The sequence below is a fragment of the Papaver somniferum genome, chromosome 1, assembly GCF_003573695.1.
Source record: "Papaver somniferum cultivar HN1 chromosome 1, ASM357369v1, whole genome shotgun sequence".
Taxonomy (NCBI): Eukaryota; Viridiplantae; Streptophyta; class Magnoliopsida; order Ranunculales; family Papaveraceae; genus Papaver; species Papaver somniferum.
The window spans coordinates 24552346-24624434 of NC_039358.1; the positions used below are offsets into that span (position 1 = coordinate 24552346).

Genomic DNA, 72089 nt, shown 5'->3' on the forward strand with positions numbered 1-72089 from the left:
ATGCAGTATACAAACCGTGGCTATAAAGTTCATGATCCGATTCAATCGAATTGAATCATCTTTGTTTGAATTGTGTCTTGTGTAGTTACATAAGATCTCATAGCAATTGAACAACTCTCTAACTAGTTCATTTGAGTCAATTGAACTAGTTATGGTGAAGAATAACAAGGTTAATATGAAATGCTCATATGTTTGACCTTTTGGGTTACTATGTTGAACCAACATACACGTACACGTTTGGGCACGGTTTTCACAAACCCAGTAAACGTATATCTCAAGTATGTGTGACAAGCTAAGTTTTCGATCTAACGGTTGAAAAATATTATCTTGAATCTAAATCAGGTTTTCATCTAACGGTGAATATTGATTGCTTTGTAACTAAGGAAAAACCCTGATTTGAAGACTATATATAGGAGACATCTAGCATTGGGAAAAACTAATCCCCACACCTATGTGTGATACTAGTGCGCTCGCTAGAGTCGATTCTCCTCTAACCTTTGGTTTTCTTCTCTAAAACCAGGTTAACGACTTAAAGACTTCATTGGGATTGTGAAGCCAGACAGATACTACTTTTATCGTAGTTGTGTGATCTGATCCTGCATCTTCTATCGTACGAGTAAAATCTTTGATTGGCTTGAGATCGTGAGAGTTCTCCGATAGGCAAGATAAAGAAGTCACAAACATCTTTGTCTCACTGTTTGTGATTCCTCGACGTCCTCTTGTGTATTCAAGTAATCTAGGTGATTGATTAATCTAGGTTGTTCTTCGGGAATATAAGACCGGATTATCAATTGGTTCCTATTCACCTTGATTTCATATCTTAAGACGGAACAAAAACCTAAGATTTTTCTTTGGGAGACAGATTTATCCTTTGATAGAATTTTTTGTGTGAGACAGATTTGTTTATTATCAAGTCTGCGATTTTGGGTTGCAACAACTCTTGGTTGTGGGTGAGATCATCTAAGGGAATCAAGTGCATAATATCCTGTTGGGATCAGAGGCGTATGAGTACAACTGTACCTTTAATTAGTGGGAGACTGATTGGGGTTCAACTATCGTCCAGTCTGAAGTTAGCTTGGAGTAGGCTAGTGTCTGCAGCGACTTAATACAGTGTGTATTCAATCTGGACTAGTTCCCGGGGTTTTTATGCATTTGCGGTTTCCTCGTTAACAAATTTTCTGGTGTTTGTGTTATTTCATTTTCCGCATTATATTGTTTATCTTTATAATTGAAATAATACAGGTTGTGCGTTAAAGGTTAATCGATTGGAGATCCGACCTTGTGGTTGTCGATTTCATTGATTAACACTTGGACATTGGTCTTTGGTACCGTCCAAGTTATTCCTTGTATTTGATAAAGACTCGCTATTTTTTTTAGCTTGAGTAAAAATCAAATCAAGATAGAGATATTAACTCCTTGAGATACTTTTATCTAGATTGAGTCTGACTGTCTAGTTGATTCTCTAGCAAAGTATTTCGGAGTTAGTCCATACAGATTGCTAAGCGAAATATTGGGTGGTGTTGTTAGACCCCCGCTTTTTCATGAACTACACATTAATTCCCCCCCTTTTTGTCAATACAAATTGGCAAAGGTACGAAAAATAGTGGAATCCTCATGAAATTTTCATAGAGATACTTCATGAACAAAAGAGAATAACATATCAACTTGTTTAGATGCCATCATATAGCCTAAGTTAAATGCATTCATCAAGGAGTTTATAAAGATACAAGATAACCCCTACAATATTCCACATCCGCACTCCGCACAAAGATTTGGCAATTAAGCACAAGTTCAATTAAGAACTCTCCCCCATAAAATGTCATTCCCGAAAGAACAACAAGAGCGACCTTACTTTTACAAAAAAAAAAAAAGAAGGATTTCTTTGGATATTAACAAATCACATGAAACATGAATTTGTATCCAAAAATCACAATTAGATTAACCACAAGGAAAATGATCAATTCAATTGGTCATGCTCAACATAAGAAAACTTACTGAGCAACACAGTATATGCACAAAGATGTGAATCAGGGAAAGACCAATACTGTGGAATAAACAAAGATTTATTCTATTTTTATCACTATTTGCACAATGACATAAAATAGACTTAATCTTTGTAAACAAAAGTTCATCCTTTCTTCCATCAATATTTGCATAATGACATAAAAGGCTTAACTTTTGTAGTCAAAAGTTCATTCTATCTTTTATCAATACTTTCATATGACATATATAGAGATAACTTTTGAACAAGTATGGGACAATCAAATTTCACGGACGTAAACAACATATACCATAACAATTTGCAATATATAAAACCATAAAGATTAATACTGTAAAAGTCATCTTCCAAATCAACTTTAAAATTTAAATAAATCTAAAACATTGCAAGATGAAAAATGTTGGTGTTGTTGAGTAGAATGTGGGAAGGAGGAATTAGCCCTAATCACAGAAAGTACTCCCAAATAGTGGATAGGTTTAGGGAAGTAGTACGGAATTAATGATACCTTAAGAGATGTACCTTCTTTTCCTTTTATAATATCTCTCTTATGGATAAGTGCCCATAAGATTACCATATTACTAAACTTGCCATTTCCCTTTACTTAAGTTAATACCAAATCCTAAAGGGCATGTCCCTCTAGGCCAAGGCCTAACTATCCATGTGTACTCTTGGGTAAACTATGGCTTCCCTATCTTAATGGGTTTGGACTAGTCCCCAAGTCTCTTTATCATAAAAGGGAACCATTAATGGATTAAGGGGTTTCCCATTCTAGGATTGGTTATTTTCATGTATCAACATTAGTCCCTTGAATGTTTGACCGGTCAAAGACCGCGTCAACAGTCACTTGTTGATGCTTCAGTTGAGATAGGCGGTTATGGGCAGTTTTGATTCACGACTCTTGGAATGTTGCGGTTATCATTGGGGGTTATGAGCGGTTAATGCTCACGACCTTTAGGATACGATGGTTACTGGTCTGCTCAGTAACTGCTCCTTCTTTTACCCTCCTATAAATAGAAGAGACCTCACCCCAAAATCCCATCTTTTCACTGTCCTCTTTCCTCTCTCTTTGTCTCCCTGCTTCTTACCATGTCTAACGAATCTCTTATCCGCGACTGGCCTTCCCGACTTGAATCTTATACACTTGACGAGTTCAGGAGCAATCCCCGTCTCAAGGATGACATCCGACCGCCTGCTGCGGATGATGGTACTACTCTTTTCCCAACCGATGATATTTGTGTTGCTCGCATGCTTAATCCCCATCCATTTCCTCCGTCCGGGTTGGAAAAATGGTTTATCCGCCCTCAGGAAGAATCTCCCCCTGCGCTTCCTTTGAGGACTCGCCCCGCTTGGCGGTACATAGAGGGGATTATGTCTTTCCTACGATCCATTTACATTCGTCCGCTGAATCTCATGCCGCTTGGGATCCATGGATTGACTACATTCGCTCCAATCCGGAGAATGCAAGGGTCATTCGCTCTCTAGGTATAGGAGCGGCTCTAGAGGCCTCCAGGTTTAGATACGTTCGGCGGGACCATGATAACATAAATCGCTTATGTGCACGTTGGGGTATCGACCCTCGCACATTCATATTTTCCTAGGGAGAAGTGACCTCTATCCTTGAGGACGTGGTTGCGCTCACGGGTCTACCCATCCACGGTGACGTAGTTTACAACAGTTGTCGTCTCCACAAATCTTTAAACAAGGATAACAGAGACCTTCGTGACTGTTTGCTTAAAGCCAAGGATAATTCTATAACTTATCATCTCCCCGAAGAGCTTAAGGCTGAAGTTCCGGACGAGGATGGAGTCCCAATGGATAAAGGGAAGGGTAAAGCCGCTGCATCAGCTTCTCAAGGTTCTCTCGCAAATGTCTCATCTTCTTCGAAATTCATGGCGTCCGCTATAAAAGCTGCTCTACCGGAACCTTCTGCTGCGGAAGAAGCTGATGATGTGAAAGAAGTAAAGAGTGATCAGATGCCCCAAAATCCGGGCAACGTCGAGCTTCCTTCTCGTGCTGGATCAAATACTGGGATCCTCTGCAGTCCGGTCCTGACAAAGGTGTTCCTCCTCGAGAGGGGGAGACAGATAGAGCGGAGCTAGCTTCCTTCCTCATCTTCTGGCTGTATCATGATGTTTTCGAATACAGTCCCCGGGACACCATCAAGAATGAACTGATCCCTATGGTCGTGCTGATGTCCCGCGGCGTGTCGTTCCCGCTTGCTCCCATGTTCCTGGGCGGTTTGTACCACCATTTGGATTTGCTGGTAGGTGAGATCCGTCGCGTGGATGGATCCCATGAGGTTGAAACTTTTCTTCCTGCTAACTTCATCCAAGCGTGGGCTTGAGAACGTTTCCCCAAGTATAGCCCCCCTTAGCTGAATCCCCTTGCACTTTCTCGGCAAGAAGAAGTTGTAGGATCAAAATCTCGCAACAATTATGTCTCAGCGAAATTATCAATGGTACAACACAATAGCGTCGCAGAACAGCTTCAGAAATGATAGAATAAATGACGTCATCTAAGGTCTTGCGAAGATTATGGAGTTTGCGAGATTAACATCTGTGAAGTTGCGAGGATGTCGCAAACCATATCCGAAAATAATGGATATATTAGTTGTCATCCACTATATATTTCCTTATAAATAGTCATTTGAGTTGTAAAGAGAGAGATATCTTTTTGAGTAAGAAACAAATAAATAGGAGAGAGAAAGTTCAGAGCAGAGATCATTCTTGACTTCTTTATCTTTCTTGTAAGAACATTCAGAAATAAATCAATAAAATTGAGAGTGTAAACCTAAAAATGAGCTGATCAATAATGAAATCATATGATGGGTATAGTGTAGGTTTTACTGCAACTACATAATGGCGCTAGAAACAGGGACGATTTGAAGATTATTTTAGAAAAAGCTAAAGATTGATATTGAGATTTGTGAAAATTTAAAGTGATTGATTAAGAATTTTTCATAATTTCTTGCAATACTGTTAGCATTGAAGAAATGGCTAGAAGAAGAAATACATCCGAACAACCGACTACTACTAGAAGAAGCAAAAGAATTGCTGGAAGAGAAAGAAGTGAAATGGGAGAATCTACTAGAATGAGAAATAATAGAGAAAATATAATTCAATCGCCAATTCAACAAACACTAGTTAAGAGAGGAATACAGATTATGACAGAGTGAGCATACACACTTGGCGATCAAATTCATCAGAAGAAATAGAAGAAGAGCAACAAAATAGAAATTATAGACAGGAAGAGAGAAATCAAGAAGCAGATAAAGGAATAATTCATGGAAATGAGGAAATTGGAGCGTTAGAAACATTGAGACGAAGAATACATGAAGAAAGAAGAGCTGAGGCAGAAGAACGTGCGAATTTAACAAGGCAAAATCACGAATTAAGGATGGAGAATATCAGATTGCAGAATAAAAGATCGAGAAGTATTACAAAGTCATATTCCATATCGACTAGAAGAGAAATGAGGAAAAATTCACCCACGATCAATGTTGGAAACAATATTCAAGAAGAAATATCAAATCCTAATGAAGAATATCGCGAAAATAGAGAAAGAACTGATGATCGTTACATTCCACAAAATGAAACTTTTGATGATGGGAAAATTGGAGGAAATCAAGAGAACGGGCAAAATCATAGACAAAATAACCAAGAGGGCGAAGGAAATCAAGAGGAAGGAAGAATAATTTTACATGTTAGAGAAACTCAAAGAAATCAACAGACAATTGAAGAAGAAATTGAAAGACATAATGCTGAACAAGCACGTTTAATATGCGAACGTGAAAGATTGAGAGCGGAAATGGAAGAACAAGAGCTTCAGAAGACAATTCGCCAGAACAATCATGACAATCGAGAAACAAGGCGTATACAAAACCGGAATAAGGATAATCTCAATGAAGAGTATGATAGAGTAAAGAGAATAGCTGAAAGACAGCAAATTGAATTGATAAGAAATGAACAAAATTATGGAGGGGAAAATGAACGACATCATCATTTGAGAATTCAAGATAGGGATGAGGAAGAGAATCGCAAAAGAAGACGAGATGAGGATAATGAAAAAGAGATACAAAATTTCTCAAGAGAAGATAGACGTGAACGCAGAAGAAGAGAAGCAAAATTAAAAAGACCAATGGGTCAAGATTCAGGTGTAAATAAACAAATCTTGAAAGAATTAGAAGAAATGAGAGGAATGCTAAATAACAGAGGAGAATTAGGTAGAAGACAATTGGATGAAGCAATAGAAGAAGCTGCGAAAACTCCATTTACAAGGGAAGTACAATTAGGAGGAATACCACCGAAATGTAATTTTCCTGCATTAACCAGCATTTTCAATGGAACAACTTGTGCAATTCAACACATTAAAGCTTATGTGAGGTGCATGTTACAATGGGAAAATCATGATGCGGTATTGTGCAAATATTTCGCATCCATATTAACGGGAGAAGCGTCAAAATGGTTTGAAGGTTTACCAAAGAATACAATAACCTCCTTCAATCATTTGCAGACCACATTCTTGGGATCATATATAAGTAATAATTCCTCACGACCTGGTATAGAAGATGTGTTTGGATTAAAACAAAGGATTGGCGAAAGTTTGAAACACTTGACTAAAAGATGGAGAACTATGTGTAGCGAAATGGCTGGCCATGTAGATGAGAGATATCTCATATTATCATTTATCAATGCTATGTTTGCAACAAACCTGTTGTATGTCCAAATTTTTAGAGTCAAGAATACGATTACAATGACTAAATTGCGAGAACTTAAAGAAGAATACATTGCTTTAGAGGAAAAACAAAATGAAATGGAATCATATCCAGTTACGAATACCAGCTCACAAACAATGAATGCAAGCTTATTACCGAAGCTAATAAACACAGTGGCGAATACTTCGCAAGTACAAAAAGAAAAGGAGACAAGTAACAATCAACAGAAATTGGTAGCTATGGAGAGCCGAGATCAAGAAGAGTATGAAAGAGAAAGAAATTTCTACAATCGTGGAGGAAATAACAAGATTCAAAGACTCGATCAACCGCAAGAAACTTATGGAGGTCAAAGACCAAAGTTTAATAGAGGGAAAGGAGGTCATAAAGTAATATGGGAAGAAATCAAGATGCCACCTCTAAAGGCAAGTGTGGAGAAGATATGGGAAGCTATAATTTTGATGGAGAATACACCAACACCGTGGAACATGGGAAGGGAACCACCACCAAATCATAAAAGTCATGAATTTTGTTCTTATCATCATTTTCATGGACATACCACAAATGATTGCAGAAATGTAAAGAGAATTATTTTGAGAATGATAGATCAAGGAAAACTAAAGGACTTTTTGGTAGGTCATCCGCAATCTCAACCATTACCACCACCACCAGAACATCACAAAGTGAATACTATGAATAAGAAAGAAACATTCTTCATAGAAGTTGGTGCAAAAGCAAAAAATCTATTTTGTCACTCTATCGTACATTCATATAAGACAATTGAAGATTTTCATGATAATGTTTTAAGTAGAGTGTTATGAATATTGCGAAAATCTCGCGACTAAAGGAATGGCAGAAACAGATCATTTCTTTCGCCACAGAAGAAATTCCCGAAGGAGAAGATATGCATGACAATCCATTGGTAATAAAATTAGAAATTAATCCAAAACCGAAAGAAGATGAGGATGATGAAGCTGAAGATTCATGGGAAATCAATAGAATTCTAGTCGATATTGGAAGCTCTGTGAACATCTTATTTTATCATACTTATAAAACCATGGGTGGAAGAGATGATGATCTTATACCATCAACATATAAGATATATGGTTTTAATGGTACTGCTAACAAGCCTAAAGGGGAGGTTACTATGCAAATTCCATTGAAGGGAATATCTTCTGAAATCTCATTCTGTGTCGTTGATGTAGAATCACCCTACAATGCATTAATTGGTCGACCTTGGCTACATGGGATTCTAGGGGTAGCTTCAACTTTCCACCAATACATCAAATTCCCTCACCCCAATAGTGTAGGAATCATAAAGGGATATTGGGTTGAAGGAAAGAGATGTTACGAAACTGAGATAAAATCTTGCGAAGGAAGAGAAAACAAGAAAGAAAACTTGCGACACAAAATCAAAGACGTACAAAGAAGTGAGAAGTTGATGGTGGATACAATTGAAAAGAAAGGAGAAGAGATGTTGCAAAATTAATGCTAGCTCAGAATAAAAAGGATGAACATAACACTACCAAGGAAGCAGTAGCAGAAAATAATAAAGAAGCAGAGGATGGCAAAGGTAATAAAAACAAGAAATGTATGAATGATTAAGTTGTTGCGATAATCTCGCAATAAGTAAAATTCTCAAAAATGCATTTGATTGAACAACAAAATTGAGATTGCGAAATTCAGATACAATATAATGATTTGCGAGATTCTCGCAGAGATGATGAATTTTACAGAAATAATCAGAGAAGAATGACAAAAGAGAAAGAGGCGAACCTTTATGGCATACACCCTAGTTCGCGAATACAATTTCGCAAGAGGCAAATGTAAGACCTAAAGTACGTCATATAAGGGGGTACCTATTGCATGATTCAGGGAAAGGCTACACCGCCACCGGAACCTGAGTCATGGAGATTTGGGGTCAATAAAGCCCATCCGGGAGAGGCACCTTGGATTCTCAACTTAAGCATATGACTTAGGTTGGGCGACTAAGGTAATAAGGACTCTCCCAAGGAGTGCAAATCTGATCAAGGCGCCGAGGTACACGGTTGAGTCAAGAGTGTCGGGGGCGTTTGAAGCGTCCTTGCCATTCTTGACAAGTCTTGGCTCATACTGCACTCGGCCTGAAGAAAACCCCACTTAGGGTGCAGTCTCGTAACCATAACCCTATAGGTAAAAGGGATAAGAGGCTGCGAAAACAACTGGTTGTTGTTAAGACTGGATGGGAGGCTAACCTTGTATGGTAGAAGTACGCCTCCTTGAAGGGGCAACCAGGGGGAGATAAGGGGGCACCCTCCATTAGGGAGCTGATAAGTGTCTTAAGACGCAAATGTCATAAGGCTTTTTATTCGCGGATATTAAGGCTTGTCATATTTGTGCAACAATCCTGAAGAGGCAATAATACAAAAGAAAAAGATAAGACGAGATCAATGGGTTTTCGCATGAAAGTGCGAAGACGTCCTGCGATTTCGTCGCAAGACGGCAATGTCATGGGGATTATTTTCGCAAGAATATTTAGGCCTGTCATATTGTCGCAACATTCCTGAAGAGGCCATAATACAAAAGAAAAAGTTAAGGCAAGATCAATGGGTTTTTGCATGAAAATGCAAGGACGTCCTGCGATTTTGTCGCAATGAAGAGGTGGCATAATAAGACCTTTAATTAGGAAGGCAAAATAAGACCACACAGGAATGAGATTTTGAAAAGAAACAAAATTCACTTCGCAAAAGGTTGCGAAATTATACAATAAGAATTTTTTATGAAATCTCTCATTTGGATTCAAATAACAGAGGCAAGTATGGGAATGTATGAAATTAGAAAATGTTATTTATCTCCATATGAGAGATTTACTCAAAAATTCAAGAATTAATGATTATATTGATTAACTGTATTGCAAAGAAGAATTTTTTCATTTACGCAGGTAAAATGAAAGAAACACAAATATACAGAAAGAAGAAATGTACAAGTATTACAAGAATCAAAAAGAAGTAAAGACTATTTCTTGGTTAATCCTTCATTATCTTCATCAGACTTGTTTCCTTCTTCATCTGCGTCAGAATCTTCATCACCATCAGAACTTCCATCACTATCAGATTCTTCATCGTCAGCTTCGCTATCAGAGATAATCAAACTGGGAGTATTCTGTGGATTTCTTCTAAAAGACAAGGATAATCAGAATGTGGGATATTATGATCATCACAAACCATTGGATGGTTTGTTGCGAAAATGCATAGCGTCATTCTTAAAATTCTCAACGGTGATTTGATTTGATTCTTCAATCTAGAATACTTGTCGTTGCGAGAAGAAAGATTCTTTGCGAGTTCCTCCTTTTCAGCTTCAAGTTCTTCAATCTTTTCACGATATTTATTTTCAGAATCTGCGAACAAAAGACAACCAATTATTAACTTGATGAAAATTCATAAGAAGCAAAAGATTAGTAAAGAAGAGCAATTAGCAACCTTCTCTGTCAGAAATCATGTCTCTAATCAAGGCTGTATGTTCAACTTGGAGACTAACATTTACGCCTAAATCTTTTCTAGCATCATCTAAAATTTTCGCAGCCCAGACAAATTCATCCTCACTACTTATGAGAAGACGAGAACGAATTTGATTTTCCCTTTCGCAGAGTTCAATATTCTTGCGGTTAGCTTCATCTCGCTCAAGTTGAACTTCAAGGAGAGCCTCTTGGAATTTCGCCAAAGCCTTGGCACCTTGATCAGAGATACGATCCTTATCATCTATGAGACCGCTAATTTTGGTTCTTAACTCATTGGTTTTCTCTTTGGAATCAATAAGGAGACGCTTAAATCTGTTGGCTAAGCCTAAACTGGATCTATGATCAATTTCTAAGAGGCGAAATTTCGATCTAAGTTCATTTAGAGAAAGAGATGAAATGCTATCATTTGAGAATCTATTTAAAAAATTGTTAAGACTTTCAAGAAGGGTATCATTATCCAAGGCATTAGGAAATGAGCGAAGAAGGGTAGCTTCATCAGAAAGACCATAAATGTCTGCAAAAAGGATCATTTAAATAAGATAAAACAACAGGATGAATGAATAAAGAGAAAAGAGAAAAGTAACATACCGTAAAGCTGATTATTAGCTTGTTGAAGACTAGAAATTTTGTTCTTATACGAGGAAAAATCAATTTCTAATTGTCTATTTTTCTCGCGAAGACCTTTAACTTCAACTTCCAATTCTTCATTCTTTTTGCGAAATTGAAGATTCTTCTTTTCAAGATTTTCGCGTCTTCTCTCTAGATCTGAGGCAACAACAAAAGAAGCTTTTCCAGCCTGCGAAAAGAAATAAAAAATATCAATATAGAAAGAGATTTTGAGTTATAACAATAAAAAAGTAAATAGATAAAAGTATACCAGACTATTGAGAGAATGCAAGAAGTCGGGAGTCACTGATCTAGAAACTCCACGAAGAGAGCTATCACCATCCAGTAAAGGGAAATCACAAAGGGTAGCGAGAGATTTGCAGGTATTTGCGAATTGGCTATCTCCCATTCCTTGTAGAGAATCAGAAAAGAGGCCAGAAAGCTTAGCCATAGAAGATTCAGGTGGAGAATCTTCAGTTGCCGCAAGATCATCGTTATCTTCATCACCCTTGTCACTTTCGGAATTTCATTAGGAAGAACATTTGAAGGAGAAGAAGAACGAACTTTTCTTTTCTTTGGAGGAGGACCAGTTGATTTTTCCCTGCGAAGAGTACCTTTACCTTTATCACCAATCTTCGCAGCATCAGCAGATTCTTCTACTTCAGCAATAATCTTCACACACAGATAGAAATAAGAAATGGAAGCATGGAAGTAACAATACTATTTAAAGTCATAAGATAAAATTTCTTACCTCATCTGTGTATGAGCGAAGAGCTAATAGAGTACTAGACTTCCCAGTCCTGTTATAACTATCCTTTAGTTTTTGGATCTTTGGAATATCGCAAGAGTTAGCGAACAGAATAGTAAAAATCAATAAAGAAATATAAAATGAGTTAAAGGGGAGAAGCATACCTCTTTCTCCTTCTCGGGCCAAGAGAAAACCCAAGGTTGATATGCAGCGAGATTCGCAGGAAGAACGTTTTATACAGCAATGTAGGGTCCCTTTAGCATTAAAGGAAAAACACACCATTTATCGTCTTTGGATTGGAGAGGAGTTGTGTTTTTACCAGAATGCCAGTCAATATCTTGCATAAGAATTTTGGCTTCATCAATGTTATCTTTTCTTCTTAATCGAATACCCGAGCGAGTATTCTCTTTCTTCATGGACATAAGTTCGTAGTTTTCAAAGAAATTCGCCGCTGTATACTTCTCAGCAACTATCTCTAGGTTTGCGAATTTTGGATCCCTAAGTTCTTTGGAGTAAAGAGATCCTCTACCAGCACAACGATTAGCGAACTCTAGCATCAGACGGATGCAGTCCCCACTTAGTTGGAAGATGGCTCGCGAAAATCCCGAATGAGCGAGAATTTCATAAAACAAAGGAAGATATGGGTTATAAAGAGGAATAGGGAGACCTGCGAGAATCTGACCTAGCGAAATTATGATTGATTGATCATCACAATTTTGATTAGAGAAAAGCTTGATAAAAAGAATTGATTTGGCATTCTCACCAGGAATGGTGGAGAGTGTAAAACCTTTATCAGCAAGATCTTTTTGGACATCTTGTAAATTCTTCTCATATCTATGACCACTTGGAGCCATGTTTGAATATAGAGTATGGGAATGCATGGAAAGTAAAAGGATTGAAGGAAGAAAAAATTACAGCAGCAGAATTTGCAGAAGAATAATAGAGTTGCAGAGATGAGAGAATAAAAATAGAAGAGAAAGTAAAAGGAAAAGTGGAAAAAGGGGGGGAGAAAAGTATATAAAGAAAATTTTTTACTCGAAGAAATAAACACCATTAAGGCGAAGAGACGTGAGCGGTTGAAAAGTAGCGGTTACAGAAGACGTGTCAAGAAATAAATGGAAGAGAGAGTACGTGTGATAAATGTGGAATATGAAAAGATAAGCAGCTGCTGCATTTCTCACATCGTTCTCTACTTTGCAGAGAAGATATGAGAAGAGGCAAGATGTAGGATCAGAATCTCGCAACAATTATGTCTCAGCGAAATTATCAATGGTACAGCACAATAGCGTCGCAGAACAGCTTCAAAAATGATAGAATAAATGACGTCATCTAAGGTCACGAGAAAGGTGTGATAGTCTTGCGAAGATTAGAGAGTCTGCGAGATTAACATCTGTAAAGTTGCGAGGATGTCGCAAACCATATCCGAAAATAAAGGACATATTAGCTGTCATCCACTATGTATTTCCTTATAAATAGTCATTTGAGTTGTAAAGAGATAGAGAGATCTTTTTGAGTAAGAAACAAGTAAATAGCAGAGAGAAAGTTCAGAGCAGAAATCATTCTTGACTTCTTTATCTTTCTTGTAAGAACATTCAGAAATAAATCAATAAAATTGAGAGTGCAAACCTAAAAATGAGCTGATCAATAATGAAATCATATGAGGGGTGTAGTGTAGGATTTCCTGCAACTACAGAAGTTGTTCAAGAGGATGGTTCCAAGTGCCTAGTGACAAAAGCCGAGTCTCATCCTCGGATGGATCTTTACTACAAGAAGGGTTATCTTCCAAAGGAAAAGCTCAAGGATTACATGGACAAAGGTGCGGATTTCAACCCTATCACTTACCAGGACGGTCGCACTGGCTCTCTTCACTATTATTTTGCTAGCCAATCCGGAGGAGGATATCTTCAGCGGAGATACCTTCGACTGAGGAGTTTGACATGATTTTTTCTATTTTACCTGGGCGTCTTCCCGACTTTCATGGTGGGAAGTTCTCTTCTGAGGCTTACAATACCGTCTGTGTGGCGCGGCAGCTGGGGTTTGACCAAGGAGTTCCTTATGACCCTCCTCCTTCTTCAATAGAGGAGTATAAGGAGGTCCGGAAAAGCTTTGATCGTTCTGTCTTTAAAAGCGGTCTCCGGATGAGCGACCACGCATGCATCTTTGATTTCTTCCAACCTCAATTACGCCGACCTGTGAGTGTTACCAACGAGTGGCTCGGCTATCGTAATAATGTTAATCGGAGCGTGTTGAACATACTCATCAAAGAGCCATTTTCCCCTCTAGATTTAACCGAGGAAGACCTCAAAGAGATGCATGCATCAGGTCGCGTAAAGATAAATTCTGAGGTTGCTAAGAAGTATAGGCTATCTTCCAGCAACAAGGGTCGTCCTCTTCGTCCGATAGTTACCAGATGGGACCCTCTTTCGGGCGCCCCGTCCTCTCAAGAAGATGGCAAGGGTAGCCCTCTACCTCCGTCCAGTTCCAAGAAAAGAAGGCACGTTCCATTATTGACGCCTTTGCATGTCCCATCGGTTGCACCTCCTCTTGCTAAGGTATCTTCTTTCTCATTTGGTTATCATTTTAATCTAGTTCCACGCTTAGTCTCTTTATGCTAGTTTTCCATACTCTTTTAGAATTCTCCTCCTATTGGATGCAAACCCAGAGGTCTCTTTTTTGAAGATTACATCAACTTGCCTCTTAATGAATGGAGGGACGATCGGTTGGATAAGAAGATGAAGCGGGACGCCGGCGTGCTGCCTATTCTGCGACTGCCTGTCATCCGCACTGCTAATATCTCTCCTCCGTTTTCTGAGCAGGCTCCCAAAGTGGGGTCGTCATCCGCGAGTACCTTCATCGAGCGTGTGGAACAACAACTTGGTCGGTCAGTCAGCCAGAATGGTCCTGAGATACTCTCTCCTCGTATGATTCTTCACTCTACTCGTACCCTAATCGTACAAACAATTAAAGATCCCAATCATCCTATTCACACTCCTTCCGATATGTTAGATGCAGGGGATGAGTCTGAATCGGATCATTTTGTGCGCGACTATTCCCCGGAAGGTAGTGGTCTTCAAGGTGGCGCCCAGAATCAGGGCACTTCCCCTTCCAAATCTCGTGAGTATACTATATTCATAATTGTTAAGTTTTATATACCAGCACGTGCCAGTAGCAATATTCTTGTTATGATTATTAAATGCATTTGATGATCTATATAAACATCTTCACTTCCTATACTTGTTGTCAAGATTATTTTATTCTCTTCCTTTATCTTGCTTTCATCAGGTCACTCAGAGCCGACCGCGTCGAGTTCTTCTTCTTCTTCTCGCCAATCTGTTCATTCTCCAGCTAATCCTCCTCTTTCTCCCGTTCTGGTATATATATATATATATTTTTTTTATTCGAATTTTGTTTCCTTATCATATCAGATGTTTTGCTTATGATTTCCCTCTCTGTCTCTCCTTCTTTCCCCCTCTTTTAGAACATGGGAAAACGAGACGGCGCTCATGGTAAAGGAAGTGGCTCGAACCAGCAGGTCAAAGGCAGCGAGTCCGGCAGTGCCAATGACAAGCGGCAGAAATCTTCCAAGCCGACCCCTAAGGTTTGTCAAAGTGTGTATGCGGATGCTGAGTTTATGGTTGTTCCTGAGGATTCTCGGTTCAAATATCCCAGTACCATTTCCGCGGCGGAGGCTGGTGTGGACAACCGCTATGCGCTGGTACACGGATTTTGGGTCCCTTCGTCCAAAGCAGCCACCTATCGGCGCATAGTGTAGAAGTTTGGCCACATGTGTGTTCATGAGGAAATGCCCATCAATTACTTGATCGTAGCTAATGATGATCTGCTCATCATATCAGAGGGTCTTTCCCTGGCGGATGAAACTCCAATGGTCCAGATATCTTGAGGAAGTGGGACGCTACCATTCATACTTATCTAGTTCTTCGATTCCCCATTCAGTGGCTCAAGAATCTGTTAGACCAGGTGTAAATGGGGAAAAACGGTTCGCTGGTTTTCTAGGGAAATGAAGAGACGAGCAAACTTCTTAACCTCACACAGATGCACTGCAAAGGGAGTGCTTAGATTTGAGAGATCAATCTGTAGGACTCCGGCCTAAACCAAGTCAATGGTCGTTCCAGAGTCAATTCAGTCGCAAAGAGGGAGATGGTTTGATCTGTAGGAGGGAAGCTGAGAATTGTGTGGGATCAGTGATGATCAAGGATTGTGGATGTGTTGAAGGTTTCTGCAATTTTTGGTGAACTGATGAGTTCGAATAAGTACTGATAAATTGATGAATTCTTGAGAGTAGTTACTCGAGAAATTCGACAATTGCTGATAGCTAGTGATCATTCGTTGTCTTCAATCATGGATTCAGAGACTTATTTATATTGTCAGAGTCGTGAACACCTTGATCCCTGTAAGTGTGACGGTTTATTGAGTGAAAGAGTGGGAAAGTGGGAGATCGTGGTGAAACCAGTTCCATATTGTGTAGAGACTTGGTTGATTATTTACCCACTACTTTGCTAACTCCTTCAACCGTTGACACGACTTATTCACATTTCTCGTTGTGGATGAATCCACGTGATGTAGGCCGCCAGACCAAAACCTTAATTGATATCCCCCAATTTGACGTGATTGATGTCTCACGAATCGTGGAGTCTGCATGACAGACGTGTATTAATTAGTCAGTTGTTGACTGATTAGACAGTGACTCTAGGTTTTGTTGAATCGAGTATGAATGATGAATGCTCAGCAATTCATGGATCGAACATGTAGTTCTCTGAAATGATGTCAATATTGTAGATTCAGTAATGAATTATTGACCAGTATTTGAGAGACTGAGCAAATATTGCTCAATTCGACAAATTAATGATTATTGATAATTTGATATGCAATTGAGCAAGTATTGCTCAATTCGACAAATTACTGATAAATTACTAAATATTGGTAGCTGGATCAATATTCGAGCAACTGAGCAAGTATTGCTCAATTCGACGAATTACTAATTTTGATGTGCAACTGAGCAAGTATTGCTCAATTCGACAAAATACTGAACGTTGATAATTTGACGTGCAACTGAGCAAGTATTTCTCAATTCGACAAATTACTAATATTACTAAATATTGATAGCTGGATCAATACTTGAGCAACTGAGCAAGTATTGCTCAATTCGACGAAATATTTATTGGTGAGATGACCCAATAAAATATTAAAATATTGGTAGATTACCAAATATTATATGATTAATTCAGATGTTAGTTGCTGAATCCATCATAAATTCATTAGTGTTTGAATCTTGCTCCGAATGATGATTCGTAGAACATTTATTCGAAACCCTAATTTTAGATCAATTATTTGTTAACTGATGAATCGCTGAAAATAGGTCATGAGTGATAGGTGGACCGACCACATGGGATATGGCGTCCATGTGGTTCCCAGTGCTCGAGTGAGCATGCACCAGGGTTCTCAGTTGGAGAGTTGGTGAAAGAACGATGATTAAATGCCGGATTCATCATTTATTGAAAAAATTGTCGGGTTCAACATTAGGTGATAAAACCTAAGTATGAAAGATGGGAGACCGACCAATAGGGCATGGGGCCGGCTCTTGGTGATCAAGGGACCAGTTGTTGGTCGTTTGAGCAATCCCCAGGTTGGTTGGAGAAAGTTTGGGCCCAATATGAGCAATTGAGCAAATTAGGTCAGAATTATGAAAACGTGTAGGACCGGCTTTGTGCAAGCCCTAGGGATGACTCTAGTTGGTCAATAAGGCATGCACGTGTTTCCGTGGTGTCCGTGTCTCCATACTGAGAGTTTCCGTATTTTCTGATGTGCGTTCGGGCAACATTGTGAATTTTCAGAAGAGTTTCATCTTGACTGAAATTCTTGATTTTTTTTGGAATGAGCATGTACGCTCAATTGATCAACATTTTGTAAATATTAAAATGAGGGAATTTTAACATTTAAAATTTCCGTGAGAGGCTAGCCGGTCATGTGACCATGTTGGCTTTTAGTTTTTCATAATTCGAGCAAAATTTGAGAAAATATGAAAGAATCATGAATTTTGCTCAAACCAAGGAGTTTCATGAATTGAGGAAAATAATAATTATTAAAGACTAGGGATTGCAAGGTGTGGGGCTGGCCGGCTATGTTGCCCCGTCTCGCACGCCTTATCCTAATTTTATATTATTATTTTTCATGAAACCATGATATTATGGAGAATCCATGAGTTTTCGTTGAAACAGAGAAGTTTCATGAGTTTAGGAATAATAATTATAAAAAGCTAGGGATTGTGAGGTGTGGGACCGTCCACGGCTTGGGCACGGTCGGCCGGCTATGTTGCCCGGTCCCGCACACCTTTTCCAATTTTATAATATTATTTTTCATGAATTCATGAAGTTATGGAGAATTCATGAGTTTTGCAAAAACAAGGAAAGTTGCTAAAACCAAGGAGTTTTCATGAGTTCATGAAATAACAAAAATAAGGAAAATAATGGAGAGGCATGGGCCGGACACGGCTAGGGCGTGGCCGGCCAGCCGGTGGGCCCGGCCCCATGAGCGCCTCTTCATTATTTTAATATATATTATTTTTCTCTCGCTATGTGTAGTATTCCTCATCTGTCCATGTTTTTTGAATGCTCGTTTATGCATCCGGGTGCTCAGTCATGCATCATTATCGAGTACACTTGCACCATTTTTGTGGGGCCTACTCAGTGGTAGTCCAGATGCCCGGTTGTTGAGTATTATTATTCGTTTATGAAATTCAGTGGAGAATAATTCATGAAACTGAGCAATAAAATTGAGTAGTTCTATTATCAATTCATAGGATCAGTCGTGGATTCGACCATGAATTCGGAATAATAAAGTTAAGTATTACCATTCCATGGGATTGTGGATTCGAACATAGAATCAGAGTAATTAAATATTACTATTTCATGAGATTAACCGTGGATTCAATCATGAAATTAGAGTAATAAAATTATATATTATCATTCCATGAGATTAGCGGTGAATTCGATCATGAAATCGAAATAATGAGATGATACAATTGTTTATTGCCATTCCATGGGATCATGCTGTGGATTCGACCGTGGAATAGGAGCAATTGTTATTGCCATTCCATGGGACCAGGCCGTGGATTCGACCATGGAATATGAGCAATTGTTATTTCCATTCCATGGGATCATGTCGTGGATTCGACCATGGAATAGGAGCAATTGTTATTGCTATTCCATGGGATCAGGCCGTGGATTCGACCATGGAATAGGAAAAATAGTTATTGCCATCCCATGGGATCAGACCGTGGATTCGACCATGGAGTAGGAGCAATAATAGATCATTCTGGGAATTCAGTGGTAAATGTCACGGCAGAATTAATCTATTACAGAAGGTATATTAGCCAGTTAAAGCGTCATACCCATTAAGAAGGTGTATAGTCAGAAGACAACGAGTTGCCGAAGTCCTGAAGACGTTGTTTCTCTCAATCTACGGAGAACCGCCTGGATCTATACACGGTCTCTCTACATAGTCAGGGAACAGTGAGTGTCACCGACGTCCTGAAGGCGTTGTTGCTCTCAATCTACGGAGAACCGCCCAATCGTTCTTCTATGTAGAGGCGGGTCTCTCTCATGTACTCAGGGAACAGTGAGTGTCACCGACGTCCTGAATGCGTTGTTGCTCTCAATCTTACGGAGAACTGCCCAATTACGTTATTCTACATAGAGAACATGATGAAATGCGTGGCACTGAATGCTCAGCTAGTGGAGGCCTTTCAGGAAACATATTCATCATGGCTTCGTAAAATATGAATCGTTGCATGCCTGAAAGCCTTGTCAAAACATGCCTCATGATTTTACGGTTTTGCCCTTTGTTGAAAATCCACTATCAACATTAAGTCCCCTGCTTAGTGGGGAACAGTCATGTTCCACAGTAATGCATTAAATGGTGATTTTCAGTCGATGAGATCGGTGGTTGAACTCATTCTACAAAGGTAGTCTCAGAATCCTCGATTTTCTCTAATGGTGTCATGAACGAGCAAATGCGCAGATAAAGACCCTGATAGTATGATAGAGTGTCATCCCGTGAGCACGGAGAGATTAGGCACTGCTGATTTGGACTCCCGGAGGTTCAGTTCTGGTTGGTTTAGCGTTTGCAGGCCCGAGCTCAAAAAGAAATCCTTTTTTAGGAACGAACGTTCGTTCTTTGTTAGTTTAAGAAATAAACAAAATAAACCTGAGTCTAATGATAAAATTTTTATCTATGTGCTTTCACGGAAGCCAAAATTTTATGTTTTTAAATATGTGAGATTTCCAAAAGGGAATAAACTCTCGTTTCAAAGGTGGATGCTCGTGAGAGGGAGAAAAAAAATATATGCATATGTTTTCAAAGTTACATGAGTTTCACGTTTAAGATGTATATTTTTGTAAAATCAATGTTTTGGTTTTGAACAACTGTTGAAAGTAGACAATTATTCTCGGTGAGATAATGTCTGTATGTGAGTTTTCACAACTGTTGAATGGACGTTTGTCCAATTTTTGAAAAATCAGTGAATGTTCACACAGTGAAAATTTATGTGAAATTAAAATTTTGATTTTCCGCAATTTCTAGAAGTAAGCAATTTTTTATAAAATATTGTTTGTATGGATTTTGTGATCTGATAGTGTATGCACAAAACCAATGAGTGTTCACTCGGTGAAAATAATGTGAATTGTTCACAGTTTTATGAAAATCACGTTATGGTTTTGAATAACAAATTTTGTTCGTCTTTGCAGGTTTGAAGGAACGAACAAATTCTCGAGATTGTAATCACTATAGCTAGTGAAATTGTAAATAGGTAAGAGTTGGATGGTTACTATTTTTATAGACGCTGTTGTGAGCACCTTTATTCCATGATTCATTGTTTTGTTGAATCATGCGCTTTGTATGAACGATGTGCCGAAGTAGCCACTTTACAAGAATGACTGACTCCTATGATGATAATTCCAAAGATGGTGTTTCCAGAGATGACATCTCTACGGATGCAACTTTAAGAAATGGTACTTCTGGGACCTCTGAGTGATGGTGAGAGATCCTTCATACTGAGTTGTACTTCTGGTTATTTCATTAGCTTTACCATAGGATGATCGAATAGTGAGATCCCGAATCAAAGTAGACTCCACGGAAATGGAAGAAAGTCTACGAGAGCGGATAACCCAACAGTAAGGACTATAGGATGATGTGCAGTCCCCAGCCGTCTCCTTGGTGAGTTGTTAGTGCTCCTTGTGTCATGAATTTTCCCTGCCCGTGCAATTAGGATCACGAGACCAAGGTTTTTTATTTATTTTAAGACTTTTGCTCCATGACGGTCTTAAACTTGTTCCCGGACAAACAATTCAGGAATCCAACACTGATGAAGAAGTCGATGTAAGTATCTCTTTCGTGTTGGTAATCATGGCATATCATTGAATGAAATAATAATAATTATTGTCGATGTACCCAGGAGGAAATCATTGTAGATAAGAAGCATGCTGACGAAGCGTGATCTTCTTTGGGACATGAGAATATGGAGAATTTCCGAACCGAATGGAGATAGCAGCGTTGCCGATGGAGATTTCGGCGTTGCTAAGCCTTCAAATGATTTAGAGACTCCCCTAGTAAGTATATCTCCTGTAATCTCTTTATAGAAGTATGAATTTTCTGATTTGTTAATGAATGAATGAGAATCCATGTGAGTATACGAGTAATTTTGCTGAAATACGTCACCAGAAAATTTCAGACTTCAGCCTTTTACTAAAAACACTGTATAATCTTCGTCCGGAGTTGAATTTTCGCGATCTGCATATGTATCTTCAAGCCCAGAAAATTTCCAAGATTAGATGAAGAATATTTTTGAGTTTTGAGCATGTTTAGGGCCTGAAGAAGGCGAAACAGTAAACTTCCAGGAGACTTTCAGAACTTTTTCAGATTGTATGTTGTCCAATGTTTTGGCCATATATCTTTGCTTGTTTCTCCGATTGCTGTGAGTTTTGGATATGTTGTAGAGGACATCCATACGAAGAGAATGGTATATGATCCATCTCTAGATTCTTCACCAATTGCTCCCAGTTTGTCGTCTTATACAGGGCAACGTAAAATTATCTTAGACGGGCATGTTGTAAAGCACTCTTGTTGTGTCTTTAGACCATTCGCTTGTGTCTTGAACGGTTGGTGAAGGATTTTGATGTCATTGATTTATTTTAGATCAGGACCCCTTGATTGATACATGAACATGGTGCTTGCAGCGCCATCTTGTTTCTGTTAGTCGCAAGAACATCACCTCCAAAACCCTAGTCACGGGACCATCACTGAGGTTGCTATCAAGAGGGGGCGATGTAATGACTATGATTGCATGCCCCGGTGGAAGCATTCCTTTTATGATGAATGATCAGCACATGAGAGTCTGGTGTCACGAGTCTTGGAGTGTGAGACTTATCGCCATGATCAGTGGACCGTCAGTCCCCAGTATTTTGTTAAATCTCTCTTCTCGTTTTCCCTTCTTCTGGAAAGACCTAGATAGAGGACCCAGGTAGAAAAATTGATGTAAATACCTAGGTGGTTGAAGTTGGAGGTACCTTGATGAAGGACTTAGCGGAATGACCCGGTGGACACCGATCGACCGTGGAAGTTATGAATCCCGTCTAAGAATTGCTACTTGCATGTTGTATGCTCTGGAAAGTGTAGGAACCTCATACAACGTCGGAATCTGATGCTTGACCCAAAGTTTTGAAGCTAAGAGACTGAGTTATCACATGAGAAAAGAATCACTCAATTTGGAGTTGTAGAGGTCAGACAACGAAGCGTGCACATTTGTAATTTGTAATCCCGTACAAACTTTTCAGATTTCATAGACCTGACGGTAAAGGCCGTATCTTTCAGCTCGTATGTCCAATTGATGCGCCCCTTTGGTATGTTGTAGAAGAGACATAGACGAACATATTTTGTTGAGGAGGAATTGTCCCATTCCTCACCCATTGGTACGTTTTTGTAAACCCATGTCCTGAAATGTGTTGTATCTCTTTTGTGGAAACGATGAGAACATCTTGTAGAAGACTTTGGTTTGTGCCCGTCTGTCGTGTAAGCTTTGGGAAGACGTTCATATTACCATGTTTTCAGGTATACACATCTTGATATGAATAATTAGGGCTTGAAGAAGTACGATCCATAGAAAATGGATAGTCAATGAAGCCGGATGTTGCGCCCGAGATTGATGTTGGTATTACAACTGGAAGTTCTCCATAAATTCTTGTTGATGCTGAGACCATGAATAGAGTTCCTCCACATGCTGATGCCGATACTATGATTGGAGTTGATACAGAGACCTAAGATGATAGTCTTTGCTCTTCCATCCAGTGGGCATGCACAAACTAATTGGTGAGTTGAGCATTCCTAAGATGAAGGTGTATTAGGATTTCAACCCAAATTCTCCTGATATGACTTTACTGTGAAGTGGCTTCGTCATGGAATCGATGTTGTTGCGCGGTAGATAGCAGCAACAGTCTTCATTCTGGATATGATTGGTGAAGAGAGGAAGTTCCCCAGTCGTGCAGGGGCTTTTGACGTAGAGAGGTTCCGTTTGACGACGTTTCATGGAATCACATCAGGTTGCAATGAATTGTTATGTGGATAACATTTATTGAAATACATTGAATTGATATTTCCAATAAAATCAAGTCCCCAATGCATCCATCATTCACTTAGCAGAGTTGAAGGAGTTTGTATTGATGAATGATGTTGCATCTGCTTCATAAGTCTTATCATGGGATAGTGAAGGTTTATCGATTGATTGGTGTTGAATCAGCGTGTCATCGTCGAGATATTTGTGCTGAAGCAATAGGCGCTAATGAAAAGGGTGTACTCTTTGATTGGGAGTACAATTTGAAGAATTCTTGGATGCTTGAGCGTTGAAGCGTCGAATGTCTTAGGATTGATCGTCTTGGCCCGTGTATCTTCTGTTGATTCAGCACTCCGCTACGATAGTGGGATTCAACACTTGTGAAGACATCAGATATTTATGATTTTGTGGCACTCGTGGACATTCCTGCAAGTCTATGGAGAAATGCTCAAAGCGTTCTTTTCCATGCTTCCGTCATCTCTCAGTAGTGAATGTTTCAGTGAGATGCTCGATTCGAAGAGGTGTCATATTCAACCACTTGGTAAAATATTGCGGAGGTAAAATTACCCACTCACAACGTCTTGCAATAACAGAGATGCTATCAGAATTGAGTCACCATGCTAGAAACCTTTTGACGAATGTCAATTTGGTTGCACCATCTTGAATCCAGACTTCCAATAACTCGATCACTTCTTCAATGAGAAGAGAGAAGTTTGAATCTGTCTGATAATTTCCTCATTTTTTTTATACAGGGTTGAGGTTTGTGCATTTCAGGATTGGTTATCCTTTCTTTGCGCTTCTGAAGGATCCTGAGAGATTGGAGAAGTATGCTTCTGCTGTGGTGCTTCGGATTTCCTTTTGCTTCCTTCAGCAACAATGTTCATGGAAGGTTGGAGGTTGTATTGTCTGTTGAAGAGACACTGAGTATCACGAGGTTCTCAGTCTAGGTCTTTCTCTTTCAGTAAAGCATGCGCGGTAGTTGCCGATCGCTTGGCTGCTTCATGGAGTTCTGAGAAAGTCTGGAACTGGAGGTTTTCCAGTAGGGCTCTGTAGACAGGGATCATCTCACTGATGCACAAGTCCACCAGTTGTTGTTCGGTGACATTCGGATCATGGAAATCCAAGGATTGAACCCTGAACCTCTTCACATATTCGTTCGGGTGTTCAGTGTTCTTCTGAGTCATCCTTCCTAAGTCAGAAAGAGTAATCTGCTCCGAGACGAAGAAGTATTTCCTGTAGAAGGCATTGACCATTTCTCCCCAACTTGCGATGCTTCCTGGTGCAATGTTATTGTACCATGTGTACGCTCGGCCCATCAAAGATTTTGAAAATTCTTTCAAACAGACGACATGGTTTTACTCATGTTCGCCTAGCGCTTCTAAGAACCGAGAGACATGTTCTCGAGCGTTCCCCGTTACGTTGTACAACGTGAATGTTGGAGAAGTGTAGCCTTTTGGGAGAGGGATCTTTTGTGTAGCAGCAGGGTACGGAGGTTGATGACGGTGGACAATTGGTGTAGTTCCTTTCCCACGGTCCTCCATGAAGCGTTCCAGATCTTCACGAGTGATGAAACCAGCGGGCTCCTTTGATGTTGGTTTCTCCGCAGCTTTGTGGGCTTCATCATCGTCGACTACATGGACTGGGACAACTTCTGGATCGACGGTTGAAGACGCTTCTTGGCCTTTTCCCTTCTCCTGAGTTTTTTCTGACATCTATTTAGTGAGAGTTTTGAGATAATTGCATAGCTCCTTCTGTGTTGCAGCCATGTCAGTTTGATTTTTGGCAAGAGTCTCTTGCGCCTTTATGATATCAGCTATGGTAGGTGGATTCTCTCTGAATTCCTTAGGAGACCGGCCGAGAGAGGATGGTTTTCGATGTTGGTGTGAGGAGGAGTAGTATCAACAACACCGATGTTGGAAGAAGGAGTGGTTTATAGAGTACCACCGTTGTTGCTAATGCTAGCGTTGTTTGTGTTAGGATTTGTAACTGAACCTGACATAAGATCAACCATTTTATGGAAGTTGAGATTGCAACCGAGAGATTAATCTCCCACTGTGGTCGCCAATCTGTAGATGGGGAAAAACGGTTCGCTGGTTTTTTAGGGAAGTGAAGAGACGAGCGTGTTGTCGAGACTCCTCAACCGAGAAAACTGCTTAACCTCACACAGATGCACTGCAAAGGGAGTGCTTAGATTCGAGAGATCAATCTGTAGGACTCCGTCCAAAACCCAGTCAATGGCCGTTCCAGAGTCAATTCGGTCTCAAAGAGGGAGATGGGTTGATCTGTGGGAGGGATGCTGAGAATTCTGTGGGATCAGTGATGATCAAGGATTGTGGATGTGTTGAAGGTTTCTGCATTTTTTGGTGAACTGATGAGTTCAAATAAGTTCTGATAGATTGATGAATTCTTGATAGTAGTTACTCGAGAAATTCGACAATTGCTGATAGCTAGTGATCATTTATTGTCTTCAATCATGGATTCAGAGACTTACTTATATTGTCAGAGTCGTGAACACCTTGATCCCTGTAATTGTGATGGTTTCTTGAGTGAAAGAGTGGGAAAGTGGGAGATCGTGGTGAAACCAGTTCCAGGTTGTGCAGAGACTTGGTTGATTATTTACCCACTACTTTGCTAACTCCTTCAACCGTTGACACGACTTACTCACATTTCTCGTTGTGGATGAATCCACGTGTTGTAGGCCGCAAGACCAAAACCATAATTGATATCCCCCAATTTGACGTGATTGATGTCTCACGAATCGTGGATTCTGCATGACAGACGTGTATTAATTAGTCAGTTGTTGACTGATTAGACAGTGAGTCTAGGTTTTGTTGAATCGAGCATGAGTGATGAATGCTCAGCGATTCATGGATCGAACATGTAGTTTTATGAATGATGTCAATATTGTAGATTCAGTAATGAATTATTGAACAGTATTTGAGCGACTAAGCAAGTATTGCTCAATTCGGCGAATTATTGAATATTAAGAATTTGACGAGCAACTGAGCAAGTATTGCTCAATTCGACAAATTAATGATTATTGATAATTTGATGTGCAATTGAGCAAGTATTGCTCAATTCAACAAATTACTGATAAATTACTAAATATTGATAGCGGGATCAATATTCGAGCAACTGAGCAAGTATTGCTCAATTCGATGAATTAATAATTTTGACGTGCAACTGAGCAAGTATTGCTCAATTCGACCAATTACTAATATTACTAAATATTGATAGCTGGATCAATACTTGAGCAATTGAGCAAGTATTGCTCAATTCGACAAAATATTTATTGGTGATGTGACCCAATAAAATATTAAAATACTGGTAGAATGTTGGTTGTTGAATCCATCATAAATTCATTAGTGTTTGAATCTTGCTCTGAATGATGATTCGTAGAACATTTATTCGAAGCCCTAATTTCAGATCAATTATTTGTTAACTGATGAATCGCTGAAAATAGGTCATGAGTGATAGAAGGACCGACCACATGGGATATGGCGTCCATGTGGTACCCAGTGCTCGAGTGAGCATGCACCAGGGTTCTCAGTTGGAGAGTTGGTGAAAGAACGATGATTAAATGCCGGATTCATCATTTATTGAAAAAATTGCTGGGTTCAGCATTAAGTGATAAAACCTAAGTATGAAAGATGGGAGACCGACCAAGAGGGCATGGGGCCGTCTCTTGGTGATCCCGGCACCAGTTTTTGGTCGTTTGAGCAATTCCCAGGTTGGAGAGAGTTTGGGCCCAATATGAGTAATTGAGAAAATTAGGTTAGAATTATGAAAACGTGTGGGACCGGCTTTATGCAATCCCTAGGGATGACTCTAGTCGGTAAAGAAGGCATGCATGTGTTTCCATGGTGTCCGTGTCTCCATACTGAGAGTTTCAGTATTTTCTGATGTGCGTTCGGGCAACATTGTGAATTTTCAGAAGAGTTTCATCTTGACTGAAATTCTTGATTTTTGTTGGAATGAGCATGTACACTCAATTGATCAACATTTTGTAAATACTAAAATGAGGAAATTTTAACATTTAAAATTTTCGTGAGCATGTGAGCATGTTGGCTTTTAGTTTTGCATGATTCATCATGAATTTTGCTCAAACCAAGGAGTTTCATGAATTGAGGAAAATGATAATTATAAAAGACTAGGGATTGCAAGGTGTGGGTCCGGCCACGGCTAGGGCATGGCCGACCGACTATGTTTCCTGGTCCAGCACGCCTTTCCCTAACTTTATGTTATTATTTTTCATGAAACCGTGATATTGTGGAGAATCCATGAGTTTTCGTTGAAACATAGAAGTTTCATGAGTTTAGGAATAATAATTATAAAAATCTAGGGATTGTGAGGTGTAGGACCGGCCACGGCTTGGGCACGGCCTGCCGACTATGTTGCCCGGTCCCGCGTACCTTTTCTTATTTTATAATATTATTTTTCATGAATTCATGAGTTTTCCAAAAACAAGGAAAGTTGCTAAAACGAAGGAGTTTTCATGAGTTCATGAAATAACGAAAATAAGGAAAATAATGGGAGAAGCGTGGGACCGGCCACCGCAAGGGCATGGCCGGCCGGCCGGTGGGCCCGACCCCATGAGCGCCTCTTCATTATTTTAATATTTATTGTTTTTCTATGTAGAGGCGATTCTCTCTCATGTAGTCAGGGAAAAGTGAGTGTCACCGACGTCCTGAAGGCGTTGTTGCTCTCAATCTTATGGATAACCGCCTAATTACGTTATTCTACATAGAGGACATGATGAAATGCGTAGCACTGAACGATCAGCTAGTGGAGGCCTTTCAGAAAACATATTCATCATGGCTTCGTAAAATATGAATCGTTGCACGCCTGAAAGCCGTGTCAAAACATGCCTTTATTGAAAATCCACCATCAACACCAGGCGAAGGCTAGCCACAGCGCGCGGATGACGTTACCTCGTGAGATCGAGGAGTTGGAGCGGGAACAAAAGAATCTACTCGATGTTGCAAATGCTAAGAAGGAATCTTATGATCAACTCATGGCGGACGTCGGTCGATCTACCAAGGATCTGAATGCCGCTCGGGATGCTGTCGAGGAGGTCAATGGGCGCTTAACTAGGAAGAGGGCCGAGCTGGTTTCTCTGGATATTTTCTGATGATGATTTCTTGAACAATTTATTTGTTTTGTTTTGTTTTAGTGAGACTGGGGATTTTATGGTTTGCTTTTCTTTTGCAAGACATATTTTATTGTATGGTATAACTTCATTTATTATTATGGTTGGGTGGTATTTAATATGGTACCACTATGAATTTCAATAAGTAGGGATGAATGGAGTTGCTTTCGACATCTCTCAAGTTTCTTTCTGTATTTCCTTCACCCTCTGGTTGTTAGCTATATCTTTTTTGTGCAGCTAATGGCTCATCGCCTTCACGGATATACCTTAGCTTTTGCCCCAGTGCCAATACTGGGTATCCTTCATGAAAAGGAACATGAGCTGACTCGCTTGTTATCAGTGAAAGCTGAAGTGGAGGTACTTAGAGAGATTAGAATGGCTAATAGAGTGGATGCGCGTCCGTGATTTAATGAGCAGTATGAGACTTATTCGATGACTCAGGAGTCGCAGGCGCCCGGACGCGTAACTCTATCCGTACAACGTGTACTGGGTGATGCTATAACTGCCCGACACAAAGCTGAGCGCCTATTTCAGGAAGCAATAATTATGACGACTGATATTGAACAGGAAATAGCTGATTACCGCGCTTTCATCACTCAACAGGCGGGTCCGAATCTTCGTGGGTGTGTTTTGACTTTGTGTGCCGTGTCTGCTCTTATTCGTCCTACCAACATGAAAGCGGAGTTGACACGTCTGTTGATTTTTAAGGATGAAGTCGGGATGCTACAGACTCATCGTCCGATCGCCCTAGACAAGGCCCGCAAAGCTTATGACGAGCATAAAGAGACATTAGATATGGCTCAAAAAGTACATGCTTCTGGTGAAGTTATGCGTAAGGTTCATCAAGTATTGAAGGAGGTGCGTAATACTTATACTGATTCCATTACTCAGTACGGGGAAGCACAATTAATGATGCAAGACTTGGACGAAGACATTTCCTACTGCCGCTCGCTTATAGCTGGGTCATCCTCATCTTGAAGATTTTTTTTCTCTCCTCGGATATTGTGTTGTTTTGATTATATATATGAACGTTTGTTTTGATTAATCACCATAAAATTCTTTGAGTTTTGTTTCTCCTTTTCTTTCATTTGTTTTGAATTTATGGCTAATCGTGTGAGATTAGTTCTTGAAATGGAACGTCTAAATCGTCTTTTCCGGATGATGTGCCTTGCTCGAGATACTTTCGAGATCGAGAACTCAAGTTGGCATGAGCAATTGTCTGTTGCGGATCATCTGGTGAAGAGGATTCAGATCGAAGGTGGTCTTCCCGATTTAGCCCTTCTGGAGTATCGTGGTTATTGACGGGAGCAACGTATGATTACCCACTTTCGATGTGTTGAGGCGGGTCATAGTGCTAGATCCATTGAGATGGCCCTTGCTAAGGTTCGCTTGGAGCTTAATATGATACCATGTTATTTTTTTGGGTAGTTATAGTTCTTATAAATAGACAATGTATGTTAGTATGAAGTCTCCATTTTGTACTTTGTTCATTGTCTATGCTATTATTTGCTACATGGATGAACACTTGCATGGTTATGTGATGTATGTGGCTTCTGTGCCATCATTAGTATCCTCGTATAGGAGAGGATCCGAACTAGATCGCTTGCGGCTCGTAAGAGCCGAGATATATTTGACTAGGGAGAGAAGGATGGCGAGTCGTACAAAAGCTCGCGCTCAGTTCGACAAACATTATAAGATATTTTTAACATCTCGGAAGATTCAAGTGTCCGGGCCAGTTTCTTTCAGGATTCAGAGTGCATTGGATGATGCTGTCTCCGCTCGCCATGAAGCTGATGGACTATTGTAAGAGATAAATCTCATGATCATGGATATTGATCAGGTAATCGCGGACTATGATATATCCGCGTCTCATATTCCGAGTCGTCGTATTGCATGGTTATGTCTTGTCTTTGTGCATGATACGCGCCTTGGTGCATCCTTCAAATAAACAGGTGGAATTGGTACGGTTAGTAGTCCTGGAGGGTGAATTGGGAATTTTGCGAACTCATAGGTTGGTTGTGCAAGAAACTTCACGCAAGGCATTCGAGGAGCATGATGAGACTTCCAACATGGCTCGCCAGAACAATTCGTATGAGAGGATTTTACATCAGGTAGATTAGGTGCTAGGATATTTGCGGGCAGTTTTGACTGTGGCTACTATTCAATGTGAAGAAGCGCTTGTGATGATGCGCGATGTAGAGCAAGAAATCACGCATTGTCATATGCTCATAACTGAAACGACTTAAAGTTTCTCTCGTTTTTTTTTTTTTTTTTTTTTTTTTTTTTTTTTGTTTATAGCCAAATATGTATTCTAAGCAAAAGTTCTCCTGCTTATCCATTCGTTTTTTTTATCCCTAATGGAAGAATCAGTCAGTGCCTTATATTTGTCTCTAAGGAAACAAAAAATGGAACTGTTGTTGGTAATTCCCACTCGTTCATGAATGTGAGGAATTATTTGGGGTTAGCCAGATGCAGTATTTCCATGCTATGGATCTTTATGTGGATCGCCTGAGTACTAGTCGGATCGATCCTTCGACAGAAAGTGTGATGGCTGCGGATGAGGCGTTTGCTAACGCTCGTGACCGGATGGAATGCAAATAAGGCGACTTGGCTGTTGCTGGTGGTCGAATGAGGCGCGCGAACTCAGTTCTATCTTCATATCTTTGATTTAGTGGATTCTGCCACAGAATATATTGTTTTATCTGTATGTCGTGTCGGGCGCTTATGAGCATGCTATTTGTGTTATTTTCCGCGTATCATATACACGTGTAATTTCCTTTAAGAATATTAATTCTATGAAAATATTATCATTTGGATTAGTCGGGACTTACACTTATGGCGTTCTTTACTGATCATGCACGGGAGGTATCATCCTCCGGAGCTACTGATGTGCTTTGTCAAGCTAAGTATAGAACCTTAGTCTTGTCCGGGACTATTGGTGCATTTTGTCAAGCCATGCACATGGATTAATTCATTTTGGATTATTGGTGCACTTCATGTAGGCCGTGCACGAAGCCTAGTTTTTTCTTGGACTATTGGTGCACTTTGTTTAAGCCATTCACGGAGCCTAGCCCTTTCTTGGACTATTAATGCACTTCATCTAAGCCATGCACGGAGCCTAGTCCTTTCTTGGACTATTAGTGCACTTCATCTAAGCCATGCACGGAGCCTAACCCTTTCTTGGACTATTGGTGCACTTCATCTAAGACATGCACGGAGCCTAGCCCTTTCTTGGACTATTGGTGCACTTCATCTAAGCCATGCACGGAGCCTAGCCCTTTCTTGGACTATTGGTGCACTTAATTTGAGTCATGCAAGTAGCCTATCCCTTTCTTGGACTGTTGGTGCACTTCATCTAAGCCATGCATGGAGCCTATCCCTTTCTTGAACTATTAGTGCACATCATATTATCCATGCACAGAGCCTAGTGCTTTCTCGGACTATTGGTGCACTTCATTTAAGCCATGCACGGAGCCTAGCCCTTTCTTGGACTATTGGCGCGTCCTTTCGGGTCGTACGCGAGAATTTAACATGACTCAAAATATAATATAAGATAATTGTTTTATTATTTCTCAGCCATCCGACGTACATTAGGTTACTTAAGCATAATAAGTTTTAGGCCATTTACCAATGATAGGAGTATTGATGCGTGATCCATTCATTCGCTTCATATAGTAATATTCGCTCTGCTGCTGCTTCGCTAATCATATAGGGACCTTGCCAATTTGCAGCAAATTTTCCTGCTTTTTCATTGCGCTGGACATGCGGTGCGATTTTTAGCACTACATCATTCACACTGAAGACTCGTTCTTTCACTTTCTGGTTATAATATCTTGCTGTCGTTTGCCTATACTTATCCGCGAAACGTTCAGCCTTGGCTTGTCATTCCTCTAAGGTATCCAAATGAGCGAAACGACTAACCTCATCCGGGGTTGTGAGGCTGGCCATAGCCACGCGTGCGGACGGTATCGCAATTCTGCTGGTGGTATCGCAATTCTGCTGGTAGTATCGCGTCTTCTCCGTACACCAAAGAATAAGGGGAAGCACCAATTGAACTTCTCTTGGAGATGCGATATGCCCAGAGTGCAAGAGGTAGTTGTTCATGCCAGCCCCTGGGATGATCATGCACTGTCCGGCTTAGTATCCTTAACAGTGTTTTGTTGGTTGCTTCGGCCTTCCCGTTCCCCTGGGGGTAATAGACAGTCGAAGTGTGGAACTTGATCCCATATTGGTTCAACAGATCCATGACAGTTTGATTAACAAAAGAAGTACCATTATCCGAGTGTATAATCATAGGTGCACAAAATCGACATATGATGTGTTCTTTGATAAATGCAGCGATCGTGGCACCTGAGTAGTCCCAAAGTGGAATATGTTTAACCCATTTGGTAGAGTATTCAGTCGCGGTGATGATATACTTGTGCCGCCCGGATGAAGTTGGGCGTATCGACCCGATAATATCAAGTCCCCAGCTATGAAAAGGCCATGGGGTGACGACACTATGTAGCAAGGTATGCGGGGCATGGATTAATGATCCATGGCTTTGACACTGCTGACACTTTTTCACATGCTCGGCCGTATCAAACTCCATCGTGGGCCAGTAATACCCACCTTCATGCAACTGTAGGAAGAGTTTTCTCATACCTTGATGCTCGGCATTGTGAGTTGTAGCCATGACTATCTCCGCCTCTTCTTGTGACAGACAGCGTAGTATCTTGTCCCCGAAGCTCTTCCTATAGAGGATGCCTTCACTCATGAAGAATCGTCCGAGTTTCCTTTGAATTTTTAACGCTTCTTGTCTATTTGGCGGTAGGCGTTCGTACTGGATGAAGCCTATGTAAGGTTGTCTCCAGTCTTCTATCTCCGGACTACATATTTCCGTCTGCTATGGGGGTGCTTGACAATCATCACATTTATCCTGGACTACCGCTGCTTGGACTGCCATATTTGGCCAATATACGCCCATCCTCTGTAGCCGTCGGTACAACAGGATTCCTCCTGTTTGTCCGCATGATTCTTCATGGACGCGATTTAGTATTTCCTGCGCCTCTGGCTTTCCTACACATCGTGATAAAGCGCCTCCGGAAGTTCGGAAGTATAATTCTCCCCGGATTACAACAAATTGTTTCAACACTTTAACGGGCAACAACTGATCTTCCGCCTCTCTAGTCAGATCTTCGACGTATGTTGTTCTCCAATCATCCTTTAATTCGAACGATGCATCTTCTTTCCATGTGCTAGGTAGTGCTCTTATTTTTACCACTCTGGTGCCTTCGTCGGCTTCGTTTAACTGTAGCTTGGATGCTAAGGTATCCAATGCGTCTGCATGCTTGTTGGTGGATCTTCCAGTATGCTCGATGATGGTACTTCCTCTCCTCGCTATTAGTTCTTGAGCTTCCGCTCTGTATGGTGCAAAATGTGCCTCTTTTACCTGAAAATCACCCGATATTTGGTTTGTGACCAATTTCGAGTCTCCCTTGACGTCGATTGCCCCTAGATTGAGTTCCTCGGCCATTCGTAACCCAAGAATCAAAGATTCATACTCTGCGACATTGTTGCTACATTCAAAGTCCAGCTTAAAAGCGAATGATAATAATTCTTTCTTGGGCGTCTCAAATACTATCCCTGCTCCTCCATAAGAGCCGTAGGACGATCCGTCGAAAAATATCTTCCAACGTTCTTCCTCCTGGACTTCCGCAACTTCTCCGGGTATTTCATCACTTATTTCTGTCATATCCATACCTGGGAACGCGGCTAGAAGATCTGCAAATGCTTGCCCGCGCACTCCTTTCGACCGCTGGCATTTTAGCTCAAACTCGGATAACTGTAGTAACCAACGGGCCGTTCTGCTGGATAACACTGGTTTTGTCACCAGGTAAGCGATCGGATTAGATTTCGCCACCACTATGGTTTCATGAGCAAGCATATATGATCGTAATTTTTGTGTGGCATAGATAAGCGCTAAACATGCCTGCTCCGCCTTCGAATATCGAAACTCCGCGTCCCTGAACCCTCTACTAATATAGTGAATTGGGCACAGCTGGTCTTTGCCGAGGTCTTGAGCCAACAGTGTTCTGATCGCTACATTGGTAAATGCAGTGTACAAGTATAGAGGCTCGCCTTTGACCAGAGGTCGTAGGTCCAGCGCGCTGATTAAACATTCTTTAAGTTTCTAAAAGGCCTGCTCCTGCTCATCTCCCTACTGGAACTGCTTGTTCTTATTTAGCAGTGGTGTGAATGCACATAATAGTTGTGCCAGCCCTGGGATGAACCTTCGGACATAAGACACTCTATCAATAAAAGTCTGCAACTCTTTTATGCTTGCGGGTGACCTCATAGTAGTTATCGCTTCAACTTTATCCGTATCGATTTGTATCCCTTTGTCGGTAACAACAAACCCCAGAAATTTTCGGAGGTGTGACTCCAAAAGCGCATTTGAGAGGATTCATCTTTAGGTGATACTTTCTACATCTGTTGAAGACATGCCTTAAGTGGCTGAGGTGGTCTTTTCGTGCCCGGGATTTCACCACCACATCATCTATGTAAACTTCCATAATTTGATGCATCATGTCGTGGAAGATAGCCACTATTTCCCGTTGGTAGGTCGCTCCCACGTTTTTCAACCCGAATGGCATTACAGTATAATAGAAATTCCCGTATGGGGTCTGGAAAGCTGTTTTTTGCGCATCTTCCACGGACATCCTAATTTGCTTATATCCGCTAAATCCGTCCATGAAAGAAAACATATCATACATGCATGTGTTATTTACCATTGTATCGATGTTTGGTACCGGGTAATCATCTTTAGGGCATGCCCGGTTTAGATCTCGATAGTCGACACAACACCGGACCTTACCATTCTTCTTTTACACTGGTACGATGTTAGCTAGCCACACGGGGTGTTGGATCAGTTTAATGAAATTGGATTTCAACAGCTTCTCCACCTCTTCCTTGATCGCCAATTCTATATTCTCCAGAAAGTTGCGCCTCCGCTGCTTCACAGGCTGATACTCGGGCGAGACATTGAGGTTGTGCGCGATCAAACTGCTATCAAAACCCGGCATTTTGTCATGAGTAAATGCAAACACATCCCGATACTCACGGAGTAGGTTGACCAGTCGTGACCTTTCACTACAAAATTACTGGGTTTTAGTCACGACCCAATTGCCACGGATTTAAATATCTGTGGCTATATGTTACATTTTGCCACGCTAAACAGGTAACTGTGGCAAATAGGTCTCTCATTTGCCACGACATGATATCAACTTGCCACGCGTCTAGCCTTACACGTTATAAGCCTGCCGGATATCTTCTACTCACGACATAGTGGGTCGTGGGTATAGTGGGCCTCTTGCTTCGGGTCAACAAATACTGCCGTAGCAATTGTTTGCTGTGAAATTCTCTTAAAAACCCAAAGTCGTAACTAGTAAACCTGCAGAATACCACGATTTCCACCTGATGATAACTCCCCAGTTCCTTCAGTTCTTCCCACCTCCCTCAAAATCCTCTTTCTTCGATTATGGATGCTATAAAAACAATCGATACCTTGAAACCGTATACACAGAGAAGATTATACTTCAGGTAAGATGGGATTTGTAAAATTAGATCTTCTTATTTTGATTTTCTGAAACTAGGGTCTTTTAAGTAGTAATTATTTATGTAGGAATCAACCTAATTGCATATCGATTTCAATTATTTTACACTGATCTAGAATTTATCTTCTTTAATTTGGATTATTTTATGATATTAGGTCAGATTTGGAAGAAGGAAGTCATCAATTTCATTATCCTCTGCAGGACATCATCGATTTTATCTGCACAAGCTGGTAAGAAGTTTAATTTCTCGTTCCTTGGTTTCCTGCTGCAATTGTCATCCATTTTTAGTTTCTTTTAGATCAAATTTCGATTTTTGTTTTGAAATTCCAGCTAATGTTCTTGCTTTATAACATCAAATATACTAGGTTTTTAAAATTTCTAATTCAAGTGTAATTGCAAAACCCAGTATGCATGTCTTTCTAGGTTAGTCAAATACTGTTTTTGGTTATTCCCATAGAATGTTGTTTTTTCAGTAAGAGATGTGCATCTGGATGTGTATTAAGTCTCCATTCTAATGAACCCAGTTATTTGAGGGTAGGTTGTTGGCTTAAATATCACGAGTTTATGAAAATTGCTTTTCTGTTTGGTATTCTCACTCTAGAAAGAAAGGAAAAACCATGGACAAGTGCACTATTTGCGGGGCTTCAAGGTGGAAGATAGTGAGACCTAATACTCCTTCTAAGATACTCCGCCACTTCCCATTAAAAGGATTCAGCCTTTGTTTATGTCTTCCAAAACTGCCAAGGACATGAGATGGCATAAAGAACGGCGAACTGATACTTATGATCCAAGTAGTCCAGTGAACCATATTTATGTGTACTTGAGATCCTTGATTGAAGAACTTAAAGAGCTATAGGAAGGAGGAGTTGATACTTAAAGAGATTCTTTTAGATCCAAATTTAGATTTTTGTTTTAAAATTCCAGTTAATCCGAGTCTATGAATCACAAAATACTTTTCATCTTGAATGCATATTTGGTGAAAAAATCTCAGTTTTGGTCGCTAATTGTATAGCACAGTCCCTTTATTTTCCCTTCTTTATTATCTTAGGAGTTAAGGACATTATCAATATGGTTAACTGACCCTTATTTTCTTTTGTCAATGGATTTTTCGTTCTTTTTATGCACATTTTTCTGCTTTATGATCAAATGATTGGATCTTTTAATAACTATGAATGTCTAATCTCCTCAGACCACATGATTGTTTGTGGTTTATAGGTACACATAGTGCTATATAGAAATAGGAATACCAATGGATACTATGTAGGTAAATTACGGTAAAGTTGCATCACCATAAGATTACAGACTCTATTCATAGTTTTGAGTAATTTATATGTCGCTTTTATCTTTTTGTTGCAGTTTGTCATCTGAATATCTACTTGATGTCTGCAATTTGCGAACTCCACATTGTTATTAATAGCTTTATTGTATTCTATTAGTGCTTCCTTCTTTAATTATAACTATTTGCTTGCATCAACTTACCAATGTATGAAAATGTACACCAATTATTGTTAAAGTCTTCTTTTCCTTTTTGGCAATCTTATTGACATCATGCTCAACCTGTGGTAACTGCAAAACAAATTCAAAATTATGTTTTGGGCTGGATTTAAAAATACCAAGGATTTGATTTAAGTCTTTAATGTCTTGGCTATATGCAGGGATATAGAATGCGATATGTAGAACGCATATCGAGCCCCCCACATACATATTTTTGTTGAATATTTTTCTTTTATGTCTTGGCTATGCCATAAGGCATAAGTATGTTCCCAAGAGCTTTTGTGAACTTACCCGACTAAAAAATCTTTTTGTAGAATTACGTGACATACAGTTGTGTCCAGTTTATGCTAGTTGTTTTTCTTTTTTCAGTTTTTCCTAGTTGTTCATTCAAGGTAAATGTTACATGACAATAGAATCTGTTTTGCGATTGTAGTTTTTTGTATTGTGTGGTTCTTTTGAAACTTAAATACAACTTTTCATTAATTTCTTATTATGTGTTTTTTATCCACACGTTGTGTGATCTTTTTGTTTCATTATGATGTGCTTACTTATTGTTTGTGGTTCTTGCAGGAATATAGATGACAACCCACAACCTCCGACAGCAAAGAAAGTAAGAGGAGGGGCTAAGTTGAACTTTCGTACAAAGATGAAAAAGGGCGAGAAAGTACCACTGGAATTTTGGCAGGGTGCACCAGTTGGACCAAACGCAAATAAGATCTCGGCTTATTGTGGAAAGCTGGCACTAAATGGAGAAAACTTCCCTTTTGACATTCATGACTGGTCTGAAATGCCCCATAAGGAAGCTTGAAGAAGCCATTGAAGAGATAAAGGTAAAGAAAATTACTTTAACCAATATATTAAATTATTTAACTGATTGAAGATTGCTGAATTTTAACTGATGAACATTGTGGAATATTTTTCGTTATTCTGATGAGATCAACTTTCGGGTGGAGGAGAAAATCCATGAAAAATGGAAGGCAAACAAACGTAACATGAGGTTGGAACATTTCGATGAGAATAAGAATGATGCACAAAACAGAGCTAGTTGTCCAAACGAAGTTATTGACACTCAGTAGGCAAATATGTTGATATATTGGTGTTCACCTGAATTCAAGGTGAGAATGTTTACAGATTTATCATTTATGAGTTTATATGTTAAACTGTGACTTCTAGCTTCTGAACGTTGAATAACATAGAAAAAAAGCAAGAATGGCAAAGCAAGTAGAAAGCATTTGGTTGTGCCTCATCATGGTGGTACTAAGTCATTCGTGAACCACGCGATAGAGGTAACAACTAATATCAAACGATATTGATAGTTAATGTTTATGTAGATCTTGACAATACTATATATGAACAAATAGAAGAGACAACGCAAAAGAAAGCAAGTCTAGCGGCTGTGTATCGGAAAGCCTATAGAGCCAGAGAAGGGAAAACTTCCAACCCTAAAGCTGAAGCAAATCGCGTATGGCTTTTTAATACGTTAATTTGTATGCTGTTAGAATTAGTAAAATTGTTGCAACTTGTTCTCACTTTAACTTTGCATATTATAATTGCAGGCTCAAATGGAAGCCTTGGAGAGGGAAGATTTAGAAGAGAATGGTTCAGATAATGATGTTTCAATCTTGGAACTCACTTCTTATGGCCAGCTGAAAGGAGACAAGTATTCAAAATCATGGGAGCTGAGAAACCTGGTCGGATTCGTGGTGTTGGTTCGCAAATTAAAGTAACCAAGCTTAGGGGGAATCTTCTTCAAATGTTGTCCAAAACAACGAGGAAAATGCTGCATTAAATTAAGAAACTGAAGGAGGATCAGGTTCATATGCAGAATGAATCTGAGGTAATGTTTTATGTTTATTAGTACAAATGATTGTGCATAGTTGTTTATAAACCTCTAAACATGTTCCCCTTGCTGCAACATATTAGAAAGACGATGGCATAATTGTTAAGTTAGACTCTGGATTAACATCATGGACTATAGTGATATTTGCAGACACATTCTTTATTTTAGCTGTCACGACACACATTAGCATATCGTTATCCAATAGCTTGCCAACCAACTTAATATTTGCGTACACCAGTGGATGATATCATATTGAATTATTAGGAAATTTGGAAATGGGTGTACTGGTTTTGGAATACTCTGAATTTCTTGTTCTTTTTTCTACCATGGATTGATTTATGGGTAACTAGGTGTATGGGCTTAAATGTATTGATAGATATTTGTACTTGTTTGAATCCATAAGTGTACGTGAGAGATTATAGTTGGATGAATGGTTGTTCATATGATTCTGCTGTATCTTCTTAATGGTTTAGACCACATGTTATATTTGAAGGGATAAGAAATTAAGCCTCTATAAATTTTGTATACATGGACATTTTCTTCTGTTATTTGTCATTGATATCAGATTTGATGTCTACATTTTGCAGGTTAATTTCATCGAAAGATATTATGTTTAAGGTGTTGGAAGATATATCATAATTAACTTTGGAAGTAAGAAATCCATATGTGATAATTTAAGTATTTTGTGTTCATTCACTTAAATTTCTCTTGAAACTTTTAGCAGACTCAAAATGGTTTAGTATTAAGTTTTTATTTGTTTTCTTGTATCAGACTCAAAATGGCCAAGTATTAAGTTTTTATTTTCTTTGGAATGTAATCAATCAGACAAACATGTAGTACTTGTGTTTTCTAATGAATAAATTGTCTTTTTGAAATTATTGTAGTGTAAGTAAATATTGTCCTGTTATTTCAGTTTTTAAATAGCTTCAGTGAAATCCAGCTACATAAAATGATCTTGGAGCAAAACCCACGCCTAAAAATTGTGGCTGACACCGTGGCTAATAACCCCACACATGTGCCATCCAACTAATTATTAGCCAGGACGGTAACCGGGGTAAAAGCTCTTAAATTATTAGCCAGGCAAGGAAAAACCGTGGCAACCGTCGTGGCAAATACTTTTAGCCACTGGACTATTTGTTACGAGGAGGCTGGCGTGGCAAATTGTTTTTTCCACGGGTTTTTGATCAACTGCCACGGTTTCTTGGCGTCACAAAAAATCAGTATTTTTGTAGTGTTTCTTCTCCTTCCAGATGCTTGCTAATGCGCACGCAGCGAGGTTCATCTTTCGTGCCAAGGTTTACTTCTTCTAATCCATCGAGGGTCGGATCGGGTCTTGTCTTTTCTTCAGGTAAGCCTTCTATTATTCCTGCAAATCTTCAATCACTGCGGTTGCTTCCATCATTTCTTCGTCCGCCGATGACATGGCGTAGTCATGTTGTCGATTGGAAGCTTCCTCGGCTAATTGCTGTAAACGGTAAACATGTCCGCCCTCTGGACGTGAGAAGCGTTTAAATTGACTATTATTTGTTTCGACTACAACCCTCTTAGTCCCCACGACAGGTCCCATCCGAGATGGAATAAAGACCGATTTAGCCTTTCCTTTCATTTGTACCTCAGGATGGAACTCTTTCCACTTAGGGAGGGTGGTGAAATGCTCCGAATGCTCCCTTGGTCCGTGACTGGTTGCGTGAAGAAAACTGCGTCTGCCATGTAAGCTTCCTCAGGACCAAACGGATTACTTGTGCCGGGATCCGGAATTGTTTTCCTCCAATATTAGTCTTTACACACTGGTGATATGTAGATGCTACTACCTTGTGGTTCAGAATCCATCCTCGCCCTAGTAAGACATGAAACGTGGTATCATCCTCAAGCACGTAAAAAGGGGTGAGTGCTCTGATAGGCCCGATCTTCATCATCAAATGTACTATTCCCATTGTCATCTGAGTCTAACCTCCAAATCCTCTCACGGTCGTTGCGCGCATTTTGATCGACGTTCTTGATACTCCTAAAGATTCCAATGTGTGTAGGGAGATCATATTGAGGGAAAATCCGCCGTCTATGAAAGCTCGCTTGAGGGATTGCTTGTTAATATGTGCCGTGAGGTACAAGGGTCGGAGGTGTTCTCCTGGATAGCATATATCTTCATCAATGAAAGTAATAGCTTCCTTAGGCGTCGGATTGTACACCTTTCCAGATGCAATTGCTGTGATGGCTTTGGATGCCTCGCGGACTTGATCCTCACTGAAACCAAGGGAATTGAAGAATTGATGGGCCAAAATGGTTTGGGCGAATTTTCTAGCGACTCCATTTGTGTCTGAAAATATGGTTGTCTCGGACGCCTCACATGCTTCCTCCTCCGCGTCTTCCCATGGTCTCCAGGTTTCTCCTTCTGCGGGTTCATGGGAGATCATCATAACTTGGTGCTGAGGGAGCGGGTCCTTTTGGATGCTTTGTTTTCCTACTTCTAGCTCGCCTTTGGCTCGTTTTCTCTGTACTATGTAGCGCAAAGAAAGACACTCCACAGTCGGATGATGGACCCTCCGGTGATAATGACAGTATCGTTCATGCATATTTTCTGTCGCGGTAGGTTCTGTAGCCACGGGCGGCAAAGTTTCTTCTTTGTTGGCCACCCAATATTGTTCTAGAAGTCCTATTATCTGCTCCCTGCTACACGGTAGTGGTGGTGGCGGGTTTGATCTACCTCCATCCGCTCTTCCCCATCTTTTGCCGGATTTTCCTCCTCGGTAGGGGCCGAAAGCGGCGGCTCCTCCCTTTCCTCTATCACCTCCTTGTTCATTGGATGCATTGTTAACAGAATGTAATTTCCAATTGTGTCCGCTTTTCCCCGAGTTCATAACATCCGCACAGTCTGATATCCGGGATGCAGCCTCTTCGACCTCCACAAAAGTTTGAAACTTGAAGTTCGTCAAGTTTAGCCGGAAGATTGCATCCATTCCTCGAATGAAAATCTCCACCAAGCACTCCTCCGGGATGTCCTCGTCACATTCCAGTGTGAAATCTTGGAAGCGAGTGATATATGTCCCAATTTCTTCTCTGATCCGCTGGGTGTACCTTCCCAAGTCTATTGATGTGACTCTTATTTGTGCTGGCGGGCCACGATCTGATACTTCCTGGTTTCAAGTTATCATACCGGGTAAAAGCGTTGTCCGTGAGTGACTTAGGGAACTCTCTCATGCAGAGGCTCTCATCCTGAGCGTACAAATTCATTGCTGATATAAAACGGCTCACATGTTCCCGCGCATTCCCCTTTCCTCCATATAAATTTTGGCGATGTGTAATCCTCGAGATATAAGTAATCAACGACTTCTGCAAAGTACAGGGGTTAGAATGAATCGTAAGCATTTTGCTTCGTTACTCGATAATGGGCCTCTAGATACTTGGCGATCAGTCTTCTGTCATACCCGAAGTTGTGTTTTTTGAACTGACTGTTTTAGTGGCTGTCGCGCTCTGTTCCCTTGCTCGCTTCAGACGTCCACGTAGCTCATGTTGCCTTTTAATGGGCACGTCTAACTCCTCTTGTATTTCGGACATCTCCTGCTCGCTGGTCTCAGCTGCGGCTTTCTTTCTAGGCATTTCTCCTTTCTTCTGGAGCGCTCCTGCACCCTGGGATGCTCATGCTCCTTGTACGATAGGTGTCGTGACTACTGCTCGGAAATGTATTTCTTCATCACTTTAACCTTGTACATCTTCTACGATAATGACATCCGGATCAGGTACTTCTCCACCCACTGGTACTTCCTGACTCGCACCTGGGAGTATCATGCTGGAAAAGAGGCTAAGAACCTCCCACTGTGGTCGCAATGTTGATGGGTAGAATGTGGGAAGGAGGAACTAGCCCTAATCACAGAAAGTACTCCCAAGGAGTGGATAGGTTTAGGGAAGTACTAGGGAATTAATGATGCCTTAAGAGATATACCTTCTTTCCCTTTTATAATATCTCTATTATGGATAAGTGCCCATAAGATTACCATATTACTGAACTTGCCATTTCCCTTTCTTTAAGTTAATACCAAACCATAAAGGGCCTCTCCCTCTAGGCCAAGGCCCAACTATCCATGTGTACTCTTGGGTAAACTATGGCTTCCCTATCTTAATGGGTTTGGCCTAGTCCCCAGGTCTCTTTATCCTAAAAGGGAACCCTTAAAGGATTAAGGGGTTGCCCATTCTAGGATTGGTTATTTTCATGTATCAACAGTTGGCAATAGCTACGTGTACTCACAATAATGGTTATTCCAAACCCTAGTTATCCTTCTTAAAAATACAAGAATAAATTCTCATAAGAAGTTTCCTAGACATGAATCAAAACAAACTCTAAAACCAAAAACGATCGAGCACACAAAAACATCAGAGTTTGTGTTCAGTATCTTCACGGGTATCAAGACCTTCAAGCTTGTGTCTAACAACATTGACAGTTTCTTCGGAGAAGATATGCTCTTTGAGAAGGTCCTTAACATGTGATTTCATGAGAACAAGGTCAGAATTAACCTTTTCCAACTCAGTTCGTAACATATCAAGATCCTTCATAGAGTTTCCAAGCTTCAGTTTTGCTCTCCCGAGATCATTGAGAAAACCATGAACCACTTCAGCAGAAATCATCTCAGCATTTTCTCGATCTTGATGAGAATATGCATAAAAACATGATGCACCAGGATGAAGATTGTCATCTTTAACAGTGGTTCTTTTCTTCTTTGTATTGAACTCGAAGTAAATAGAGTTATCAATAAAATCTTCAGGTAAATCCCAAGAGCATGGAGGAGCAACCATTCTTGAATAACAAAACCTGGAGTAGGCGTACTCAAATAAAAGGTTTTGGTATTTAAAGGGTTTCTAACGGAAAACGAGTTTAGGGTTTACAAAGTTGGTCCGTGACCAGTAACACGGGTACCCATACGAACACAAACTTGACCGAAAAGAATGAAAGCCACGAAGAGAAACAAACCAAGAAGACGATCTGCCAAGCAATATTTTTCCTAGTGAAAAGATTTCACAAGTCTTAGCTGGATAAATTTTACATTCTCATCAAAGAAAAATTCAGAGCATAAGAATAACAATTTTTGAAATAATAAAATTTGAAAGAAATTTAAAAATTAAAAGCTTAACACTACAAAGACACAAATACTTGTGCAAAAGTGTTTGTGAATGATAATCTAGTTAAGAACGATAAGAAAATAGCTAGATAATCAGAAAACAATTCGCCATCAAGTATACCTGACCATATCTCACTCAACCAGAATTTTGTGAGTGAGATTTCAACCTTGTGATCAATTAGCACAAGTATTAGCCTTGAGCTCATCAAATAACGGTTGCTTTCGGTTAAACCTCTTTCTCCTGTTCTTTGGAGGAAAACCATTATGATGCGAAAAGTTATCATAAAATTTACTATCATCAAAATACGACGCATAGTATGTATTCTTACCTGAAGAATTTTGACTGGAGGGAATTGACAGCCTGTCAATAATCTCCTTATGTCCTTCAATTATCATTTTTAGGTTGTCATCCATCTCTCCATTTTTGCTTCCTTCTTCGGGTACCTTTTTCACATCATGAACAACATTATCTCCCATTATAATCAAAGAAGATCCTCGAGCTCTTCTTGGACGAAATGGTTTAGGAAAACTGTTTCGCATTTGAACATTTGAGGAACACATGGAACTGACTTTCCTGGTGGGGTGCACAGGGTGAGTACTAAAACCAATTGGTTTAGACATACGAATGTCAGTTACACCTTTAAGAATTAAATCTAAGGTGTGTTGAAGACGATCAATAGAGATGTCATTCAACCTATATTTCCTCTTTTGTTCACCATGTCCTTTTGAATCACAAAAGAGACACACTTTCTGATCACCTGAGTGATTAGACAGAACAGTCTTAATCCCATCGTTGGGAGATATCTTCCTTCCAAGTGATGTGGATATTCCTTGATTAGAGGAAGATACAGTCACATATTTTACAATATGAAGGGATTTTGATTTTGCTTCTGGAACAGAGAATTTTCCAGTTATATCAGAAGTAGTTGGTATAGTGGACTCTTTGGAACATTCTTGAATAGAGAGTTTACTCAAAACAAGTTCAGTTTCCAAAGCATCCTCTTTGAGTGTATCCTCAAGCATAGTTCGTGAGGAACAAACTGAGGCGTTTTCCTCACGAAGGACTTTTAGAAGAGATTCACGCTCATTTATCATACCAACAAGGACATTAACTTTGTGTTTCAACCGGTTGACATCATCAGCCTGGATTCTAACAAGTTTTAGAATCACTGCATTGTCATTGGATGCTTCCATTTCAACTTCAGAGTCAGACTCGTCAGTAAGGTAAACCGGGTAACACTTGTCAATGAAAGTCCGTTTCATTGGAAAACCAGATTCGTCTATATTCGAGATCGACAAATCTTTCTATTTAATAGATTTCATAGAAACAGACCTTTTGTTTCTGGTAATGCATTTATTAGAGATAGCACTTCTATTCATATTCAGGTCGCTACAAACACAGACTTATAAGGTCTTTAACGTGTTTTCCTGCTCTGATACCAATTGAAAAAGCGGGGGTACAACAACCACAGCCAATACTTCGTTTTGCAATCTGAATAGACAAACTCCAATATACTTTCAAGAGAATCAACTAGACAGTTAGACTCAATATAGAGAAAAGTATATCCAAGAGTTTTGTATCTCTATCTCTCACTTCAATCTGCTATTAGTAAATAGGAATTTGCGAGCCCGATTGAATATAAGAGACATAACTTGAACGGTACCAAAGACCAATGTTCAAGGATCAATCAATTTCAATCAACAACTAAAGGTTGGATTTCCCAGTTGACCGATTCAACGCGTAACCTGTGATATTTCAATTATATAACAAAATATAATGCGGAAAAGAAATAACACATACATCAGAAGTTTCGTTAACGACGAAACCGCAAATGAAGAAAATCCCTGAGACCTAGTCAAGATTTGAACACCACACTGTATTAAGCTGCTACAGACACTATCCTACTACCAATGAACTTCAGACTGGACTGTAGTTGAACCCTAATCAATCTCACACTGATTCAAGGTACATTTGCGCTCCTTAAGCCTCTGACCCTACCAGGATACTACGCACTTGATTCCCTTAGTTGATCTCACCCACAACTAAGAGTTGCTACGACCCAAAGTCGAAGACTTAATAAACAAATTTTTCTCACACAAAAAAGTCTGTAGGAATAGATAAATTTGTCTCCCACAGAAATACCTACATGTGTTGTTCCGTCTTTTGATAAATCAAGGTGAACATGAACCAATTGATAACCCATACTTAAGTCTATATAGCAACATGACTTTTTTCTCAAAATAAGAGATAAAATATATATACTTTTGAGTGATTGATAAGTTCAAGTCTCCACATCCTTTTGTCGATGAAGTTCCACAAGTTCCCTTGAGTAGTTATTCTTCTTCATTCAATGAACGCCGTGGAGTCTAAAGCTCAACTACACTTACTATCCTAAACCGAGACTTAGCTATAAGTATACTAGAAATCAAGACTTATAGTTTTGGAAACTAAACTTGACAAACAAGCTTGAGATAGAAACGCTTGCGAGTTCGACCGAGCAATGCTCTAACAATCTCCCCCTTTGTCAAATTTAGTGACAAAACTATCAATACATATGAAATACAAAATAAATAAACTTTGTAGCTTCTCATCCAAATGCTTGATCTCCTTGGTTCTTCAACATTACTCGAAATCTTTGTCATTTCCAAGTACTCCAATGATTTCAAATGTGTTCAACTCCGCATCACTGTTGTTAAAGATCTGTAGCTATAACAATGAGAAAAATAGTAGCTCTCAATCATGTTATATAGTGTCATAGTATTATTACACAACATCAAAGTTCAATTGTATCACAACTTTGACAACAATACTATGGTGATATGCACTCCCCCTTAGTCAATACTTCATCTTAAATGAAAACCACTCCCCCTTACATAATTATCTATAAACCATATGTATTTGTATTGTGAACTACACATTAATTCTCCCCTTTTTGTCAAAAAAATTGGTAAAGGTACGAAAATTAGTGGGATCCTAATGAAATTTCCATAGAGACACTTCATGACCAAAAGAGAAGCACATATCAACTTGCTTAGATACAATCATATAGCCGAAACTAAATGCGTTCATCAAGGAGTTTATAAAGATACAAGATAACCCTATAATATTCCACAGCTGCACTTCCCACAAAGATTTTGCAATTAAGTACAAGTTCAATTAAGAACATTCTCCCCCGTAAAATGTCATTCCAAAAGGAACAACAAGAGCGACCTTACGTTTAGGAGAAATGAAGGATTTCTTTGGATATTAACAAATATCATGAAACATGAACTTTGCATCCAAAATACTCAATTAAATTAACCACAAGAGAACCCATGGTTAATTTAATCGGAAATGCTCACAAAAGCAAGCTTACGGAGCCGCACAGTATTTACACAAAGATGTGGATCAGGGAAAGACCAATATTGCGGAATAAACACGGATTCATTCTAATTTTCATCACTATTTGCACAATGACATATAATAATAGACCTAATCATTGTAAACAAAAGTTCATCCTTTCTTCCATCAATATTTACATAATGTCATAAAAGGCTTAACTTTTATTTGTCAAAAGTCCATTCAATCTTTTATCAATATTTGCATACTGACATATGAAAGACTTTACTTTTGATAGTGTATAGGACAATCAAAGTTCATGGACGCAAACACACATATCCCATAACAAGTTTCAAGATATAAAACCATAAAGATTAATACTGCAAAATCATCTTCCAAATAAATTTTAGAATTTAAATAAATAAATCTAAAAAAATTGCAAGATGAAAATCGTTGGACATAGCTATGTGTATTCACAATAATGGCTATTCCAAACCCTAGTTATCCTTCTTAAAAACACAAGAATAAATTCTCATAAGAAGTTTCCTAGAAAAAATAAAACAATTCTTAGAGAACATAATTCGAAAAACATCAGACATGGCCAACAATCAGAGATCGAACATAGACGAGTTCATCAGTTGCTTTCTTCAGTTCGTTTTTCAGAAATTCAAGATTCTTTGTTGCAATTCCAAGTTGTTCATGTGCGACGCTAAAATCTCTAAGAAGATTTCCTACCAGTTGTGATGACATCTGAACTGGAAGTTTGTTTTCATGATCAACAACATGAAAGCAGGTTATGAAAACAGGGTCCTTGTGAAACTCGATAGCTTTGCCCTTCTCAACTTCATCTTCCTTGTTGCATACATCCATTGTGCTTACACAAAAATCTCAGGGGAACTTTTTGACGATACATGTATGTATCAAAAAGGGTATGATACATATATATATGTGTGAGTGCTTCATAATGTTAGAGCATTGCTCGGTTGAACTCGCCTGCGTTGCTATCTGAAGCATGTTTGTCAATATTAGTGATCAAAACTATAAGTCTTTATTTTTAGCCTACATAGATAAAGGTCTCAGATTAAGATAGAAAGTGTAGTTGAGCTCAAGACTCCATGGAAATCATCATACAAGACGAAGGACTGCTCAAGGAACTTGTGGATTTTCATCGACTAAAAGGTATGTGGAGACTTGAACTTATCTGTCACTCAAAAGTCTATTTACTCTATCTCCTACTCTTGAGACAAAAGTCGTTTTGATACATAGACTTTCATTATACACATCGAGCCGAGTTTATGATAGACGCATTTATGTGTCTAATATAGCCCCATTGTATATTGTGTTAGTACCCATTTTTGTACTTATTATGGCTTTTTATGTCCCTGTAGGTATTTCCGGAGAAATAAGCTTTTGCGGCGAAATTGGCTAAGAAAGTGGTTTTTGCGCTCGTGGGAGAAAATTACTATACAGACTCTCACTTTGGATAAGGGGTAACCTAATTACTAAGGGGTGACCCATTTCCAGGCAGCTGCTAAAGGGACACCAGAACTGGATAGGGGGAGGTCTTCTTCAAATTTCAAATACTGGTTTTTGGCGGGAAAGGCCATGCATATCGCTGTTGAATTTTGATCCGATTGTTGGAGCTGTTTTAGGGAGATTAAACACCGGAAATTGATTGCGCTGGACGTGATATGGATATAAAATTCTAGTATGGATGATTTCATGGGCTTAATTGGGCTAGAATATCCGGGAGAAGCAATCAAAGTTAAAACAGAGAGACGTGTCCTGTTGTGCACTTTCAAAGATTTTTGAGAGATTTCTGGAGGACTTTGACGATGGATTAACATTTACACGGTCTTATTCAAGTCTAGGGAAGAGTTTGGTAGCTATTTTATAGCTAACAGCACGTGAAAAAGCTCAACAGAAGGGATTATTCTCTCAACAGCGCAGAAAAGAAAAAGAAAAGAAAAAGTCGGAATTTATACGAGATATTTGGGGTATGTGGGATATATAAGAGTGGTTTCAATTCATAAAAAGGGTTAGAAAAGTTTAGAGAGAAATAGGAGAGAGTTCAGAGCCGAAACAAGGAAGATACCATTGATTGTTGCTGCTGCTGCTGCGAGGAGGAAGAACGTGAAGAACAGACTCTCCAAGGCCGTCGTTTATCAACAGTGACATCGACTGTCTACTGCGGGTCGTAGTTCTTCAACAGTGCAAACAGCGAGCTCTCTGTGTCGTTGTTATACAACACTTGTGTTCTATCGATTATTTTCAGCACTACCCCTTTGTAACAGTGACGCTGCAACAGTATAACAGCGTTACAAACTTCAATTATCAATTATTTTCATCAATAAAAACACTTATTTAGCCATGAATACATCTTGTGAGTGTGTTTTTGAGATGAGGAGCTAAACCCCTTAGCCAAGGCGACGGAGGAAGCCATTGGTCCTTATTTATGGTATAATTCTAACTTTATTATTTATTTGCAATGTTATTACATGATTATTTGCATGGAATTTTTATTGGAAAATTGATTTTTATTGAATAATTGTGATTCATTTTGATGGAGCATGCTTAGTTTAAGACTCTTGATGTTTCATGCTTGGTGTTTACATTTATTACTTCAAAAATCTACAAAAGGCATAATATTAGAATCACTCTAAAAGAAAATTGCATGAATATTAATTATTAGAATTTATCAAATAATGGATCAATGGTGGAATCCAAGTCTTGGTGTTTTTCTCTAAAGGTTTGAACTATTTTATTTATTTGCGTGTTTAATTTAAATCTAGAAAAATTGTTTTCTTCACAAGTCTGAAAAGAACCTGTTTACTACTACAACTACAATCACTATTTGAAAAACTATCAGTTTATCTCGCCTATCTATATCTCGAAATATGTGTTGGTAAGCTTTCGCTTTAGCTGAATTCATCTTTACCAAGTGACGAAAGTCATGTTATGTTTCAATCACTTTGAAAATTTCTCTGACGAAAAATGGTCTATGAATAACGGTTATATAACGTTCTCTGAGAATGTTTCAATGATTGAAATGAGACTTTAGATTACATAATCATTAGTAGGATATAAGCATTGTTATGGAAACACATATATGTATAAGTCCTTATTCCTTGAACCAAAGTTTGCGAACTTTGTTGATCAAGAGAAATGGAAGTAGAGCCAAGTCTGCGAACTAAGTCCGCGAACTTGCGGAACTTCTAGGCCCGAGATTTTATGCTGGAGTTCGTGTACTCCTTCCATGAGCTTAAGTCCGCGAACCTAGTCCCCGAACTTGAGCAGGTTATATCTAAAGTCGGTTGTTCTTGAACTAATGTTTAAATAAACTAAGGAATGCTTTTGCAAACCGTGGCTATAAAGTTCATGAACCGATTCGAGTGAATCAAACCGATTTTGCTTCAATTGTGTCTTGTGTAGTTACATAAGATCTCCTTGCATTTGAACAACTCTATAACTAGTTCATTTGAGTCATTTGAACTAGTTATGGTGAAGAAGAAAAAGGTTGATATGAGACTAATCATATGGCTAACCATTTGGTTGACTTGTTGAACCAACAAATGTTAATGTTTGGGTACGGTTCATAAACCCAAAATTGTACATTTCATTTGTGTGTGACAAGCTAAGTTTTCGATCTAACAGTTGAGAAATATTAGCTTGAATCTAATCAGGTTTTCATCTAATGGTGAATATTGAATGCTTTGTTACTAATCTAACATTGATTGCAAACCCTTATTTGAAAGTGTATATAAGGGAGAACTTTAGCAACTGGGAAACCTAATCCCCATACATTCTATGTGATACTAGTTGTGCTAAACTAGAGTCGATTCTCCTTTAACCTTTGGTTTCTTCTTCTAAACCAGGTTAACGACTTAAAGATTTCATTGGGATTGTGAAGCCAGACCGATACTACTTTTCTTGTAGTTGTGTGATCTGATCTTGCATCTTCTATCGTACGATTACAATTGAAATTAATTGTCTTGAGATTTTATACCTCCGATAGGAAAGATAGAAAATTAATCACAAACAAAATTCGTCTCATCGTTTGTGATTCCACGGTATCTTTTTTCGTTGTGTCGATTAAGATTATTGTGAGGTGATTGATAATACGAATTTCTATCACTGGTATTATTGATTGGTTCCTGTTCACCTTGATTTATCAAAAGACGGAACAAAACTCGTAGGTATATTCGTGGGAGACGAATTTATCTATTATTGTAGAATTTTCTGCGTGATACAAATTTGTTTATTAAAGTCTTCGACTTTGGGTCGTAGCAACTCTTAGTTGTGGGTGAGATCAGCTAAGGGAATCAAGTGCGCAGTATCCTGCTGGGATCAGAGGCGTAGGAGCATAATTGTACCTTGGATCAGTACGAGATTGATTGGGGTTCAACTACAGTCCAGACTGAAGTTAATTTGGAGTAGGCTAGGCGGCTTAATACAGTGTGTGTTCAATCTGGACTAGGTCCCGGGGTTTTTCTGCATTTGCGGTTTCCTCGTTAACAAAATTCTGGTTTCTGTGTTATTTCTATTCCGCATTATATTTGATCATATAATTGAAATAATACAGGTTGTGCGTTGTTCAATCAATTAGAATATCAGACCTTATTGGTTGTTGATTTAAATTGATTGACACTTGGATATTGGTCTTTGGTACCATCCAAGTTATCTCTCTTTGATAAAGACTCGCAGATTTCTATTTGCTTGAGTAAAGATCAAATCGAGAGATTGAGATATAAACTCTTTCATATACTTTTCATTGATTGAGTCTAACTGTCTAGTTGATTCTTATAAAAGTATATTGGAGTTTGTCCATACAGATTGCTAAGCGAAATATTGGGTGTGGTTGTTAAACCCCCGATTTTTCAATTGGTATCAGAGAAGGCAAGCACGTTCAAGACCTTACAAGTCTGTGTTTCTATCGATATGATGATGGACGATAGTATCTCTAATAAACGCGTCACCATAAATAAAAGCTCTGTCTTGTCTAACTCTATTAAAGAGAAAGATTCCTCAATCTTGAATATAGACGAACCTTGTGTTCCAACAAGACAGACAGGCTCCGACATGAGTATTTCCGATTACCCTTCAAAAGAGTCTATCTCTCTAAATGAAAGAGAAACAACTGAAAAGAGTGTCTTGATTCTAAATCTTTCTAGAATCCAAGCTGATAGATTTAATCGGTTAAAACACCATGTCGATGTTCTGCTTGGTGTAATAAGAGACTGCAAATTCAAATAAAATACTGAATATCATTCTTCATGTATGACTCCTGAGGCTCGCCTCAAAAAGGATGCTTTGCAAATTGAACATCGCTTGAGTAAACTCTCTATTCAAGGATGCTCTAAGCAGTCTAATATACCAAGCACTTCTGCTACGCCTGAAAACTTTCCAGCTCCAGAAGCAAAATTGGAATCCCTTCCTGTTAAAAAGAATGTGTCTGAATTTCCCATTAATCAAGGATGTTCCACATCACATGGAAGGAAGAATTCTCCTAACGAGGTTGTTAAGACTACCTTGCATAATCACACTTGTTATCAGAAACTATGCCTCTTTTGTGATGCTAAAGGCTCTTCTATACAAAAAGGAAACTCTAGGTTGAATAAAACCTCCTTGGTTAAACTTCAACACACCTTAAACTTAATTCTCAAAGGTGTAACTGACATTCGTATGTCTAAACCAGTTGGTTTTCGTACTTATCCTGTGTACGTTACCAGGAAGGTCAGTTCAATGAGTTCCTCAAATGTTCTAAAGCAGAATAAGAGTCTTAACAAGAATCGTCCAAGGAAAGATCATGTCGTTTCCTCTGGAAATTACATTTCCCTTAATGTGAACAAAATTCCAGAAGAAAGAAGAAAAATTGATGATATGAGAAATAACCTGATGGAGATGATTGAAGGATATAAAGAAATTGTCGACAGGTTGTCATCCTCCTCAAGTCAAAATTCTTCTGGTAAAAACTCTAACTATGTCTCGTATTTTGACGACAGTAAGTTTTATGATAATTTCTCACATAAAAAGGGATCTCCTTCTAGATTTAGAAGGAAAAAGAGACTTGATCAGAAACACAATTCTCTTAATAAGCTCAGTGCTCATACTTGTGCCAATTAATCACAAGAGTTGAGAACTTTCTCATAAATTCCTGTTGAGCAAGATGTGTAAAAGTCAGGTATACTGTGGCGGTTTGATGTTCTGTCTAGTTGAGCTATCCTCTTATCGTTTATAGCTAAACTAGTGTCTACAGACAATATTGCCTAAAATGTATTTGTGTTGTCTAGTATCGTTTCTCTGTTTTGATGCAAGACTTTTTGTATTTATGGTCTGCTACACTTGTGTTCTAGATTTCTTCATGTTATGAAATTTATTGAGCCATTTTTGTAGCAAAAGGTTTTTGTTAGTTTTTCTTTGTGGGTCTTGTTGTATTCATATGTGTACGTGTGTTACCATCATGAGTCAACAGTTTGTAAACCCTAAAGGTCTTCTTCCCTAAGAAAACATATAAATACCAAACCACAGAGTCGCGTTTGCGTACTCTAGGTTATTTTGGTTTATCAAGAATGTTGTCCTCTTCACAATTGAGTGGTTTGGCTAAAGGCTTTCTTGATAAAGGTATTGGTTTTGAATACGAAGGGAGGAAGAAAAGAACCCTTGTAGATGAAGATCATCCTAATTCCTCGTGTTACTATGCATATACTCATGAGAATATTAAGAAGGATGATATGATTTCTGCCGAAGTGGTTCATGACTTTCTTAAGTATTTTGAGGAAGCAAAACTGCAGCTCGTTGATACTCTGAAAAATCTTGATATGTTGAAAACTGAGTTGAAAAAGGTTTCATCTGACCTTGGTCTCATAAAATCTCAAATCAATGATCTTCACAAAGAGAATCTCTTCTCTGAAGATGGAATGGATGCTGCTAATCACAAGCTCAAAGACACCAAGACTCGTGAGGTTACTGAACCGTATATTTGACCTTAGTTCGTGTTCGGCCATTGCACTGGAGTCTGCTTTTGTTCCCTAGATTGTTGATTTATCTTATTGTCTAGTAAATCTTCTATTTTTCTTTTTTTTATTAGAAGAATAACTAGAGGTCGGAATATCCATTATTGTGATTACACATAGCTATGTCCAACGTTTTCATCTTCATGTTTTTAGATTTATTGGTTTAAATTATAAACTTGCTTGGAAGATGATTTTTGCATTATTAATCTTTATGGTTTTATATATTTCAATTGGTTATGGGATATGTGTGTTTGCGTCCGTGAACTTGATTGTCCCATATCTTGTCAAAAGTAAAGTCGTTTATGAATTGATATGCATGTATTGATGAAAGAATGAATGGAATTTTCACAAATACAAATGTTAATCTTATATTGTCAATCTTTGACGGAAGATGGGTTAAAATCTTTTGTTTGAAAGGATTATGTCTGTTAAATGTCGTTATGCAAATAGTGATGGAAAATAGAATGAATCCTTGTGTATTCCGCAGTAATTGATCTTCCCTGATCCATATTTTATGTATTACTGTGAGGCTCTGTAAAGTGTCTTATGTTGAGCATTAAACAACCAAGTTGATTATTTTTGATTAGCTATGGTGTTGTTCCGTAAGGTACTTTATGTCGAGCATTTTCAACTAAATTAATCATCGTGTTTGGTTATTTAGTTATGACTCCATAAGCCTTCTTATGTTTGAGCGTTCATGACTGGGTTGATTGTTTTCATGATTAACTTAGTCATTGCTCCATAGACTCTCTTACGTGAGTATGACCAATTAAATTGATTACTTTTTTGGTTATTTTGATTGTGTATTTCGATTAGATTAATTATGGGTTTACTTGTGATTAATCTAATTGAGCGCGCTTAAGTCTCAATAAGTTTACTTGTTTTTTTTTTATCGGGCGAGTTGGAGCTCGGAGGATCGGGCGACTCACCCACTCCAAGTTTCTCATAATTTTCTCTTTCCGTAATCAATTTCAGGTGAAATCTTACAGTGATTCAGGTTAATACCTTCACTAATTCTAGTTCTTCTTATTAATTACAATGATTGGTGGTAATAAAATCAATTTGGTATCGTTCTTTTGATTCAAATGGAGGATTCTCAAAAATCAAAAAATGGATCTAGTTCTGTATTAAAAAAAAAATTCAGAAACTGAATTTGGTTCAACTTCAAAGATGAATTCGGAGTTTCCTGAGAATGGAGTTCATGGTAACTCTCCTTCTTTATTTATTCCAGATGATATAATTGATTAGCTTAAAGGAATGGGAATTTAGTTTGATTGGAAGATTAGATCTCGTAAAACTGAAATTTAAGATTACAGAATCAGCCCTTAGAAGACAATGGATATATTCCTTTAGGAAAAGGTTACTTTATTATCAAACTCGACAATGAAGAAGACAAACTTCATAAAGTATCTGGTAATTGGGTTGTGGATGAACAAGAGATTACTCTGAAGAATTGGGAGCCAAACTTTAATCCTACTACTCAGAAAACCTCTTTAGCTTATGTGTGGGTGAATTTTCCTGGTCTTAGTATAGAATATTGGAAAGAAAACATCATTCTACAGATGGGTAAAGCTCTGGGGAGATCAATAAAAGTTGATGAAACAACTTTGAAGAAAGAAGAAGGGTTTTATGCTAGTGTTTTGGTGGTAATGGACTTGTCAAAAGCAATACCAAGTAAAATCTGGGTTGAATCAAAGTATGGTGGTTTTGAGCAAACAATCCAAATCCCAAAATTACCAAAATATTGCAATCATTGTAAGATTTTGGGACACTATGTAGCTGAATGCAAAGCCAAAAGACAGGAACAAGATAAACAGGAAGAACTAAAATATTCTCATCCAGTGAAACAAATTTGGAGGAAAGTGAAAGCAAACAAGAAAATTGCTCCAGCTCAGGTTGGTTTTGATATATGTTTTACCTCCCCAAGTAAAAACAAAGAAGTGGAAATTTATGAAAGCTTACTGGATACTGATGAAGAAGTTGATGAAATTATTTTTTCAATTAATGCAAAAAAGGATACTCCTCAAGTTAATTCAGGTAAATTTCAGTTATTACAGGATATGAATGAAGATATTTTTCACTCACAAGTTGAGTTTCCAGCTCTCAGTATTAATGAAATACTCAAGTCTGCATCTAGTGCTCCTTCAATTAATGAGGTTATAAATGTTATACCACCTGTGGAAAAAGAAGTAGTTCATGAAGAAGTGCCTAAGGATAAACTGAAGACTACAAAGAATATAAGTATCATAAAAACAAGAAATCAATCTATTGGTTTAGTGAACAATGGAGTACCACTTGTGAAGATGAGAGGAAGGAATTCTTCTCAACAAACATCCAATAAATGAGGATTGTATTCTATAATATCATAGGCCTAAGGAGAACAAGGGCCAAAGATAAGCTTAGAAGTTTAGTGAAAATTTTTAATCCTACTTTAGTTATTCTGGCAGAACCAAAGATAAATTATACTTCAGATTTTTGCAAAAAATGGAGATTGAAAGGAATGCATCATAAAGCTATACACAATTCAACTGATTCAAGAAGAGGTAATATATGGATATTATGGAGTGCTTATATACAACCTCCAACTGTTGTTTCAAGTACAGAACAGTCAATTACAATAGAAGTTGAAAATGTTCTTGTAACAGGTGTCCATGCAGCATCTTTAACAACAGATAGAAGAACATTATGGAGGGAGATTGAGATATTAAGTGTTTTAGATAAACCATGGTTAACAATTGGAGATTTTAATGCAGTTTTGAAGGTAGAAGAGAAGAAGGGAGGTTCAAAACCATTAAGAATATCAATGTTAAAATTTAATAATTGTTTACATAACTGTGGTTTGATTCAAGCAGCTAAAACTGGTTTAGAGTTTTCATGGAGCAATAATAGAGATGGAAAGAAAACAATTGTATGTAATTTAGACAGAGCTGTCTATAATGACAAATGGTTAGATCTTTTCCCAAGCTGGTCATATAAGGTAGGTGCAAGAGGAGTATCTGATCACAGCACACTATGTGGAGGTAATACAACAATTCCAAAGCCAACTAATGTGCCTTTTAGAGCATTAAAAGTGTGGAAACAATATCCTGTATTCTTAAATTTAATAAAGGAGTCATGGAACAAAAGCATCCAAGGAAATCCAATTTATATTTTCATGAGCAAGATGAAGAGACTTAAAATTGACATAAAGGAATGGAATTGGGCTGTTTTTGGTGATGTGAACAAGAATTTGAAGCTAGCTGAGCAAGAAGTATTAGAAACTACAATCGTTTCTAATCAGAATACAGAAGATACTCAATTACTAAACAAGCTAGTCACTGCAAGAGGAAGGTTGGAAGTTCTAGTACATCAACAAAAACAAATTACTCAACAGAAGTCCAGAGTCATGTGGCTAAAGGAAGGAGCATCAAACTCTAGATATTTCCATGTAAACTTAAAGTTGAGACAAGCTCAGAACATGATAGTAGAATTAGAGAATGAAGAAGGAAATATAATCTCTAACCGAAAAGATATTGCAGATGTTGGTTTGTTACTTTGAAGACAAATTTAAATTTAGAGAAGTGGAAATAGCTCAAGATTATTTGAATAATATACCTAGATTGGTAAATGGAGAAGACAATGAAATGATGGAAGCTGTTCTTACAAATGCAGAGATTAAAAATGCAGTTTTTGAGCTAAACCCTGAAAGTGCACCAGGACCAGATGGATTTGCTGGTTAGTTCTACAGATTGGCTTGGGAAATCATAGAAGAAGACTTTACAAGTGCAATCCAATATTGTTGGAGAAGACAATTCATTCCTGCAGGCCTAAATGCAAATTTTTTAAAGCTCATTCCAAAAGTCAGCAGTGCAAAAAAGGATAAACAATTTAGACCAATTGGTCTAATGAATTTCAGTTTTAAAATCTTCACCAAAATTTTGGCTTCCAGACTTGGACAAATTATACACAAGATAGTGTCACCTCAACAAGGAGCTTTCATAAAGGGGAGAACAATACAAGAGCAGATAGCCTTAGCATCAGAAATGATAAATGAATTGGACACTAAAAGGAGAGGAGGTAATTTTGGCCTAAAGATAGATATCACACAGGCTTATGATTCACTAAGTTGGAAATTCTTATTTCAAGCTATGAGTAAGTTTGGCTTTTCAGAAAAAAGAATATACTGGCTGCAAATTCTTCTTACATCAGCTAGAATATCTGTTTTAGTGAATGTGGACCAGAGGGGTACTTCAAAGTGGAAAGAGGTCTCAGGCAGGGAGACCCATTATCCCCACTTTTGTTTGTGATTGCTGAAGATGTTTTAAGCAGAAACGTTACCAAAAAGCTACAAAATGGAAAACTGAAGGGAATGGTGAATAAGAATGGGGTACAGCCTTCTCATATACTTTTTGCAGATGATATCTTCTTGTTTTGTAATGGAGAGAGGAGAAATGTTAAAAAACTAATGGACATGCTCAAGGAATATCAGAATGCTTCTGGTCAAATTATCAACTTAGAAAAAAGCAAGTGTTTTATGGGAGGTACTAGTGATAGCAGGAAAATTCAAATATCTGAAGAATGCTGCACTTCTTTAGCTGAATTACCTGATAAGTACTTGGGAGTTCTCTTATTTTCTGGAGGAGTCAAATCTTGTCATGTATGGAGATGTGTTGAGATGATGCAAGACATACTTGCAGGTTGGAAGGGAAGACTGCTTTCTTTTCAAGAAAGAGTAATATTGGTGAAGTTTGTTCTTAGTAGCTTGCCAATCTACAATATGTACATATATAGATGGCCTAAAAGAGTAATCAAAAAATGTGAGAGAATAATAAGAAACTTCTTGTGGACAGGGGATCCCTCTCAAAGAAAACAAATTTTGTTGAAATGCAATAAAGTTTGCTCTCCAATAAAGGAAGGAGGATTGGGAATAAGGAGGCTGGAGGTATTAATAAAGCACTTTTAATGAAACTCTTTTGGAAGATTCAAAATGGAACAGAGGAATGGGCAAAAAAATTTCAAACCAAATTCCAGAATAAAAAAGGAGACTGTATTTCATATTATAAAAAATCATCTATATGGAAAGGATCAAATGGGTGAAGGAAGATGTAAATGAAGGAACAAGGTGGTTGGTTGAAAATGGTGACCAGATTTCTGTGTGGAATGATAATTGGATTCAGAGTATTACTCTTGGAGAACAACATCCAAATAATGCCTATATGAATCAATTCCCTGATATGAAGGTGACAGATCTAATATTAGATGGTGAGTGGGTAATACCTAGTGAGCTGATGGAGATAATTGATATTAATGATATGCCAGTTCTGAATGGAGGAGAAGATAAAAGAATCTGGAAACACACTTACTTTGGACATTTCTCAGTGGCTTCAGCAGTTGAGACAATAAGATAGAAATTCCCTAAACTTCAGTGGACTACAAAGGTATGGCATTCCTCAGTACATCCTAATATCTCAAGTAATGTATGGAAGCTTGCTTTGAACATTTGTGCCACAGATGATAATCTAAAAAAGAGAAAAGTACAGCTAGCTTCAAGATGCTGTTTCTGCAAAAAAAAAAAATAGAGATCATCTGCTCTGGTATTGCAACTTCAGTGAAATTATCTGGAAATGGTTAGGTAATATGTTTAACTTTATCAACCCCAGTTCATTTGAAGAAGTCTTTACAATGGCAAAACAAAAAAGTCCAGCCATTAAAGAAATTTGGAAAGTTGCTTTTTTTGTAACCATTAGAGAAATTTGGTTCATGAGGAATAAAATTATATATGAAGAGGATCCATTGAATATGAAAGTATTCAAGAGAAGAATAATCCAATTAACAAAAAAGTGTGAAGTTAGACTCCAATGTGGAATTCTTATTATGATCTGCAGGTGTTGAAGTTTTTTGGTCTTAAAAGCAGGAAAGTTAACAGTCCTAGAGTAAAGGAAATCTTTTTCCAACTACCTCCACAGAACCATATAGTATTGTGCTGTGATGGAGCCTCAAGAGGCAACCCATGAGTGTCTGGATATGGATTTATTGGTAGAAGACACACATGAGAGTACTTGATTGCAGTATCAGGTGGTTTAGGAGTTTCTACTAATTATGTAGCAGAGGTTATGGCAATTCTGAATGCAGGTGAATGGGCAATATGTGAAGGCCACTTTGAAGGTTTCTTTAGAACTGATTCAGCAGTTGTTATGATAGCCTTCATGAAGAACAAAGTCCCATGGTTTGTTGAGAATAGATGGAAGAAAATATGCTCAATTCTTACTTCATGGCAGTTTATTCATAACTACAGAGAAGTTAACTTCTCAGTAGACAACTTAGCTAAAAAAGAACAAAGACTTGCAAGGGGAGAAAGAATTTTCTATGCTACAAGACCTACCTTCCTTGGAGCATTGGAAAACACATAACAAGCATATTATAGATTTTGTTGATTGTGTAAAACTAGCTAAGGGCCTATTTGTTTTTACATTTTCTTAGCTTATTTTTTGCCTTTCTTTGTGTGCTTTTTGTAAAACTCTTTGGTTATTAATATAATTCATTGTTCAGCAAAAAAAAATAATTAATATTTTGGATTCAAATTCATACTTGTATGTGATTTTTTATGTCCAAAGAAATCCTTCTTTTCTTTCGAAATTAAGGTTGCTCTTGTTGTTCCCTTGGGAATGACATTTTATGGGAGAGAGTTCTTTTGAACTTGCGCTTAATTGCCATATCTTTGTGGGGAGGGTTTATCTTGTATCTTTATAAACTCCTTGATGAATGCATTTAGCTTCGGCTTTATGATTGCATATAAAGAACAAGTTAATATTTTTGCTTTCTTTTGGTCATGAAATGTCTCTTTCGGAAATTTCATTAGGATCCCGTTCTTGTACCTTTGCCAATTTTATTGAAAAAAAGGGGGAGAATTAATATGTAGATCACACTACAAATACAAATGGTTTTCGGATCATTATGTAAGGGGGAGTGGTTTCCATGTGAGATGGAGTATTGACTAAGGGGGAGTGATACATATCACCATAGTATTGTTGTTGAAGTTGTGATACAATTGAACTTTGACGATGTATAATGATACTATGACACTGTATAACAATGATTGCGAACTATTGTTTTCTTGTTGTTATAGCTACGGATTTTCAACAACGATGATGCTAAACTTATAACCTTTGGGATCATTGGAGTACTTGGAAGTGACGAAGATTTCGAGTAATTTTGAAGATTAGGCATGTGGAATAGGAGTGTTTACGGGTGAAAACTGTTTCTACTGGTTTTGGTAAATTTGGGTGTGTGTGGATGAGAAACGAATTTAAAACCTAAAAAAATGCACTGCACGGGAGTGCTTTTGATTCGAGAGATCAATCTATACAATTCTGGCCTAAACCAAGAAATGGCCGTTCTAGACTTTCTTCGGTCACAAAGTGAAGGAGATGGGGTTGATCTTAGGGAGGGAAGCGAAGAATGTGTTGAGATTGTGAAGGTGTTGGTTGTTTATGACTTGTATCAGTATGTTGAACTGGCTTGCACAATGGAAGCTATCAGTTCTAGGTGTTTTCTAGATACTGTGACAACACTTGGTTTCTCCATGTTGTTTGGAAATAGGTGAAGGACCTATTTATACAAGTCATGGCAACCCTCATCTCTCGTAGGAAGTGGAGGAGGTAAAGTGATGGAGTAGTGGGGTCGTGTATGAGTGGTGATTGTCACACGATCACACCTTTTCCCACTTCCCTCATCACTCCACTTTTTCCTGACACGTTCTCGTAATGGTGAGTTGCACGCTGCACGCTGTAAACCGTCAGACCAATACCCCAGTAAGTATCCCCCAGTTTGTGACATGCTTGATGTCTCGAATGAGTGGACCGTGGGACCCATTGCAGGAAATAGCATACGGTGCTAAGTTAAACAACTAAGTTATTTAAGAAATTGATATTCATGAAATATCGTGTATGCTCGATGCATGTAATGCATCGAAAACAATCAATATGTATGAAGCATTGCTGTTTAAATCTTAACCGAATAAGTCGCGGATTAAGCGTCTTAAAATAGCATCACGTCCAACCATCTTCGAGTGATCGTTTGGGGGCCGCATGGGCGATCCATCCATGGTCGATCACTCCCTGTGGAAGAGTGGCAGACGGTGATCATCGAGGTGCTTCATTAGTCGCTTAACTTTTAACCTAGGATGTCCGACCAAGCTAGAAAAGTTGGACATACGAGATGGTTTACGGCATATATTTGCGACCGTTGATGGAATTTTAGGGTTTTTAAGAGGTGCGCAAGCATACCTCTTTGGCTTGATCGAACTCAAGCATGGGCGTTAATTTTGCTGGGACCGACCGGGCATGCGTGTAGACGTCCTGTCGGCGAGCATGTCTACGCCTCTCGGTTTCACAAAGATTCGATCTAAGCCGCTCAATTTGACCGACAAAGATGAGTGGTCGTTACCGATTTGCGAAAGAAATCCATTGCCGCAAAGGATTGAAGGCCACGTGGCATGCCACCTTTGGGCATGCGTTTCGAGGCGCTTGGCCATAGTTCGCATAAGCCGGTCGGTCACACGCACAGGTGGACCCGCGGTGATCATGTAAATATCCTTGGGACCTCTTGAGTGTATATCCACATCCTCCGTTTAGGATGGAGAAGATGGATGGACGCGATCGAACTACGACAGATATGCATTGCCGCAAACTCTAATTAGGGTTTTTAAATAGTCACGCACGCGTGACTTTGGCCAAACGGTTTGGTGAGCTGTGCTTCTCCTTTGGAGAGACCGATCGTGTGGGCCCACGTTGGGCTGACGGTGAACATGTGTGCACCTTCCTGATGGTCCTAGGCGCGATCTAATCCATACAAATATGCGGGCTAAGTTGGATGGTTGTGATCGTTTTAAGACGCTAGTGGAGTTTCCGCGACCCTTTAAAGCATCACGCCAGCCATGTTTCGAGCAAACGTTCATTGCTCTATGGCTTTGCCGTGAGAAAAACGATCGAGTAGGTGAGGAGTGGGTTCGCCAACATGTGCATTAGCGCTTCCCTGATCATTCGCGGGACGATCTAAGCCGTCCAACCAGGATGGTGAAGTTGGACGGTTGTGACATTTTTAAGACTGACCTGATCAGTCTCGCTCGTTCGAGCCTTTCCCAAAACAACATGGCCACCCTATTTTAGGGCTGGCGTTCGGCGGGAGTTGTGAGTATAGCGTGGTGTTCGACCTGCTAGGGCATAAGCGGGCCCGCCGGTGGTCATCACGGTGATCGCCTGCTCCTGCTAGGGTTCGTCTAGGCTGGTTAAATCGTGCGGTCAACTTGCATGGCCGTGATATTTTCTGAGACTGATACGACAGTTGTTGATGGTGGATTTTTATTTAAGGCTAAAATTGTAAAAGCCGAAATTATGATTTTTTCCCTAACATCCTGCAAAGGATAAAGCCCCTGATAAAATAGAGAATACTTCTCCATTGAAAACTTATAGCATTATCAATTAATGCATGACCAGCCTTGTATTTCCTGTACTGCTTCACTCTTATCATTATTGGTGCGGCATGACGACTGAGTGTTGATCTCAGCAGAGCAACACGAATCTCCAAGCATTAAATAAGGAGGCATGTACGAAATACCCGTACAGGCTATAACTCTCGGAGTGTTATACTAGCCCGATCGAGCATCTGGATTGTTTGTATCAGTCTTAGAAACGATCACGACCATCCAACTTCACCAGCATGATTGGATGGCTTAGATCAAATCCATAACCCTCAAGCAGGTATTGGAATGTTCAACACCGGACCAATGCGGACCCCGCATGGTCGGCCTCCCCAAAAGGGTAGCATGGCTTGCCAATTCGTCCAGCCAAAGCAGCGTGGACCAGAAACCCTAAATTAGTGTTTGCAGCACATTACATGTGTCACAAATCAGTCTCAACCATCCATCTTCGCAGGCATAGATGCAGGGTGTAGATGTAGATTCAAAGGGCCCGGAGCATGTCAACACAAACACTATGCGCCCGCCTACATATATGACCGATCGATAAGGACCAAACATGGATGGTCGTCCCAATTCGTGCGTCCAAACAAGGCATGACGCACGGCTGGCAGAACCCTAATTAGGATTTTCGATCACGAGCGTCCATTTTCACCTGATCGAACGAAGGTTCTAGGAGTCGATTGAGCAGGTCCAGTAAGTATCAACACGATCACTGTGAGCCCATATATCTCCACACCCGATCGGCCAAGGCATACCATGCCTGGTCGCCTCGATTCGCACGCCCAAACTGGCGTGGTCACACCTCCCAATCACGATCTGATCTCGACCATTCAACTTCACCTGACAAATTGAGTGGCTTAGATCATGTTTTCATGGGACAGTCAGGTATAGGCATGAACACCAGCCTATCGCCTACACGCCGAACTAATCGGCCGGACCGACCAAGCTTGGTGGTCTCGAAACGCGCGCCTGAAGAAGTCATGGCGCAGGACCATCATAGTTTTCTCATGATTTAGTTGGCGTCGTTTATTATTTCGTTTCTGAAGTTATTCTGCGGCGCTGCCGTGTTGTGTTGTTAATAATTTCGCTGAGGCATTATTGCTGCGAGATTCTGATCCTACATCTTGCCTCTTCTCATATCTTCTCTGCGAAGTAGAGAATGATGTGAGAAATGCCACAGCTGTTCATCTCTTCATATTCTGCATTTATCACACGTATTCTTTCTTCCATCTATTTCTTGACACGTCTTCTGTAACCGCTGCTTTTCAACCGGTCACGTCTTTTCGCATTAATGGTGTTTATTTCTTCGAGTAAAAAAAATCTTCTTTATATATTCTTCTTACTCTTCTTTCCATTTTTTTTACTTTCTCTTCTCTTTTTATTCTCTCATCTCTGCAACTCTATTGTTCTTCCGTAAGTTCTACTACTGTAATTCTTCCCTCTTTAATCTTCTTACTTTTTATCCATTCCCATACTCTATATTCAGATATGCCTCCAAGTGGCCACAAACATGAGAAAAATTTAAAAGACGTCCAAAAAGATCTTGCTGAGAAAGGTTTCACACTTTCTACCATTCCTGGTGAAAGTGCCAAGTCAATTCTTTCTATCAAACTTTTTTCTGATCAACATTGTGATGATCAATCAATCATAATTTCGCTAGGTAAAATCCTCGCAGGTCTCCCCATTCCTCTTTATGACCCTGATATTCCTCTGTTCTATGAAATTCTCGCTCACTCGGGATTTTCGCGAGCTATCTTCCAATTGAGTGGGGATTACATCCGTATGATGCTGGAGTTCGCTAACCGTGGTGCTGGCAAAGGATATCTTTACTCCAAAGAACTTAGGGATCCTAAATTCGCAGATTTGGAGATAATTGCTGAAAAATACACAGTAACGAGTTTCTTTGAAAATTATGAATTGATCTCCATGAAGAAAGAGAATACTCGCTGGGGTATTCGCTTGAAAAGGAAAGATAATATTGATGAAGCTAAAATACTCATGCAAGACATTGATTGGCACTCTGGTAAAAACACAACTCCTCGCCAATCCAAAGATAATAAATGGTGTGTTTTTCCCTTGATGCTGAAAGGACCTTACATTGCTGGGTCGAATGTTCTTCCTGAGAATCTCACTTCATATCAACCTTGGGTATTCTCTTGGCCAGAGAAGGAGAAAGAGGTATGTCTCTTCTAGTTTCACCCACTTTAAATTTCTTTATTCTTTTGTTCGCCGATTCTTGCGAAATTCTACAGATCCAGAAACTGAAAGATAGCTATCACAGGACTGGGAAGGCTAGTACCTTGTTAGGTCTTCGCTCATACACAGATGAGGTAAGAAATATTCTCTTATGATTTTAAACAGTATATTGTTGCCTCTATTTCTTATTTTTATCTGTGTGTGAAGATTATTGCTGAAATAGAAGAGTCTGCCAATGTTGCGAAGACTGGTGATAAAGGCAAAGGTGCTCTTCGCAGGGAAAAACCAACTGCTCCTCCTTCAAAGAAGAGAAAAATCAGTTCTTCCTCTCCTTCAAATATTCCTTCTCATGAAAATTCCGAGAGTGATGAGGATGATGAGGATAATGATGACCTTGCTGCAAATGAAGATTCTCCATCTGAATTTTCTATGGCTAAGCTCTCTGGCCTCTTTTCTGATTCTTTGCAAGGAATGGGAGATAGTCAATTCGCTAATACCTGCAAAGCTCTCGCTAACGATTTTCGATGTTCCTTTACTGGATGGTGATAATTCTCTTCATGGAATTTCTAGATCGGTGACCCCCAATTTCTTGCATTCTCTTAATAGTCTGGTATGATTTCGTCCCTTTACTTCTTCATTATTGTAACTCAAAATCTCTTTTATTTTAATACTTTTTATATTTTCTCGCAGGCTGGAAAAGCTTCTTTCGCTGTGGCCTCAGATCTGGAGAGGAGACGCGAAATTCTTGAAAAGAAGAATCTTCAATTTCGTGTAAAGAATGAGGAACTGGAAACTGAAATCAAAGGTCTTCGCGAGAAAAACAAACAACTAGAAATTGATTCTTCTTCGTACAGGAACAAAATCTCTAGCCTTCAGCAAGCTAATAATCAACTCTATGGTATGTTACTTTTCTCCTTTCCCTTCATTCATTCATCCTGTTGTTTTATCTTATTTAATTGATCCTTTTTGCAGACATGTATGGTCTTTCTGATGAAGCTACCATTCTTCGTTCATTTCCTAATGCCTTGGATAATGATACTCTTCTTGAGCGTCTTAATAAATCTTTAAATAGTTTCTCAAATGATAGAATTTCATCTCTTTATCTGAATGAACTGAGATCCAAATTTCGCCTCTTAGAGATTGACCATAGATCTAGTTTAGGCTTAGTAAATCGATTTAAGCGTCTCTTTCTTAGTTCTAAAGAGAAAATCATTGAGCTAAGAACCAAAATTAGCGGTCTCATAGATGATAAGGATCGCATCTCTGATAAAGGTGCTAAGGCTTTGGCGAAATTCCAAGAGTCCCTTCTTGAAGTTCAACTTGAACGAGATGAAGCTAACTGCAAGTATACCGAGCTCTGCGAAAGAGAAAACCAAATTCGTTCTCGTCTCCTTATAAATAATGAGGATGAATTCGCTTGGGCTGCGAAAATCTTAGACGATGCCAGAAAAGATTTAGGTGTAAATGTTAGGCTCCAAGTTGAGCATACAGCCTTGATTAGAGATATGATTTCTGACAGAGAAGGTTATTAACTGTTCTTCTTTACTAATCTTTTGTTTCTTATGAATTTTCATCAAGTTATTAATCGATTGCCTTTTGCTCACAGATTCTGAAAGTAGATATCGCGAAAGAATTGAGGAACTTGAAGCTGAAAAAGAGGAACTCGCAAAGAATCTTTCTTCTCGCACCGATAAGTATTCTAGATTAAAGAATCAAATCAAGATTACTGTTGCGAACTTTAAGAACGATGCTATGCATTTTCGCAATCAAACTATTCAAATGGTTTGTGATGACCATAGTATTCCTCATTCTGATTATCCTTGTCTCTTGTAGGAGATCCCAAAGAACATTCCTAGTCTGACTATTTCTGATAGCGAAGCTGATGATGAAGAATCTGATGGTGTTGAAGGTTCTGATGGAGATAAAAGTTCTGATGCAGATGAAGAAGGGGACAAGTCTGATGAAGGTGATGAAGGATCAACTAAGAAGTAGTCTTTGTTTATTTCTTTAATATTCTGTAATACTTGTACATTTATTCCTCCTTTCTGTATATTTGCGAATTCTTTTGGTTCTCCATATTCCTTAATATACGAGTTTCTTTCATTTTGACCTGCATTCATTAAAACAATTCTTCCTTGCAATATGGTTAATCAATATAATCATTAATTTTTAATTTTTGCGTAAATCTATCATGTGGAGACAAGTAAAATTTTCTAATTTCATTCATTCTCATACTTGCCTCTGTTATTTGTATCCAAATGAGAGATTTTGCAGATTTTTCTTATTTTGTGCTCAACTTCGCAGTTGTTTATGTATAATTTCGCAATCATATGCAAAGTGAATTTTGATTCTTTTCAAAATCTCATCGCTGTGTGGTCTTATTTTTCCTTCCTAGTTAAAGGTATTATTATGCCACCTCTTGTCTTTGCGACAAAATCGCAGGACGTCTTTGCACTTTCATGCAAAAACCCATTGATCTTGCCTTAACTTTTTTCTTTCGTATTATGGCCTCTTCAGGAATGTTGCGACAATATAACAGGCCTAAATATTCTTGCAAAAATAAATCCCCATTACATTGTCGTCTTGCGACGAAATCGCAGGACGTCTTCGCACTTTCATGCGAAAACCCATTGATCTCGTCTTGTCTTTTTCTTTAGTATTATTGCCTCTTCAGGATTGTTGCACAAATATGACAAGCCTTAATACCCTTGCGAGTAAAAAGCCTCATGACATTTGCGTCTTAAGACACTTATCAGCTCCCTAATGGAGGGTGCCTCCCTTATCTCCCCCTGGTTGCCCCTTCAAGGAGGCGTACTTCTACCATACAAGGTTAGCTCCTCCCATCCAGTCTTAACAACAACCAGTTTTTTTCGCAGCCTCTTATCCCTTTTGTCTATAGGGTTTATGGTTACGATACTGCACCCTAAGTGGGGTTTTCTTCGGGCCGAGTGCAGTATCAGCCAAGACTTGTTAAGAATGGTAAGGTACGCTCCATACGCCCCTAGCACTCTTGACTCAACCGTGTACCTCGGCGCCTTAATCAAATTATGCACTACTTGGGAGAGTCCTTATTACCTTAGTCGCCCAACCTAAGTCATATGTTTAAGCTGAGAATCCAAGGTGCCTCTCCCGGATGGGCTTTATTGACCCCAAATCTCCATGACTCAGGTTCCGGTGGAGGTGTAACCTTTCCCTGAACCATGCAACAGCCACCCCCTTATATGACGTACTTTAGGTCTTACATTTGCCTCTTGCGAAATTGTATTCGCGAACTAGGGTGTACGCCATAAAGGTTCGCCCCTTTCTCTTTTGTCATTGTTCTCTGATCGTCTTTTATAGAATTCATTATCTCTCAATTTTGTCATTCAATCATTCATACATTTCTTATTTTTATTACATTTTCCATTCTCTGTTTCTTTGTTATTTTCTGCCACTGCTTCCTTGATAGTGGTATGTTCGCCATTTTTTATTCTGAGCTAGCATTAGTTTCGCAACATCTCTTCTTCTTCTCGTTCGATTGCATCCACCATCAATCTCTCATTTCTTTGTGTCTCTTTGATTTTTTATCGCAAACTTTCCTTCTTGTTTGCGCTTCCTTCGCAGGATTCCACCTCAGTTTCGTAACACCTCTTTCCTTCAACCCAATCTCCCTTTATGATTCCTACACCGCTGGGGTGAGAGAATTTGATGCACTGATGGAAAGTTGAAGCTACACCTAGAATCCCATGTAACCAAGGTCGACCAATTAATGCATTGTAGGGTGATTTTACGTCAACGACACAGAACAAGATTTTAGAAGATATTCCCTTCAATGGAATTCGCATAGTAATCTCCCCTTTAGGATTTTTGGCAGTACCATTAAAACCATATATCTTATATGTTGATGGTATAAGATCATCATCTCTTCCTCCCATAGTTTTATAAGTATGATAAAATAAGATGTTCACAGAGCTTCCAGTATCGATTAGAATCCTATTAATTGCGCATGAATCTTCAGCTTCATCATCCTCATTTTCTTTCGGTTTTGGATTAATTTCTAATTTTACCACCAATGGATTGTCATGTACCTCTCCACCTTCGGGGACTTCTTCTGCGGTAAAAGAAATAGTTTGTTTATGCCCTTCCTCTAGTGGCGAGATTTTCGCAATATTCATAATTTCTCTTCCATCATTATCTCTTGCGAACACTCTACTCAAAACATTGTCATGAAAATCTTAAATTGTCTTGTATGAATGTACGATAGAGTGACAGAATAGATTCTTTGCTTTTGCACCAACTTCTATGAAGAATGTTTCCTTCTTTTTCATCGTGTTTACTTTGTGATGCTCTGGTGGTGGTGGCAATGGTTGAGATTGTGGGTTCCCTACCAAAAAGTGGTTTAGTTTTCCTTGATCTATCATTCTCAGAATAATTCTTTTTACATTTCTGCAATCATTTGTAGTATGTCCATAAAAATGATGATAAGAACAGAATTCACGACTTCTGTGGTTTGGAGGTGGTTTTGTTCCCATGTTCCATGGTGTTGGTATATTCTCCATCAAAATTATAGCTTCCCATATTTTCTCCACACTTTCATTTAGAGGTGGCATCTTGATTTCTTCCCATACCACCTTGTGACCTCCTTTTCCTCTATTATAGTTTTGTCTTTGACCTCCATAAGTTTCTTGCGGCTGATCGAGTCATTGAACTTTGTTATTTCCACCACGATTGTAGAAATTTCTTTCTCTTTCATACTCCTCTTGATCTCGGCTTCCCATAGACACCAATTTCTGTTGATTGTTGTCCGTCACCTTTTCTTGTTGTACTTGCGAAGTGCTCGCCACTTTGTTTATTAGTTTGGGTAATAAGCTTGCATTTGCTGTTTGTGAACTGGTGTTCGCAACCGGATATGAATCCATTTTATTTTTCCTTTCCTCTAGAGAAATATATTCTTCCTGAAGTTCTCGCAATTCAGTCATTATGATTGTATTCTTGACTCTGAAAATTTGGATATACAATAGGTTGGTTGCAAACATAACATTGGTAAATGATAAGATAAGATATCTCTCATCTACACGGCCATCCATTTCGCTACACATAGTCCTCCATCTTTTAGTTAGGTTCTTCAAACTTTCGCCAATCCTTTGTTTTAATCCAAACACGTCTTCAATACCAGGTCGCGAAGAATTATTACTTATATATGCCCCCAGGAATGTAGTCTGCAAATGATTGAAGGATGTTATTGTATTCTTTGGTAGACCTTCGAACCATTTTAACGCCTCCCCTGTTAAGCTGGATGCGAAATACTTGCATAATACTGCATCATGATTTTCACATTGCAACATGCACCTCACATAGGCTTATCAATTCCATTCGCTGTCTTTCAGCTATCCTCTGTACTCTATCATACTCTTCATTGATATTACCGTTATTCCGGTTTTGTGTACGCCTTCTTTCTCGATTGTCGTGATTGTTCTGGCGAATTGTCTCCTGAATCTCTTGTTCTTTCATTTCCGCTCTCAATCTTTCACGTTCACAAATTAAACGTGCTTGTTCAGCATAATGTCTTTTAATTTCTTCTTCAATCGTTTGTTGATTTCTTTGAGCTTCTCTCTCATGTAAAATTCTCCTTCCTTCCTCTCGATTCCCTTCGCCATCTTGATTATTTTGTCCCTGACGTTGTCCATTCTCTTGATTTCTATCATTTTTCCTATCATCAAAAGTTTCATTTTGTGGAACGTAACGATCATCAGTTCTTT

General features: G+C 38.9%; 3 protein-coding genes across 7 annotated transcripts; 2 read left to right on the forward strand and 1 right to left on the reverse strand.

Annotated features, from left to right (window-relative positions):
- Positions 1 to 33214: 33214 nt before the first annotated feature.
- Positions 33215 to 34069, reverse strand: LOC113359768. The gene has a single exon (XM_026603369.1). The coding sequence runs from the start codon at positions 34067 to 34069 to the stop codon at positions 33215 to 33217; it is 855 nt and encodes a 284-aa protein (XP_026459154.1).
- A 1678-nt stretch (positions 34070 to 35747) lies between these two features.
- LOC113281443 lies at positions 35748 to 40070 on the forward strand. Of its 5 annotated transcripts, none has more exons than XR_003326157.1 (7): positions 35748 to 35910; positions 36080 to 36154; positions 37989 to 38533; positions 38615 to 38704; positions 38780 to 38880; positions 38975 to 39255; positions 39846 to 40070. XR_003326157.1 is itself a non-coding variant. In XM_026530177.1 (5 exons), the coding sequence occupies exons 1-3, from the start codon at positions 35849 to 35851 to the stop codon at positions 38224 to 38226; spliced, it is 375 nt and encodes a 124-aa protein (XP_026385962.1). In that variant the 5' UTR covers positions 35748 to 35848; the 3' UTR covers positions 38227 to 38533; positions 38975 to 39255; positions 39846 to 40070. The 5 variants fall into 5 exon arrangements, 1 of the variants encoding a protein (XP_026385962.1); XR_003326158.1 differs by having other exon boundaries at positions 38623 to 38704; XR_003326155.1 differs by lacking the exon at positions 38615 to 38704 and having other exon boundaries at positions 38750 to 38880.
- A 15820-nt stretch (positions 40071 to 55890) lies between these two features.
- LOC113359831 lies at positions 55891 to 57043 on the forward strand. The gene is made up of 2 exons (XM_026603420.1): positions 55891 to 55902; positions 56015 to 57043. The coding sequence occupies exons 1-2, from the start codon at positions 55891 to 55893 to the stop codon at positions 57041 to 57043; spliced, it is 1041 nt and encodes a 346-aa protein (XP_026459205.1).
- The last annotated feature ends 15046 nt before the right edge of the window (positions 57044 to 72089 follow it).

Coding starts and splice junctions, on each gene's coding strand:
- LOC113359768 (XM_026603369.1), bottom strand. CDS start 34,069: ATGGATATGACAGAAATAAGTGATGAAATACCCGGAGAAGTTGCGGAA.
- LOC113281443 (XM_026530177.1), top strand. CDS start 35,849: ATGGATGCTATAAAAACAATCGATACCTTGAAACCGTATACACAGAGA. Junction 35,911..36,079: donor CAGAGAAGATTATACTTCAG/GTAAGATGGGAT, acceptor TTATGATATTAG/GTCAGATTTGGAAGAAGGAA. Junction 36,155..37,988: donor GATTTTATCTGCACAAGCTG/GTAAGAAGTTTA, acceptor TGGTTCTTGCAG/GAATATAGATGACAACCCAC.